We start from the raw sequence: 56,305 nt of genomic DNA, 5'->3' as shown, positions 1-56,305 counted from the left end.
TTTTTTTTGAGACGGAGTCTCGCTCTGTCGCCCAGGCTGGAGTGCAGTGGCGCAATCTCGGCTCACTGCAAGCTCCGCCTCCCGGGTTCACGCCATTCTCCTGCCTCAGCCTCTCTGAGTAGCTGGGACTACAGGCGCCCGCCACCACGCCTGGCTAATTTTTTGTATTTTTAGTAGAGACGGGGTTTCGCTGTGGTCTCGATCTCCTGACCTCGTGATCTGCCTGCCTCGGCCTCCCAAAGTGCTGGGATTACAAGTGTGAGCCACCGCACCCGGCCAACGCCCGGCTAATTTTTTTGTATTTTTAGTACAGACGGAGTTTCACTGTGTTAGCCAGGATGGTCTCAATCTCCTGACCTCGTGATCCACCTGCCTCGGCCTCCCAAAGTGCTGGGATTACAGGTGTGAGTCACCGCGTCCAGACCTTTTCATTCTTTTAACGGTATTTGGTAGAACAAAAGTTTTTATTTATTTATTTATTTATTTATTTATTTTTGAGACAGGGTCTGACTCTGTCACCCAGAATGGGTTGCACTGGTGTGATCATAGTTCACTGCAGCCTCAAACTCCTGAGTTCAAGGGATCCTCCCACCTCAGCCTCCGCAGTAGCTGGGACTACAGGTCTGTGCCAACGTGCCCTGCTAATTTTTATTTATTTATTTATTTATTTATTTATTTATTTATTTATTTTTGAGACAGACTTTTGCTCTTGTTGCCCAGGCTGGAGTAGAATGGCACGATCTTGGCTCACTGCAACCTCCGCCTCCCAGGTTCAAGCGATTCTCCTGCCTCAGCCTCCCAAGTAGCCAGGATTACAAGCGTGCACCACCACACCCAGCTAATTTTGCATACAGATGGTGTTTCTCCATGTTGGTCAGGCTGGTCTCAAACTCCTGACCTCAGGTGATCTGCCCGCCTCAGCCTCCCAAAGTCCTAGGATTACAGGCATGAGCCACCATGCCCAACCAGGCTAATTTTATTTTTATTTTTTTAGACAGAGTTTCAGTCTTGTTGTCCAGGCTGGAGTGCAATGGCACGATCTTGGCTCACTGCAACCTCCACCTCCCAGGTTCAAGCAATTCTCCTGCCTCAGCCTCCCCAGTAGCTGGGATTACGAGCAGGTACTACCACGCCCAGCTAATTTTGTATTTTCAGTAGAGACGGGGTTTCTCCATGTTGGTCAGACTGGTCTCAAACTCCCAACCTCAGGTGATCTGCCCACCCTGGCCTCCCAAAGTGCTGGGATTATAGGCGTGAGCCACCGCACCTGGCCCAGCTAATTTTTAAAATTTTTTTTGTAGAGATGGGGTCTTGCCATGTTGCCAGGGCTGATCTCAAACTCATGGCCTCAAGCTGTCCTCCTACCTCAGCCTCCCAAAGTGCTGGGATTACAGGCATGAGCCACCATGCCTAGTCACAAGTTTTTAATTTTGATGAAGTCCAATTTGTCCATTTTTCCTATTATGGATTGTGATTTTGGTGTCCAGTCTATAAACTCTGCCTAGCCCTAGATCCCAACAATTTTCTGCAAGTTTTATACTTTACACTTCACATTTAAGCCTGTGATCCATTTTGAGTTAATTTTTCCGTAAGGTGTGAGACTTAGGTTGAGGCTTGCATTTTTGCTCTTGGATTTTGCTCCAGCCACTCTAGCACATTTGTTGAAAATATCATCTTTCTCCACTGAATTTTTCTTTTTTTTTTTTTTTTTGAGACAGAGTCTCACTCGTCGCCCAGGCTGGAGTGCACTGGCGCGACCTCAGCTCACTGCAAGCTTCGCCTCCTGGGTTCACGCCATTCTCCTGCCTCAGCCTCCCGGGTAGCTGGGACTACAGGCACCCGCCACCATGCCCAGCTAATTTGTTGTATTTTTAGTAGAGACGGGGTTTCACTGTTAGCCAGGATGGTCTCGATCTCCTGACCCCGTGATCTGCCTGCGTCGGCCTCCCAAAGTGCTGGGATTACAGGCGTGAGCCACCACGCCCAGCCTCTCCACTGAATTTCTTTTGCACCTTTGCGAAAGTCAGTTTGCCAGACTTTTGTGGGTCTATTTCTGGGTTCTGTGTCCTCCTCCATTGATCTATCCCTCCACCAACACCACAGTCCTGATGTTATATAACCCTTGAAAAAGATAAGCTCATTCTATTCACCTTGTTCTTTTTCAAAACTGTTTCCACTATTCTAGTTCCTTTACATTCACATAAATTTTAGAATCATCATCTACAAAAAATATTGCTGAGATTTTGATAGGAATTCCATTATAACTACATACATCCATTTAGGAAGAATTGACTTTTTTTTTTTTTTTTTTAGACGGAATCTCGCTTTGTCACCCAGACTTGAGTATACTGGTGCAATCTCGGCTCACTGCAACCTCCGCCTCCCAGGTTCAAGTGATTCTCCTGCCTCAGCTTCCTGAGTAGCTGGGACTACAGGCACACACCACCATGCTCAGCTAATTTTTTGTATTTTTAGTAGAGACAGGGTTTCATCATCTTGGCCAGGCTGGTCTCGAACTCCTGACCTCAGGTGATCCACCTGCCTTGGCCTCCCAAAGTGCTGGGATTAGTGTGAGCCGCTGCACCTGGCAAAAATTGACTTTTTTTTTTTTTCTTTTTTGAGATGGAGTTTTACTCGTTGCTCAGGCTGGAGTGCAATGGCGCAATCTCGGCTCACCACAACCTCCGCCTCCCAGGTTCAAGCGATTCTCCTGCCTCAGCCTCCCAAGTAGCTGGGATTACAGGTATACGCCACCACACCTGGCTAGTTTTGTATTTTTAGTAGAGATGAGGTTTCTCCGTGTTGGTCAGGCTGGTCTCAAACTCCCCACCTCAAGTGATCCGCCCACCTCAGCCTCCCAAAGTGCTGGGATTACAGGCATGAGCCACTGTGCCCGGCCCAGGAATTGACATCTTTGAGTCTTCCAATCCGTGAACATGTTACATTTCTCCACTTACTAGATCTTTGTTTCATCAGTGTTGTGCAGTTTTCAGCATACAGGTCCCATACATGTTTTGTTAGATTTGAAACTAAGCATTCTAGTTTAAAAAGCCCAGAATCTCATCTGAATCCACTCCCTTGTGGAGGAGGCTCCTGACAGCTGTGTTGAGCCCCTTCCATGTAAAGACTGTCCCCGGCCCCCACCACACACACGCACACCCCCCACACTGCCCCCCAATGAACAGCAGGGACAGGCCTAGGACACCTGCTGCAGATGCTCCCAGGAGTCCCTGGCCCACAGCAAATCTGAAATCCCGCTGGGCACACATCACCTGGCAGTCCCCTGACTAGGCCAGCCTCAGTCCTCCAGGCTCCTGGCTCCATCTCTGAATTATCCTTCTTTTTCACGAAAGGCAGCCTGTGTTTGCAGCTGGAGAGTTTTATCTTCCTGCTTCCCGGTGGTAGGAACCTGAGGGTTCAAGGCCTCTTGTATTACCTGGCCCTTTCAGTCCAACCTGGCAACAGCTTCCATCCATGTAATTCTGTGACTCTTAATAGGGTTCATTCAGTTCATTAGAAGCCACACCCGTGGGGCTTTTCAGAATAGCACCATCTTGGGCTCCTGCAGAGGAGCAAGAAGCCTTATTGAGGGAAAGAAAGGTTCTAACAGCTGGGCATGGTGGCTCACACCTGTAATCCTAGCACCTTGGGAGGCCGAGGAGGGCAGATCGCCTGAGGTGGAGAGATCGAGACCAGCCTGACCAACATGGAGAAATCCTGTCTCTACTAAAAATACAAAATTAGCTGGGCGTGGTGGCACATGCCTGTAATTTCAGCTACTTGGGAGGCTGAGGCAGGAGAATCGCTTGAACCCGGGAGGCAGAGGTTGCAGTGGGCCAAGATCGCACCATTGCACTCCAGCCTAGGCAACAAGAGCAAAACTCTCTCAAAAAATAAAATTAAAAAAATAAAGAAGGCCCTTTACCCAGCGCCACTCGCTGAGTGCCACTTGCTTCAGACACAAGAAAGGCAGACACAACTCTGACCTTCCAAACATGTCAGCTCTCATGGCAGCTGGCCCACCTGGCAACACCACCAATCAGTTAAAGAGGGTTCTTTTCTTTTTATTTTTGCAATATCTCATACAAAAGCAATAGAAACATAACAGTCTTAACAAGAAGTTTACAATTGAATATTTGAACAGAAAATCTGTACACATTATCATTTACAGCAATTTTACATGGTAAATTAACTGATTGTTTTAAAATGTTCTTTCTAAATCGCTTCACTCTGCTGCCCAACTCTTGGAGTATTCTAAAGAGTCTAACTAGTGCTATTTACAAGTACCAAATTAAGACCATATAACTTACATAAAACCTATTAGTTTAATAGCTCAATTTAACAATGTCTGACATCAGAGTGCTGTTATGACATATTGATAAAAGGCCAAAAATTAAGTTTCCATAAAGATATTAAAGGTGTCTGAGAATACTTTGATGCCTATAAAAGTAGCTGACTCTCAATTGGTCCCATGGATTACATGGTTAAATCCAAAACACTCCATCTGACAAGCAGCAACTGAAGATGCCTGTGGAAAACCAGTTAAGTAGACATGTCAGCTTACCCTGGAGGACAACAGGGATTACGCAACTAAGCTCGCTGGAAGATTGCTTCAAGTACTTTCTTGGATTTAGCTCCATTTACAATTTAAAACATGCAAAATATACTCACTATACATAAAATTAATGTTTCTTAAGAAAGTAAGGCAAAAATAATTCATCATGAGATAATGGACTACTAACAGAGAAACCACCAGGTACAAGTGCACACACATGCTTGGTGCCTGGCCAGCCTTCCACCTAGTCGGGGAGGAGCTGTTTCTCTTCCTGGCCGCCAGGTGGCAGTTAGCTCATGGCTGAGAAGTCTCTCAAGGGTTCAGTTAAACAAGCTTCCAAATCAAACTCATCCTCCACTTGACTGTCCATGTGTCTAACCTTCGTGGGTGTGCCAGAGTACACATCCTGGAAAACAGAAGCATGGGTCAGTTGACATTCATCTCACCCTGAAAACAGGGGCCACTTCCTACACCCCACAGCTTACGTGGTAAATCGTGACATAATGCACAGCAAGGTGTACACTTCATGTGCAACTGAGACAGATTTTAATAATGACACTGCAAAGAGAAACCACATGTACCATTTACAAGACACTGAAGTTTAGATGTCCACACATTTTATTTTTATTTTGTAGAGACGGAGTATATGTTGGCCAGGCTGGTCTCGAAATCCTGGGCTCAAGCAATCCTCCTGCCTTGGTTGGCCTCCCATTATGCTGGGATTATAGGAGGGAGTCACTAGTCACTGCGCCTAGCCATGTACATAGTTTATAAGCATGGAAAGAATTCTAAAAGCCTAGACAAAACCACAAATAGTGGCTGTCTCAGGACAGGAGACAGTATTTAAACTGATACATTTAAAAACGGTTTTCTTTTCTCTTGAGACAGAGTCTCACTCTGTCACCCAGGGTGGAGGGCAGTGGTGCAATCTCGGCTCACTGCCACTGCCACTGCCACCTCCACCTCCCGGGTTCAAGTGATTCTCCTGCCGCAGCTTCCCGAGTAGCTGGGATACATGCCTGCATGACCACACCCAGCTAGTTTTTGTATTTTTAGTAGAGACTGGGTTTCACTATGTTGGGCAGGCTGGTCTTGAACTCCTGACTTCAGGTGATCTGCCTGCCTCAGCCTCCCAAAGTGCTGGGATCACAGGCGTGAGCTACCACACTCAGCAGACGGTTTTTTTTGTTTTTGTTTTTTTGAGACAGAGTCTTGCTCTGTTGCCCAGGCTGGAGTGCAATGGCGCCATCTTGGCTCACTGCAACCTCCACCTCCTGGGTTCAAGCTATTCTCCCACCTCAGCCTCCTGATTAGCAAGGACTACAGGCCCCCACCATCATGCCTGGCTATTATTTGTATTTTTGCAGAAACAGGGTTTCACCATGTTGGCCAGGCTAGTCTTGAATTCCTGACCTCAGGTGATCCGCCTGCCTCGGCCTCCCAAAGTGCTGGGATTACAGGCGTGAGCCACCGTGCCTGGTCCAAACTTCAGTTTATAAGGCAGCATGTGTTGCTAACAATTCACCTGCAACCACCAAGCTGAAAGACTTATCCAAAGAAAGTACTTACAAAGTCATCCTGAGAGCTGGTCTGGGGCTCAGAGCTGCTTTCTGCAGATTCAAGGTCTACAGGGTGTCTGTTAAACAAAATCCAACAGGTGCGTCAGGCACTAACTTAACAAAGCCAGAAGACGGGGTGCTGCAAACCCCATCCATATGGTACAGCCACAACATTGACAGTGTGCCCTAGGCTCCCTGAGGGGTCAGCTTTCAGTGACTATTTGACAGACTTAATCTCAGCCCAATCAATCCAGCAAAGAGAAAGCTGATGGCAATGAGAAGCAGCCAAAAGATCTGCTGGGCTCACCACACAAGCATCCTTGGAAACAGAAGCACTCATAAGCCCAATTTTTGAGGGGGAGAAACAAGCACTGTAATGAACATACTATGCATTATCACTAATTTTTCCAAGTTTCTACTCAGAGAATGGGACAATGGCGTCATACTGGGGGAAAAAACCCGAATGACATCTGTCAGGACGAACTGGTAAAGCCACTTACAATCGTTTCAAACATGCCAGTCTCTAATAAATTTCCCAGCACAGAGGAGAAACTCAATTGTTTGTTTAAAGAATGTGTCTGAGGAAGCGAGAGGCTCAGGACCAGAGGAGAGCTGAGAAGAAACCCCACATAGAGGGAGGGAGGTACAAGATCATTCTCCCTACCTTCCTGGTCAGCAGGTATTCCCATGATGCAGCAAAAGTTCAGGCCTGAGACATTTCAACTAGGCACAAGTTTAAAGGCCAACGGGGCTGGGAGCGGTGGCTCACCCCTGTAATCCCAGTACTTTGGGAGGCTGAGGCGGGCAGATCATGAGGTCAGGAATTCCAGACCAGCCTGATCAACATGGTGAAACCCCATCTCCACTAAAAATACAAAAAATAGCTGGGTGTGGTGGCGTGTGCCTGTAATCCCAGCTACTCAGGAGGCTGAGGCAGGAGAACCACTTGAACCCAGAAGGTGAAGGTTGCAGTGAGCTGAGATCATACCACTGCACTCCAGCCTGGGTGACAGAGCCATCTCAAAAAAAGAAAAAAAAAAAAAAGCCAACAGAGAAAGAAAGCCTTCCTTCCTTAATTAAGAACTTTTATTTTCACGGTTGAGCTGAAATGACTCAAATACTTTTTAGGATATTTATATTTAAAATATAAATTCCAGAGATTGTCGTAATTTTTAGGGGAAAAACAACTACAACAACAAACACAGCAAAACAACAAACAAAAACTGTATTCCCAGAATGACTTTGCTTGAAAAAATAAATTCAATCCAGGAAGCAAACTCTTCCTTCCAGCTGCCTCCCACGCAGTACAGAAGAACTCAGCACCAGGCTGCAGCAGCTGCTCTGCTCCCCAACAGCTGCTGGGGGACTTGGCACCAGACCCTCCTGTCCCAGTGGTGCACAGCTGCTCCAGTCACTGGACCAATCAGAGAATCACAGAACAAGAATGCAATAAAGACATACATTTCTTGCAAATCACATCCTTCTTCAGCTGGAGGATCCCAAAAATGCAGAGCCACCTTCCAGAGCTTGATTTGCTGGTCCCATGAACGTCGACTATACTTCTTAAATTTATTAGGGGTCTTGGGATGAATGCCAGGTTGTCGAAGGTGTCTACAGGAGAAAGATTATTCTAGCACATGCCCACATGCCACTCACATTTCCACATTAGCTTGAAGATTAATCAAACTATGAGATTAGCATTATTTTAAATATTATAGATCACCAGGCATGGTGGCTCATACCTGTAATGCTAGCATTTTGGGAAGGTCATGCCAAGATCACTTAAGCTCAGGAATTCGAAAATGGCCTGGGCAACACAGTGAGACCTCGTCTCTATTTAAAAAAAAAAAAACAAAAAAACACAGCTAGGGGCACTGGGAGCGGTGGCTCACACCTATAATCCTAGCATTTTGGGAGGCTGTGGGTGGATCACCTGAGGTCAGCAGTTCGAGACCAGCTTGGCCAAAATGGTGAAACCCTGTCTCTACTAAAAATGCAAAAATTAGCTGGGCGTGGTGGCCTGTACCTGTACTCCTAGCTATTGGGGGGCTGAGGTAGGAGGATCACCTGAACTCAGGAGGCAGAGTTTGTAGTGAGCCGAGATCGTGCCACTGCACTCCAGCCTGGGCAACAGAGCGAGACTTCATCTCAAAAAAAAAAAAAAACAAAAAAAAAAAAAAAAAAAACGCTGCTGGGCGCGGCAAATAACTTGAACTCAAGAATCTGAGATCAGGCCGGCCAACATGATGAACCCTCATCTCTACTAAAAATACCAAAAATAAGCATGGTGGCTCATGCCTGGAATCCCAGCTACTCCAGCGGCTGAGGCAGAAGAATCGCTTCAACCTGGGAGGCGATGGTTGCAATGAGCCTAGATCATGCCACTGCAACTCCAGCCTGGTCAACAGAGCAAGACTCCACCTTAAAAAAAAAAAAAAAAAAGTTGGGCACAGTGGTTCACGCTGTAATCCCAGCACTTTGGGAGGCTGAGGCAGGCAGATCACGTGAAATCAGAAGTTTAAGACCAGCCTGGCCAACATGGTGAAACCCCATCTCCACTAAAAATACAAAAAATTAGCCAAGCGTGGTGGTAGACACCTGTAATCCCAGCTACTCGAGAGGCTGAGGCAGGAGAATCACTTGAACCCAGGAGGCGGAGGTTGCAGTGAGCCGAGATCACGCCACTACACTCCAGCCTGGCGACAGAGTGAGACTCCATCTCAAAAATAAATAAAAAATCAACTGAGATCCTACAAAATGAACAAATATGTTAAAAAAAACAAAACAAACAAAAAAAAACATACTATCCGGGCTGGGTGCGGTGGCTCACGCCTGTAATCCCAGCACTTTGGGAGGCCAAGGCGGGCGGATCACCTAAGTCGGGAGTTGGAGACCAGCCTGACCAACATGGAGAAACGCCATCTGTACTAAAAATACAAAAAAATTAGCCCGGGCATGGTGGCGCATGCCTGTAATCCCAGCTACTTGGGAGGCTGAGGCAGGAGAATCGCTTGAATCTGGGAGGTGGAGGTTGCAGTGAGCCAAGAATGTGCCACTGCACTCCAGCCTGGACCAGAGTGAAACTCGGTCTCAAAAAAATCACTATCCACTGGGCACAGTGGCTCACGCTTGTAATCACGGTACTTTGGGAGGACTACTTGAGGCCAGGAGTTCAAGACCAGCCTGGGCGACATAGGGAGACTCCCATCTCTACAAAAATTTAAAAATTTAGCCAGGTGTGGTGGCATGCACTGCTAGTCCCAGCTACTCAGGAGGTTGAGGTAGGAGGATTGCTTGAGGCCAGGAGTTCAAGACTACAGTGAGCCATGATGGTTGGGCACGGTGGCTCACCCCTGTAATCCCAGCACTGTGGGAGGCGGAGACAGACGGATCACAAGGTCAGCAGTGCGAGACCAGCCTGGCCAATATGGTGAAACCCCGTCTCTACTGCAAATACGAAAATTAGCCAGGTGTGGTGGTGGGCACCTGTGGAGGCTGAGGCAGGAGAATCGCTTGAACCTGGGAGGTGGAGGTTGCAGTGAGTTGAAATTGCGCCACTGCACTCCAGCCTGGGCAACAGAGCAAGATTCCGTCTCAAAAAAATAAATACACAGTGAGACATGATATGCCACTGCACTTCAGCCTAGGTAACAGCAAGACTCAGTCAGGAGGGAAAAAAAAAAGCACCATCACATTGAATCTTAATATTCCTTTGCCGGCTATGTTCCAAAAAATATATATATATATATACTTTTTTTTTTTTGAGATGAAGTCTTGCTCTGTGATCCAGGCTGGAGTGCAGTGGTGGAATCTCGGCTCACTGCCACTTCCTCCTCCCGGGTTCAAGCGATTCTCCTGCCTCAGCCTCCCGAGTAGCTGGGACTACAAGTGTGTGCCACCACGCCCAGCGAACTTCTTGTATTTTTAGTAGAGACGGGGTTTCACCATGTTAGCCAGGATGGTCTCGATCTCCTGACCTCGTGATCCGTGCTCCTCGGCCTCCCAAAGTGCTGGGATTACAGGCATGAGCCACTGCACTCAGCCAAAAGTAAATTTTTTTTTTTAAGAGACAAAGTCTCACACTCTGCAGCCCAGGCTGGAGTGCGGTGGTGTGATTAATGGTTCACTGTAACCTTGAATTCCTGGGCTGAAGCAATTCTCCCACCTGTCTCCCAAGTAGCTAGGACTACAGGTGCAAACCACCACACCTGGATAATTTTTAAATTTTTTGTAGAGATGAGGTCTCCTTATATTGCCCAGGCTAGTCTCCTGGCCTCAAGCAGTCCTCTCGGCCTCCCAAAGTGCTGGAATTACAAGCATGAGCCATTGCACCTGGCCCAGAAAAGTAAATTTCAACCCCAATCCTGCCAAAAAGTTCAAGAAAAAACGAAAGCTTTCTTTATATCCTTCTGTGTCTGTGTGTTTGAGGGAGCAGGATAGGCAAGAACATGCTGCTTAAAGGCAATAGGGCAATGCCATGTTTTTTTTCTCCAATTAGAATTTTACAATATTTAACTTGAACTTCATTTTTTCCCCATCATGTATTTTAATAAGCTTACATCTATATGACTGCTGACTCCCAAGAAATAAAATGTTATCTAACATTCAAAATTATGAAAATGATTTTTGAAATCTTCATGTCTTTAGTTTTTCAGTTGCCAATCCATTCTTTATTGACGTCATAAGCCCCAGTCAGTCTCTATTAAATAGCTCTTAGCAGGTGTGAACTATCCCCAGCATCATTTGTACTACCCAATCTAAGCAACTCTTTAGAAATGCAATGCCACATGGCTTGTTCAAGACATGCCACTGAAACAAGACTACCTTGGGACTTCTTTAATATAACGATCGTAGGCAATTGTGTTCTTCCCATAGTTGATCTGCTTCTGTCTCCTCATTAGGACACTTTCATCTGTCTCAAAGTCAGCCGGCACAGTAGACATAGACTCCTTTGAATCAGAACTGAAAAAACAACAGATTAACCGAATAAGCCCTGCAATTAAGATCACCATGTATGTAAGGTAAGCCAAGAAAATGTCAAAACATAATAATGGAGGATTCACTCCAGACTTCCAACCACATGAATCCTAAACAGTCCAGAGACTGCACGTATAGGAATTTAGTACACAGATACAGTATTTCAAATTAGTGAAAAAGGTATTAATAAATGCTACCGCGACAGTCAGCATTTCTGTCACAATTTTCTTTTTAACAAATTACAGGTCTATCAAATTAGAAAAGAAACATTTACACAGCCTTTACCTTCCTGATGATGATTTTCTCTCTCTTCCAAAGTCATTGATGAGGAGTTTCCTTTTATATCTGAGGGCAAAATAAATATTGCTGTTTTTAAAAAAGGTATAAAAATAAAGCAGCCAGGTCTGAGGAAGCTCCACCCTGATACCCTCAGGCACACCATCCTATGCAATCCAGAAGCTCTGTGGGCCAAAAGAAATCCTTGTCAGGTTCAGTTTAAGTAGTGAGATCCACACAACAAAAATTTACATCCCCCCAGGCCGGGCATGGTGGCTCACGCTTGTAATCCCAGCACTTTGGGAGGCTGAGGTGGGCGGATCACGAGGTCAGGAGATCACAAAAAAAATTAGCCGGGCGTGGTGGCAGGCGCCTGTTGTCCCAGCTACTCGGAGAGGCTGAGTCAGGAGAATGGCGTGAACCCGGGAGGCGGAGCTTGCAGTGAGCCGAGATTGCGCCACTGCACTCCAGCCTGGGCTACAGAGTGAGACTCCGTCTCAAAAAAAAAAAAAAAAATTACATCCCCCAAAACTTGGCAGCCTTAAGAAAAGAAAAACAAAACATAAATTGAAATAAATTTTTATTTTAAAAACACCAAACTTACTAATGGGACTTGTATGCCTACTGGGCACTGCATACCTTCTCCAATCTTGGGAGACCAAACGTGCCCCCTTTTGTCTTGTTCCTCATGAATTTCCTGAGGCATCTGCTTTCCATTGCATTCATTACCAGAACACAGTTTTGCCAAAAAAAAAAGTATGACATCTCCAAAAGGAGTCTAGCGCAATCTGACGTTGAAACCACGAACTACCTTGAGCTCCAAGTTCATGTGGGTATCTTTTTTTTTGAGATGAGGTCTCACTCTGTCACCCAGGCTAGAGTACAGTAGCACGATCATGACTTACCACAGCCTCATACTCCTGGGCTGAAGCAATCATCCCACCTCAACCTCCCAAGCAGCTAGGACTCCAGGCAAGGGCCGCCATACCCATCTCAAAAAAAAAAAAATTTTTTTATTTTTATTTTTTGGAGAGATGGAGGTCTATGTTGCCCAAGCTGCTCTTGAACTCCTGAGCTCAAGCGATTCTCCTGCCTCAGCCTCTCAAAAGTACTGAGATCAGGAGTGAGCCACCACGCCTGGCCTGTCATGCAGGTATCTAAATTATGTCATGTATCACTGTGCCTCCTCTCAAAATCTAAAATCCACCCAAGTTTGCTGAGTTGTTCAGTGCAGTTTGGACGCCAGAAGGTAATGAAGTAATTTATCTCCTGTGCATCTAGAGTAGCACTGGCTATATAACACCGGTGATCTTTGTACGATTCAGAGATTAGTCCTGCAAATCATTTGCTGCAGGGCCTCATTCTCTCTAGTATCACAGATGAGAAAGACTGGTTTTCAGGTATGATGAAAACCCATTTTCATTTTTTTTTTTTTTTTTTTTTTTTTTTTTTTTTTTTTTTTTTTTTTTTTTTTTTTTTTTTTTTTTTTTTTTTTTTTTTTTTTTTTTTGAGATAGAGTTCCCTCTTGTTGCCCAGACTGGAGTGCAATGGTGAGATCTTGGCTCAGTGCAACCTCTGCCTCCCAGGTCCAAGTGATTCTCCTGCCTCAGCCTCCCAAGTAGCTGGGATTACAGGCATGTGCCACCACACCCGGCTAATTTTGTATTTTTAGTAGAGATGGGGTTTCTCCATGTTGGTCAGGCTGGTCTCGAACTCCTGATCTCAGGTGATCCGCCCGCCTTGGCCTCCCAAAGTACTGCAATTACAGGTGTGAGCCACCGTGCCATGCAGAAAATCCATTTTCATACTCTTATACTGCTAGTTTGTAGTCTGTTAGTCTCCTTGAAGCATAGTAAGCTGACATTTCATACCCCTCTTACTGTCGAGAAGTAAGCCGGCCTGCCAGTAATGGCTCACTAAAGGGCCAGGAGTTTAAATTACACAGGTTGCACTAAAAGCCGCAGCTTTGGCAAGGCAAGGTGGATCACGCCTATAATCCCAACGCTTTGGGAAGCCGAAGCGGGCGAATCACCTGAGGTCAGGAGTTCAAGACCAGCCTGGCCAATATGGTGAAACTCAGCCTCTACTAAAAATGCAAAAATTAGCCAGGCGTGATGGCACACGGCTATAATCCCAGCTACTCGGGAGGCAGAGGCAGAGAATCACTTGAACCTGGGAAGCAGAAGTTGCAGTGAGCTGAGATTTCATCATTACACTCCAGCCTGGGAAACAGAGTAAGACTCCATCTCAAAAAAATAAATAAGTAAATAAAAGTCGTAGCTTTCCATCACAAAGGGTATAATCAACAGAGCAGTCCAAACAGTGCTGTTTTCCAAAACAGGACAATTTTCAGGTACAGACCCATGAGATATCTGAAGAACAAATGGGATCTACTCACAAGACAATCTGGACAGGTGGAATACACGTGAATAAGAGCTGCACATAAGCCCTGGCCAGGGGGGACTTGAGAGAGCAAGCACGCTGTAGGTATCAAGAACTGTCCTAAGACTTGTGAATGCAGCACAAACTACACAGGTCAAGTCAAACATTCTAATTTTATAGTTGAGAAAGTCAAGACCTATATAAATACGATAATTCACTAAAAACATTGCTACTCACATCTGTGAACTCCTAGTTCATTTCTTCTACCAAGGCATACATCCACCCACACATTTTGATACCAGAAGAAATGACAACTCCCCCAAATGTTCAATAACCAATTCTCACGTATTCCTATCCCTTTTCAAAGGAGGCTGCTATAAATACCATCACTGGCTGCCAAAATGAAAACAGGTAGTCTAGGTACGCTTCCGTGGCTGACACGCAAGACACATTTTTCTCAAGACCCTGTTTGATTTATCAGCCACTTGTTGGCTAAAATTATCTTGTGAAATACTTCAACCAACTATGAGCCACATTTTAACTGGGTTTGAATAAACCCAGTCCTTGCAACTGGGTTTGAGTTAGACAACTCATCAAAAGAGAAAGGATCAACACACTGATAATCAAGGGAGATTAAACAGTGGTTAAGGATGCAATCAGTAATGGTAATGAGTCAACGAAGAGGAAGTAGCTTAGTTTGCAAGAACTTGGATACACACAACAATCTTGTGTACAACTGCAAGAGGTTCACAGAATCCAAGTTTGAGACCTTTCCTTGTATGATGGCATCTCTGAGCTGGGTTTGTTGCCTAAGCCAAGTGTCAACGTATTCCTTCATCTGGAGAGAGCACTCCACCTACTGTGCTAGGTTGTGTGAGCACCGCATACAGAAGGTCAGTGATAACAAATGACTGTAGTAAGTTCCTGACAGGCCGGGCACAGTGGCTCATGCCTGTAATCCCAGCACTTTGGGAGGCCGAGGTGGGCGGATCAGGAATTCGAGACCAGCCTGGTCAGGCATTTGAGACCAGCCTGACCCAAAACGGTGAAACCCCGTCTCTACAAAAAAATACAAAAATTAGCCAGGCGTGGTGGCCTGTGCCTGTAATCTCAGCTACTCAGGAGGCTGAGGCAGGAGAATCGCTTGAACCCGGGAGGCGGAGGTTGCAGTGAGCTGAGATCTTGCCACTGTACTCCAGCCTGGGCAACAGAGAGAGAGTGACACTCTGTCTCAAAAAAAAAAAAAATTAGTTCTGATAGTCCTCCAGCCTGCAATCCAGCAGTAACACCACTGTGCACCTACTTCCACTCTCGGAAGGATTACCACCAAGAGGACAGTGGTCTTGAAGCTTGAAAGAGTGGACCCGCCTGGAGGGCTTTTCACAGGATAGCCAGGCCCCACCCCATTCGCAGGCCCAGGTTTTCTAACAAGTTCCCAGGAAATGTTGATGCCTTTGGTCTGGAGCCCAGAACTTTGAGAACCACTGTTCCAAGACATATATCAAATTTAATGTGTTACTGAAAACGCCAGATTAACACTTCAAGGTGGTCCAAAATGTGTACCTTGCCATTTCTTTGTTAACTCTGGTCCTCATTTCATCTTCTTCAACTGCACTTGCCCAGTCAGAGCATCTGGAACGGGGTTTAGGGCCTTCAGGAGTGGTAAAGCTGCAATAAAACGAAAATGCTACTGAACCATGACACATACTTTCTTTCAAACTGTATGTCAAGAAATATTCAAAGGCTGGTGGGACACAGTGGCTCACGCCTGTAATACCAGCACTTTGGAAACTGAGGTAGGAGGATCACTTGAACCCAGGAGGAGTTCAAGACCAGCATGGGCAAGATAGTGAGACCTCATCCCTATCCCCCACCCAAAAAAATAAAAGCATTATATCAGTGAACTATGTGTATCAAACCATACTAAACTGGAGTTTAGCAGGACAAAAGCAAACTAGATGTAGAACATAACCTATCAGCTGAATCTGTCTATCCAGGGCTGTCTTACTAGAACAGAAGTCACGGAGCTCCTTGGCAGTGTGCCCACTGTGTTTGGGGGTCTAACAAAACCAACTAGATTTTAGACTTCAAACTAAATTATGATTCCTTTTGGGTGTCCACACTTCAGTAGTCCAGGGCTATCATATAGCTAAAATCAAGGTATTTGGTTCATCTCTGGTATGTGTTTATAAAGTCATTAAAATGAGAGATTTGCTTCAAATTTTTGCAGTGTGTGTGGCAGTCAGAAAAACCCGTATCTAGTTTTCAGCTTCAGTTCTGGCATTTCTATGAGTTAACCTTATCTCATTGATCCAACATCCAGCCTGATGCTGGAGCTCATGAAGTTGACTCTCTAAGAAGTTCAGAGAGTGTAGAGTTTCCCATCCTGTATTTAATTTGTCCCTATGCCATTAGTCCCAGCTTGAAGTCATTGCCAATGTCAATGTTGACAGGATTGCGACAATATTGCCTTTCATAAAACCGACGACCAAAGAATTCCATTATTCTAACAAAGCCCAAGTTTCACAGATTGTGGGCACATCTAGACAGATGTGTGCATGCTTGATGGTGCAGAGCAACTACTCACTTCTACCAACCTCATGCTTCCCCTGGCTGGCCATACAGAGGGATTCGTTGTCATACTGAGAAGGCTCTGCAAGATAAGTCTCTAATTGAGGCTATCTCAGGTGGGTGTTTCCGCTGTGTAGTCCCAAGCCTTGGGACCAACTTCTGATAATGAAGCAGGCTACCAAAAACTTACCCAGCCCACCCCAGGAGTGTCTGGATTTGATCATGGATGTAGCACACACCAAAATCACTAAGACTTTAGACTACTTGTTTTATTTTGCCAGATTATCATGGGAGAGTCTTTAGTTCTGAATTTTCTGTAAGTCTGAGTACTTCGTAGAATTATAAAGCAGGTACAGCTGACACCTTCTCACCATGTTGTAAATATTTACTGAGACTGGGCACAATACTGAGGGATGATAATCTTCTGATTTATCCAATGCTGACTGTCTAGAGCAAATTGTCCACTCTGTGAGTGGTCCTGTAACATGTATGAACGTATTTCTGGGTGCCTTAGAAGTTGTCTTTTTCATGTGTGCTAATATGCAGTATTTATACATTGTGAGAAGTTGATTTTAATAAAAAGGTTGGAACTTCATCTCCAAAATAAATAAATACCCAAGCATGGTGGGGCATGCCTGTAGTCCCAGCTGCATAGGAGGCCCAGGCAGGAGGATCACTCTAGCCCAGGAGGTCAAGGCTGTATGAGCCATGATCCTGGCACTGCACTCCAGTCTGGGCAACAGGGCAAGACTGTATCTCAAAAAAATATATATGGTGGCAGAGGACAGTGGCTCATACTTGTAATCCCAGCACTTTGGGGAGGCCGAGGCGGGTGGATGACCCAAGGTAAGGAGTTCGAGACCAGCCTGGCTAACATGGTGAAACCCCATCTCTAATAAAAATACAAAAATCAGCCAGGTGCAGTGGTACGCACCAGTAGTCCCCAGCTACTAGGGAGGCTGAGGCAGGAGAAGTGCTTGAACCCCAGAGACGGAGGTTGCAGTGAGCCAAAATTGCACCACTGCTCCTCCAGCCTCAGCAAGAGACTCCGTCTCAAAAAATTAATAAATAAAATAATAATACAGAATAGCTAGCATATCCATTTACCTTTCAGGTGCATGTAATTAATAATTCAGAATGTTAGGTACACTATGATTACAATGTGTATGGAGAAGCATATGTCAGAGTCCTTGCTGTGTCAGGACTCCATCTACTGGCAAAGTACCCGCTATGCTTGAGTTAAACCACATCCAGGAGCTCAGTTCCATCTCAAGTTCAAGGTAGTCTTCAGTCAGTATCGGGAAATTGGCCGGGCAGTGGCTCACTCCTGTAATCCAAGCACCTCCAGAGGCCGAGGCCAGCGGACTGCCTGGGCTCAGGAGTTCCAGACCAGCCAGGGCAACATGGTGAAACCCCGTCTCTACCAAAATACAAAAACTTAGCTAGGCATGGTAGCGCGTGTCTGTAATCCCAGCTACTAGGGAGGCTGAGGCAGGAGAATCCCTTGGACCCAGGAGGTGGAAGTTGCAGTGATCGACCAGGTGGAGTTGCAATGAGCCGAGATCGTGCACTGCACTCCAGCCTGGGGGAGAGACCTTGTCTCAAAAAATAAATGAATAAATAATAGTCCAGGCGTGGTGGCTCACGCCTGTAATCCCAGCACTTTGGGAGGCCGAGGCAGGTGGATCACCTGAGGTCAGGAGTTCAAGACCAGCCTGACTAACATGGTGAAACCCCGTCCCTACTAAAAATACAAAAATCAGCTGGGTGTGGTCACGGGTGCCTGTAATCCCAGCTACTCGGGAGGCTAAGGCAGGAGAATCACTTGAACCTGGGAGGTGGAGGTTGTACTCCAGCCTGGGCGATAGGACGAGATTCTGTCTAAAAATATATATATAAAATTTAAAAAATAATAATCAGGAAATCCGAAAGCTTAAGGCTTCATGCCCCAAATTCTGGCAGTTCAAATTGATGTATCTTATTTATACATCAGACATAAACTCACATTATTTTTCTACCCCGTTTTTCTGTTGATCACTACTGATATTAAAACTAGATACTGGGCCAGGTGCACAGGCTCATGCCTGTGATCCCAACACTTTAGAAGGCTGAGGCGGGCAGATCACAAGGTCAGGAGTTTGAGACCAGCCTGGCCAACATGATGAAACCCTGCCTCTACTAAAAATACAAAAATTAGGCTAGGCATAGTGGCTCACGCCTGTAATCCCAGCACTTTGGGAGGCTAAGGTGAGATGATCACTAAGTCAGGAGTTCCAGACTAGCCTGACAAACATGGTGAAACCTAGTCTCTACTAAAAATACAAAAATTAGCCAGGCGTGGTGGTGTGCACCTGTAATCTCAGCTACTCAGGAGGCTGAGGCAGGAGAATTGCTTGAACCCGGGAGGCAGAGGTTGCAGTGAGCTGAGATCGCGCCATTGCACTCCAGCCTGGGCAACACAGCAAGACTCTATCTCAAAAAGGAAAAAAAAAAAAAAAATTAGCCGGGCTGGTGGCGCATGCCTGTAGTCCCAGCTACTTGGAGGCTGAAGCAGAACTGCCTGAACTTGGAAGGCAGAGGTTACAGTGAGGTGAGATCATGCCACTGCACTCCAGCCTGGCTGACAGTGAGACTACGTCACAAAAAAATAAACTAGATACTAACTTTAAATACAACAAATAAGCAACCTATTTTAGCTGTAAACCAAATGCTGTGCTTTGAAAATGCAATTGCAGTAACAAATGAATAATCCTCTTATATAATTATCATTTCTTCCCTTACAGTCACACAACTCGGATACTTAAATTGGATTTCTAAAAGTAAATTTCCAGATTCTAAAAATGGTAGAAAGTTATGAAATCAAATTAGGTAATTAACTGAAAATTAAATTGACTCAACAGAGGCTTGTCCAGGATTGGATACAAGCATCCTCACTAGTGTATCAAGAGGTTCAAGTCTGGGTCTCCCAGCATAACAAATTCCTGAACTACAAGAATAATTTAGGCCGGGCGCAGTGGCTCATGCTTGTAATCCCAGCACTTTGGGAGGCCAAGGCGGGCGGATCACGAGGTCAGGAGATCGAGACCACGGTGAAACCCCATCTCTACTAAAAAAAAAAAAAAAAGAATAATTTAAAGCCTGTGTATGTGAATGACCATATATTACATACCGTATTTTGATACCTTTAAATCCATGTCTTAGGTTAAGTAGGTTATATTCACAATCTACCCTATCTTGGGACAACAAAGCCTAATTTTACACACTAGGCTAACAACCTTCCAAAGAGTACTTCTAGATCTTATCCATCAACAAGCTGGCTGTATTTGTCAGGTGCCTCCAGGCATTATCCACAATGTGCAAACACCAGTGCAAAGGCCCTAGGACAGAAGCATTCCTACAGTTGGAGGAATGATACCAAAAACTCCCGTGACTTCTAAAGCACTGTAAGGATTTAATATTTTTATCTTCAGCTAAATGAGACCACGGGAGGGTTCAGAGCTTGATCTCAATAAGGTTTGATTACCTTCCCTTCATATGTGGACCTAGGGCCTCTTCTGTACCCACCCCTAGACCCAAGTCTTTTTTTTTTTTTTTTTTGAGATGGAGTTTCACTCTCATAGCCCAGGCTGGAGGGCAATGGCGTGATCTCGGCTCACCGCAACCTCCACCTACTGGGTTCAAGGGATTCTCCTGCCTCAACCTCCCGAGTAGCTGGAATTACGGGCATGCACCACCGTGCCCGACTAATTTTGTATTTTTAGTAGAGATGGGGTGTTGGGAAAAAGGCTTATCGGGTGCCTGTATAAGCTGGCCATAAAAATATGGCACAGTAAGTTGTGAAAAGCCACAAGAGGCCTCTGAGGAGGAAAGCCTCCTAATTGCCATCATGTTCCCATGCTCAGAGCGAGACCTGCTCTTATCTGTAAACACTGTGTTCAAGGAGAAAGACACTCCTTTAAAGCACTAGAATGTGGACAGATGTGCAGGATCCTAGTTAAGCCTGCTCCCACTAGCTACTCTCCAATAAGTTAAAGATATGCTGTTTGAGCACAAAGGAGATTCATTCAAACCGCTATAAATTACGCCTATGACGCACTGCCTCCCTTTCACGGTTTCACCCTGAACATCTACTTTTTTTTTTTTTTTTGAGACGGAGTCTCGCTCTATTGCCCAGGCTGGAGTGCAGTGGGGCGATCTCGGCTCACTGCAAGCTCCACCTCCCAGGTTCACACCATTCTCCTGCCTTAGCCTCCTGAGTAGCTGGGACTACAGGCGCCTGCCACCACGCCCGGCTAATTTTTTGTATTTTTAGTAGAGACGGGTTTTCACCGTGTTAGCCACGATGGTCCCATCTCCTGACCTCGTGATCCACCCACCTTGGCCTCCCAAAGCACTGGGATTACAGGCGTGAGCCACCGTGCCCAGCCTACTTCTTAAAGTGATTGTACTCAATAAATAGTGTGGAGACCAGAACTCTGGGCCTTTTGTAGCCTCCATTTTCCAACTGGTCCCCTGGCTCCCACCTTTATGAACTTTTTTTTTTTTTGAGAAGGAGTCTCGCTCTGTCGCCCAGGCTGGAGTGCAGTGGCGCAATCTCGGCTCACTGCAAGCTCCGCCTCCCGGGTTCACGCCATTCTCCTGCCTCAGCCTCTCCAAGTAGCTGGGACTACAGGCGCCCGCCACCACGCCCGGCTAATTTTTTTGTATTTTTAGTAGAGACGGGGTTTCACCGTGTCTCGATCTCCTGACCTCGTGATCTGCCCGCCTCGGCCTCCCAAAGTGCTGGGATTACAAGCGTGAGCCACCGCGCCGGGCTCCTTTATGAACTCAACCTGTCTCTTCTCATTCCTTTGTCACCACCGGACTTCGAGTACCCTACAGGTAGTGTCGAGGCTGGTCCCCAACAATGGAGTTTCTCCATATTAGTCAGGCTGGTCTCAAACTCCTGACCTCAGGTGATTGGCCCGCCTTGGCCTCCCAAAGTGCTGGGATTACAGGCAGGAGCCACTGCGCCCGGCCCCCTAGACCCAAGTCTCTAAATCTCATCTATATGTCCTGGCAACTCACTGTGCCTGAAGATGCCTCCCATGTAGACTCCTGCACTCCATTCCCTTTCTTGACATCTCCTTTGCTTCTCTAAGCAGGTTCTCAAGCCTCACAACTTCCCATGCTCAGCTGCTCCAGCCCATCTTCTCTATCTTAGCAAATGGCCCCAATCAACAGCGTTCAGACCTAAAGGCTTGAGTCATTCTTGATGCCTCTTTCCTCTGTAAACCAAAAAGTGTCTCAGACAGGTCTCAATTACTTTAGGAATTTAGCTAATGTTAAGGACATACCTAGAAGAACATGAAATTACAGAAAGAATCTGTGGTCTGTGCCTTTCTCCAGAGATGATTGTCAGGGCTTCGATATTTAAAAGAGAAAAGTAGGTTGAAGGAGAAAGGATCTACATGTTCCAAGAGAAAAGGAATAGTCAATTATGTATTCCTAGTGTGCTCGGTAAGTCGCCACTTAAGGTGAACAGAGTTCACCCGTGGAGATAATCTTTTATCTGTAGCTATCTGCTTAGAAACGAAAGAAACACAAAGGTGGCCGGGCCCGGTGGCTCATGCCTGTAATCCCAGCACTTTGGGTGGCCGAGGTGGGTGGATCACTTGAGGTCAGGAGTTCGAGACCAGTCTGGTCAACATGATGAAACCCTGTCTCTACTAAAAATACAAAAAATTAGCCGGGTGCGGTGGCATGTGCCTGTAATCCTAGCTGCTGGGGAGGCTGAGGCAGGAGAATCACTTGAACCCGAGAGGCAGAGGTTGCAGTGAGCCGAGATCGCGTCACTGCACTCCAGCCTGTGAGACAGAATGAGACCCTGTCTTAAAAAAAAAAAAAAAAAAAGAAGAAACGCAAAGGTAGTTTCTTGCATGATTCCGCCTTCAGCATATTATTTTTTCCTTTCGGCATAGTGAACTTGGGTCCGAGTTTTTTTTTCCTTTGACGCCTCCCATCCCTAACCCATCAGCAAGTCTCACAGGTCCTGCCTTCAGAAGTCCATCCTGAACCACGCATCTCCCCCCACCTTCACTGCTCCATCTCGGCCAAGTCACCATGCCTTTCAAGGAACGTAGGAGCAACAAGCCCCCAATGCAGAACTGGCCACCAAAGCCCCTCGAGAAGTTTTCTCTAACCATAGCCCCGAAGAGCCCACCACTATGACCACTGGCACCCCTGCTTATTTCCTCCAGACCCTCATCGGCTGTCCCACCCCTATCGAGCCCTCCTTTCGCTCGCATCTTGACCCTCCCTGCACACTGCCTAACCTAGAAAATGGCCAAGCAGGTAAGCCCTGTAAATTCACTTCTCCTCGGGACTCGGGTGTCCCCTGACTTCCACGTGTTCACGAGAAGCTCGTCAGAGACCCTGACCTCTCCCGGGAGCACAACACAGACTCGAACTGGCCAACTCGGGCTGACACCGGTTCAGCTGACTCCCATCCTGGCAAGAGGCTTCCGGAGTGTTCCAGCGCCTCCCAGGCCTGCTGCGGCCGCCCCAGTCCAGGCGCCGCGCGGAGACAAAGGTAAAAGGACGCAGGGTGCCGACCCGACCGATGCCGGCACCGGGAGAGCGCGACGAGGTCCCTGGAGCCCGCGGCCTCGTCAAGGGCCCCACCGCGCCCCGACCCCCGGGTCCCGCGCCCACCTCTCGGGTCTGCGCTCGGCGCCGCGGTGCTCTGCCTCCTCGGCGTCTTCGGGCCTCCAGCGCCTGCCGTCGGCTCTGCGCTTCCGTCCCAGGCTCCATCGCGCGGGGGACGGCGGGCTGCGGGGAGGGAGGCGGTCGGCTGGGCTCGGGAGGTCCGGGACCGCCGTACAACCCCCGCCCCGCAACACCCCGGCCCCGCACAACCCCCGCCCCACGGGGCACGCGCTCCCTCGCCCGCCGCGCAGCCCGGCCTCACCTGGCGTCACCGTCGCAGCGGCTCTGATGCCTCGGCGGGCTTCGCGGGCGGCAGGCCATGGCGGCACGGGCCGGGCGCGCAGCGCAGGGCCGGGGCTGAGGCGGCGGCGACGTGGGCAGGGAGCGCAGAGCAGGGAAGGGCCAGGCCTGAGGCAGAAACCCGCGTCCCCGCGCCGACGCTTACAAGCTCTGCGCGCCCTGCCCCCCCAACCGCCTTTATGTGGGCGCCGGGCCCCGCCCCTCGGCCTCCCGCGCGCTCCGGGTCGGGCGAGACCATCGGGCCACGCCGCAGGGGTCCACTCAGCTGCGCGCGCCTCGCGAGCCGACTGGGGCTAGGGCGAGGCCTCAGGACCGCAGGCAGCCGCGAAGCCCGACTGCCCGGCGCTCGGCTCGGGAGCCGGATGGACGCCGTGGGCTGAGGAGAGGACTAAGGAAAAGGTTGCCCCCCACCCGCGGGATTGAGGCGACCGGGACGCCGCGGGCCCCTGCGACGCTGATAGGTCGCGCCTTGGCGGGCGGGGGCAGCTTTGGCGGGAGATTCGGCCGCGCGCGACGCGGCGCAGGGCCGGGGGGGAAGGGCAAGCGGCACGTTTCTCAGCCGGGGTCCTAGCGCATCTCCCATTGGTCCCGGCCTGGGTGGGGCGCGGCTCTGCTTGGCCCCTGCCCAGGTGGGGGGCGTGTCTTCTCCCTGGCGGGAACCCGGAACCCGGAAGGCGCGGCCTGTGGCGGGTACTGACTGCTTCCCACTGTCCCGTGGCCGCTGCAGGCCCCGTACGCGCCGTCTATTGTTTTAAGCCGCTTAAAGTTTTGGAGTAACCTTTTAGGTAGCGATAGTTGACAACTACACTGAGTCTTTCCAGTCCCACTGCCCTGGCCGTTGGCCGCACACCGGCCACCGACTGAGCCGCTAGTCTCGCTTGCCGCTGCCTCCCTGCCCGTCCGTGACGTCCTCCACTGTGTCGCCGGTGCATGACGCTCCCATCCTCTGCCTGGAGTTGCCTGGGCTTGAAGTATCCTGAAGAATCCCTGGCTCAGCAGGGAGGCCCCACCTGGAGGCGAGGTCCTGTAGATCCGCACCATCCCGTCCCGCTTCCCCGCCGTCACAGTTGCAGCTGACGGCCCCGCGGATCCAGCAAAATAGAACCCCAACGGGTGCACTACACCTGGGAACAGGTTCCCACAGCTTCCTGTTGGGGACAAAGTGAGGGATGCAGGGGAGAGTGGAAACAGCCAAAAGAGTGGGCAGTGGGGTCAGGTCCAGGAGGCTGAGCCCCAGGGATGCTTGGGATCCCTCTAAGGCCTTACACCTCTGGGAGGGCCCGACTTTTGCACCTGCTGCCCTCAGGACCGTGCCTTGGTGCGTCCACCGCCCCCTTTTGAACTCGAAAAGGTCATCCTCAGACTAGGACGGACACATCCTGTTCCCTTCCTCCCCAGGCCCTGGGCATCCCATAACCCTCAAAAACTGTAAACTAAAATCCTGGCAGGGCGCGGTGGCTCACGCCTGTAATCCCAACACTTTGGGAGGCCGAGGCGGGAGGATCATCTGAGGTCGGGAGTTAGAGGCCCGCCTGACCAACATGAAGAAACCCTGTCTCTACTAAAAATACAAAATTACCCTGGCGTGGTGACGCATGCTTGTAATCCCAGCTACTTGAGGGGCTGAGGCAGGAGAATCGTTTGAACCCGGGAGGCGGTGGGCTAAGATCGCGCCACTGCACTCCAACCTGGGCAACAAGAGCGGAACTCTGTCTCAAAAAAAATTAAAATAAAATCCTAAGCCCCCAACAACTGAATGGACCCCCTTGCAGCCAAGGGGACACCAGTGGCAATAAGATACCAAATTATGAATAGGACCTTGCCAGGCAAGGGTTAAGTCACACACCCTACATTTAAACTATATTCTTACTGCCACACTGCTTTTCTTTTCCTCTTAGTAGCTCAATAAGCACTGGCCTTGAGCTTAGCAATATTGGAACAGTGCAGTGGCTATGATGGCTCATGCCTGTGATCCCAACACTGTGGGAGGCTGAAGTCAAGAGGATTGCTTCAGGTCCAGAATTTAAGACCAGCCTGGGCAACAGCGAGACCCTATCTTTACAAAAAACTTAAACAAAAAGGCTAGGCACTGTGGCTCACACCTGTAATCCCAGCATTTTGGGAAACCAAGGTGGGAGGATCACTTGAGCTCAGGAATTCGAGACCAGCCTGGGCAACATAGCAAGACTTCATCTTTACTAAAAATCAAAAACATTAGCCGGCCGTGGTGGTGTGTGCCTGTGATCCCAGCTACTGGGAGGCTGAAGTGGGAGGATTCCTTGAACCTGGGAGGTCAAGGCTGCAGTGAGCCCAGATGGCGCCACTGCACTCCAGCCTGGGTGACAGAGTAAGACCCTGTCTCAAAACAATAAAAACCAATTTGCAGTTCCACCAGATGCTGACTGATCCCCCAGCCCCTATTCCACCAGCCATAACTATAGGTTTCATTGGACAAGAGACTGATTTCAGTAACTTGGTCCAGGTAAGAGACCACAGTGATGGACCACTTCTGGCCTGTGTAGAACCTCATTATAATACATTTAAATGTTAAGTCTCCACCCCAAAGTGAATGTGGATTGTATGTTTGCTCAGGATGCATGCGGCAGGACTGCCTCCATGAATATTCATAGCTCTTGTCACCTGCTGAATATGCATGTCTAGCCAACCTATTCAGCATAAAGCTCCTGCCCCAACCCCTCCTCCTCCTCTGAAGTGTCTGTCTGTGGTCTTGGCCAGAGGCTGTGCTTTCCAGTCTGAGGGATGGCCACCTTGCAGGCTGTTAACTATTTTTATTTTTTTGAGACAGTCTCACTCTGTCGCCCAGGCTGGAGTGTTGTGGCGCAATCTCGGCTCACTGCAACCTCTGCTATCCAGGTTCAAGCGATTCTCATCAGGCTGTGACTTTTTAGAAGAAATAGTCTCCTCTAAGTTAACAGCACACAGCCAAAGAGTCCCAAGTGCCTGTGAGCCATAGGGCCTGGCACAGTCAGGGCCCATAACAGCCCCTCAGTAGATGCTCACTAGATCTCTGTCGTTGGCTAAAGCAGTGCCTGGTTGTGTATGCAAAAGAATGCCAGTCAAAGTACCATGCTGGAAAGAACGTGAAGACACTCGTAGCGCAGGAAACTAGAGCCCACTGTCGTATCTTTCAACAGGATTACGTGTACTGTTTCCCCAAGAACCGTCCTGTGGGTCGAGAAGCAGAATGGGGAAATGGCAGCAAGCACTCACTGTCCATCCGGTTGCTGGGGTGCTCACCTGAGGGCCCAGTGCTGTGGGGAACCCCGGGGTGCTGTCTTGGCTGCCCTAGGTGCTCAGCTGGCAATTCCTGGGCCACCCTGACCCACAGTGAGGTCAGTAGAGACAGCCTGGTGTCCCCACAGGACGCAGCTGCAAACATAAGTGACACCGAAAAGCTGCTCACTCCTTGGCTACCCATGTGTCCCCACATCAGTGCCTGAATCTGGAAGCAGCCAGTGGTGACCACACAGTGACTTCCCCCAGGACGTGTCTCTGCCCCTCCCACCCTGCTCCTGCAGATGGCCCTGGGTCAGGGGTTCTCAAGACCCCAGAGTCCCCAACTAGAAATCAGAGGGGAAGGTTCCTACTGCACCCGCCTCCCAACCAATGGGTTTTTTCCTCCTTATTCTGAACAAAGCACGCCACGCACGCAATTCCACCTCTGAAGTGGCTTCTCCAATACCCCCAGGCCATTCTCCAACTATGACAAAAGTTTGGTTTTAATATCGGGCAACACAAAACACAGTACATCACTTCAGACTAAATTTTATTAAATATGTGTCATTTGGCTACAATAGGTTTGTCTTTATAAAACTAAGTAACTTATTTTGTAGTAAAAACAACCCCAACCCACTGCCCCTCTTTGGCAGCCCTTAAAACTCAGGTCAAAGCTAGCTCTGGCTCCCAGCCATGGTCCCTGCTGCCTTCACCTGCTGAGTGCTCTAGGAAGCCTCCCAAATTCCAATTGTCAGGCCCCCTGAGTCCATCACCTCTGCCTCAAACAGCCAAGCCTGGGGCTTTGGGGCCACAGGTGTGAGGGCCCCTCCAGTAGCCACATCTGTGTCAGGGCTGTGCCCTGGGGCCTGGACAACGTCTCCCCGTCCCCTTGAACCATCAGGAACTGGGCAAGACGCCCACCAGAGCCTTGACCACAGGGGGCGTGCATCCCCTTCTGAGCCTGGGAGACCCTAGGGGAGTGGGTAGCCTGGGCTGGACCCCTGGTGGGCTTGTGTTCTGGATGTCGCTATGGCACTTTGGTCCTCAACTGAAACCCCCACCCCTACCCGGGAGTCTGAGACCTCGGCCTTCGCTGGACTTGTTGGGCAGCAAAAGGCACCAAGGACAGGATGAGAACCCCTGAGGGGCAGCACTACAAATGAGGGCGCTCTGACCTGTCCTCCCATTGCCACCCCACCCAGGAACAGCCCCTCAACTGGCCACAGCCACCACGAAGCCCCAGGACTGCTCCCACACCACAGCAGTGCCCTCTTCTCCATCCCACCCTCAGGACCTACCCAGGGTTCTCCAGGCAGCCAGGGGCCAGCTCCAGGACAGGGCAGGAGAAAGCAGTCTGGGTCTGGCATGTAACTGAAGGCGGGTATGCTCCAGAGAAGTAAGGCAAATGGCCCAGATGACGACCACCTGGGGTAGACCCAGGGTCTCCAGGGAATGGCTTGGGGGCACAAATGCTGTGTCTGTGTGTGCAGGATCTGCCCCCACCAGCAGGAAGGGGGCAGGAGGGAGGCAAAGAGGAGGTGCCCAGGACTTGTACCCTGGCTGCCAAGCAGGGTGGGGTGTTTTCATAAGGATTGCTTTTAACCAAAAGTCCTCAGCCTTCTGCAGACCCAGGGCAGAGGCGAGTTGCTCTAGATCATGTGCTTTAAGTAGAGCCCTTTGCCAGCCAGGAGGCCCAGCCACCCCCTTCCCTGCCCCGTGGCTTTGGGGGGAGACAGAGTCACCTCAAGGTCCCAGACCACTCAGCGCACGGTGCACACATCCAGGATGCAGAAGCGTGCGCGGCAGGTGGGGCAGGGCACGCGGCTGGCCAGCCACGTGTCAGGGCGCAGGGGGTCCTGGCGGCTGGCGAACCACTTGCCCATGCAGGTAAGGCACCACATGGGGCGGCAGTAACACTGCTGGCACTCGCCTGTGGCTGCCTCCTGGCAGGTCTTCACCAGTTTCACGCTGGCACGTGTCTGCATGCAGCCTATGCAGGCCTCCAGCTCCTGCAGGCAGGTGGAGCGTCACCAGGAGCCCAGGCAGACGCCCGTGGGCACCCACCCATCCGCCCGGCCCTGGCCCATGCCCCCACCTGGCTGCTGGGCACTGAGTAGGCCGGGTTGACCTCTACCAGGGAGGCGAATGTCTCCAGGAACAGGTCGCCCAGGCTCTGGTGGATGACCACGTGGGCTGCCCTGCGGATGGGTGCCCGGAGCTTCTCGCAGAGCTCCCCGTACTCAGTGGAGTTCAGCCTGCAGGGAGGAGAGCTGCTGGGCCCCTCTGCAGGGCAAAGGGAGCGGAAGATGGAGGCCACATGCCAAGGAGTGACAGGGCAGCTGTCGCACCAGGACCAACCAGGAGAGATGGCCCTAAGGCCAGAGCCCCCGGACCCAGTGCCAGACAGCCCAGCCTGGGCATGGGGCAGACCTAGGAGCAAGGCAGCTGTCCAGCCTGAGGGCTGCACTGTCCTGAGTGCTCCCCAAGAATCTGGGGGAGGCGGCTCCAGGGAGTGGAAGGGGAGGCCAAGAGTGCAGGGGGGCCCGAGGGAGGGCTATGCGGGAGGGCTCAGTGACTGGTGTCACACAAGCCCAGGAGTGTTGGAGTCCACACCGGCTACACCCAGCACCTCCCAGGGGTCGTGGTGCCAGAGCCTGGCTCTGGCCTGCCGTGTGCCCTCTGCACCCCCTCCGCACCCCCGCAGGCACCACACTCTTACCAGATGTCAAAGGCCTGCACAGCGGGGTTGGCGCTGGCCACACGGATGGTGAGGAGCTGCACGGGCAAGTTCGAGTCTGGCGAGAGCTCATGCTGCCGAGACTCCGTCACAGTCAGGTGCACATCCTGCTGCTGGGCCACGTGCACTCGGTAGGTGGTTACCTTCATCACCCACGTGTCTGTCACAATCACACGGGCACCTGGTGCACCGGTGGCAAACTTGTCAATCCGCCGGAACTCAGTGTTGACGGAGGAGGCAACAGCCTGCCAGCTGGACTGTGGGAGGGCGTAGAGTGCCAGGGTGCGCGCCAGTGGGTGGCAGGCCCACCGGTCACGGGACCAGTAGTAGATCAGGATGCAGGCGATGGAGGGGACGGTCACGGCCAGCAGCAGGAAGAGCCGCCAGGCCTCAGGGGCCTGGCTGAGGGAGTGGAGCTGCTTTTCTGAAGCCGCAAGGCACATGCCCACATAGTAGCCTGCAAAGGACAGAGTGAGCCTCAGGGGAAAGTGAGTGCCAGGCCGCTGTCCACCCCCTGACAGCCCTGGACCTGGCTCTCTGCCCGGGTTCCAAGGTCAGCTCCCAGGTTAAGTGGGCTTTACCCACTCTGCACTTCCCCAGCCGGCCCACTCTCTCCCTGCCTGTGGCAAAGGCAGGATATATTAAGGGAAAAGGTTTTTAATTTGCTGCTTTAGTTTCACACAATATGTAAGTATTGAAAAAAACTACAAAAGCCTAGAAAGGGAAAAATAAACACAATCAGGTGTCACCTCAGGCAGAGCTGACCCCTGGCCTGCCAGGGCAGCTGCCAGGACAGAATCTGTCTCTCAATCTCACCTGCTCCGAGGAGGCTGATCAAATATGGCCCATCCCAGAGCTGAGAAGTTATGTGCGAGAAAGGAAGCAAGTGTCAAAGAATGATGGGACATGTCCAAAGGACACGGAGCCTGCTTCAGGGCCCTGTTGGCCAGATCGGGGACAATTTGAAGGTCCAAATAAGCAATGGAGACAGTGAGGAGTTGCACCAGCAGGTTCTAGTTGGCAAAAAGTAATAAATAATCCACATTTGGAGTTGGCCCAGTCACTGCATTTCAAGGTAACGTGACATATAACAATAGGTAACCAGGGGCCGGGCGCAGTGGCTCGCAGCTGTAATCCCAGCACTTTGGGAGGCTGAGGTGGACGGATCACGAGGTCAGGAGATCGAGACCATCCTGGCTAACATGGTGAAACCCCGTCTCTACTAAAAAATACAAATTAGTCGGGCGTGGTGGCAGGTTGCCTGTAGTCCCAGCTACTCAGGAGGCCGAGGCAGGAGAATGTCATGAACCCAAGAGGGGGATGTTGCAGTGAGCCGAGATCGCACCACTGCACTCCAGCCTGGGTGACAGAGTGAGACTCCGTCTCAAAAAATAAAAATAAAATAGGTAACTAATACCTAGTAAAGCTTAAAAACTTTCAAACTAAGTTAAAAATAAAAAGAGCTTGACATCCGACTGCAAGGCCAGCTGTGCTGTCTGCTCCAGGTGTGGCCGCCATGATTCACTTGTGGTCCCTCACAGGCCTCTGGGGAGGGTGCAGCTGGAAGGGCTACAGAAACCCACCCAGTAGCCCTAGAAAGTGGCCTGGTCAGGGCCCCAGCCGCACTCAGCCCCATCCATCTGTCAAGTGGGCCCCCAGCCCACCCTCTCCATGAGGCAGGCCTGGGCGCCTCCACCCCACACCTGCCTCCAGCTCGGCCCAGGCAGCTGCATCCTCACACCAGGATGTGGAGGGTCACCCCTCTTGTGTCCCCAGAGTGGCAGACCTGGCCAGCCACTGGCCATCTATCCTCCCAGAGCTGCGTCTGCCCCCGTGTCCTCCAGAGGTCCCCCCGTGAAATCCCCCTCCAGCCACTGCACCCCCCACCTTCCACCTGTCCGTCATCCAACCAGCTGAGAGAGGGACCTTCCTGAGCCCCAGTTAGCACCTGGGGCCCAGCCCAGCACGCCCCCCCCGGACAACTCTGAGCGTCCCACCTGCACTGCACGGAGGCCCTCCCCAGCCTCTGCCCCTGTGGCGCCCCCAAACTGGAACTGCCTCCAAATCTGCCTGTTCTCCCCACACCCACCTTCCAAGGCCTACAGCAGTGCCACCCTCCACACAGCCCCTCCGACCCCTTCTGTTGGACTCAATCAACAGTTGCCTTCTCCTGGCCACTGCCCCCAACCACGATAAGCAAAGGCTGTTTGGCCTTGCAACCCCCAGGCACGTGACGGTTCAGGACTTGGTGGGCCGGAGCATCCCCTGCCCAAGGTTCTGAACTTGGGTTCCCGTCACCTGCAAGTCAGCGCCGGCGGCGCCCCTAAGCGCGCTCAGCCCACGCCGCGGTCCCTCTGGATGAGGACCGGCGCCTCTCCCCAGCTGCGCCCAGGCGCTTTCGGGGCTTCGGGGAGCTGGCGGAGGCCTCCTCCTGACCTCCCAGCAAGCCCTGCGCAGGAGAAGATGCGGCTGGCCGGCCCGAACAGCCTCACCGAGTGGCAGCAGCGAGTGGCACAACAGCGTGGCGGCCGTGCGGCGCAGGTGGAAGGACACGAAGGCGGCGTCCTCGCTGCCCAGCCAGCCCGACAGCAGGTTCTGCACCGTGAGCCCCGCCGCGTGGAACTCGTTGGGCGTGAACACGAAGCACACGGCGAACACCAGATAGGCGAGAGTGAAGGTCACCTCGGGGTTGTCCATCGCGCAGCCGCCGGGAAGCTGCCGGCGAGACCCCCGCCCCCGGCGTGCGGAAGAGGCCGCAGCGCCCAGTTCCGGACCTGTCGGTTGCGGCGGCCGCCGCCCGGCCGCCCGCGGGGCACTCTAGGAGATGGAGTCCCGCCGCCCGGCCGCCCGCGGGGCACTCTAGGAGATGGAGTCCCGCCGCCCGGCCGCCCGCGGGGCGCTCTGGGAGATGCAGTCCCCATGCGGGTGCGGCCTCTCTTCACAGCCTGCCCTGGAGGCGGCACCGCACCTGGTCTCAATGCACAGCTGGGGAAGCTTAGGCCTGAGCGCGGCCCTGGCCATGAAGCCCCGCCCAGTATCGTCAGCTGCAGAACCCGAAATTCACGGGGCCACGGCAAGCCCGCGGTCTCAGCTTCAGACACCCTGGGCGTGCCCTCCACTCCGGAAATGGAACCGTCGGCGCACGAGGGGGCGGGGCCGGCGAGGCACAGCTTCCCATTGGACGCCCGCGCTCCTGCGGTCCCGCCCCCGGCCGCGCGCTGATTGGCCGCGCGAAGGCAACCGTCGGCGTTTGAAACTCCGGCGCGCCGGCGGCCATCAAGGGCTAGAAGCGCGGCGGCGGTAGCAGCCAGGCTTGGCCCCGGGCGCGGAGCAGACGCGGACCCCTCCTTCCTGGCGGCGGCGGCGCGGGCTCAGAGCCCGGCAACTGGTGGGCGGGCAGGTAGGAGAGCGGCTACACGGCGCGGGGACGCTGGGGTCCTGGGGGCGCGAGGCCGCCCCGCCCCGCCCTCGGCCCTCGCCCTCCCACCCCGGCCGCCGCTTTTCCCGGGAAGCGTCCCCCACGGCTCCTCCTGGGGCCGCCGCCAGAGCCCGTACCGCGCCCTAGACCGACCGCCGGGCTGAGCCCCCTGGACGGTGGCCAGGGGCGGCTAGAGCTGGGCCAAGACCGACGGCGGAGCGGGCGCCCCGAGGTGCTTTGCTCTCCTCGACCTTCTCCTGTCTCTCGGCCGCCCACCTTGGCTCTTTGTTGGCTCCCAGCTCGCGGACCTTCTTGTTGTTCTTTGGTCCCTTCCGGCCTCCGTCCTGGGGCCAACTCCATCTAGGCCACCTGCGGCGGACGCCTGGGCCCCGACCGCTTCCCCGCACCTGCCGCGTCGCTCCACCTTCCCCCGCACCGCATCCCTCTTGTGCACCAGAATAGCACCAAAGCACCAGCCTGGGGCCGGTCCCTTCTCTGCCCAGAGCCCCTCCCGGGCCTCCATAGTCAGTAAAGGCCTCTTCTGACCAAGGCTGGGTCTGCTGCTCTCTCGAGCTCCTCCACGCCGCCAGAAGGCTTCCTCCGAGTCACTTTCTCCCTGAGTTCCAGGCTTGCGGGTCCCCTAGCGATCCAGCACCCCTTCCCCTGCCCTGTACCCAGTTATTCGGGCCAAAAACCTAAGCGTCGTCCGTAAGTCCCATATGTGCCAGTGGCCAGGCCCGGGTCTGATCTGGCCTCTACTCCTTGGGCTCCAGAAGCCTGTGGTTTCCCTGCTTCCCTCCTGCTCTTAACCTCCCCACCCACACACAGCACCACAGTGGGCTTCTCAAGCTGCAGCACCGACCTGCCTGGGCTGCCCCCTCCCTCTTCTCCAGGACCCTCCCCAACTTTGCTCTTATTCAAATCAAAGCCTCTCCAGGTCTCCCCCCAACCACCAGGTGCCCGTGGGGTTCCTGCCGAGGTCGACACTCGGTTCTTTCTGGCAGCCTTTCTGCCTACGTCATTCCCTAGACTGGGAACGCTGTAGACAGAAAGGGTGGCAAGCGTGTGGGTGACCGGCATGAGGACCTGGGCGGCCCTAGAACCTGGGACTGACTGGAGGCCCTGATGTGGAAGTTCCTTGGCACCTGCTGCTCAGCTCTGGCCTTCCCTTGTTTGCGCTACGTCTCCCAGCTCCTCCTCTGGGCCTTCACCCTCTCAGCCTGATCTTGGCCCGGTGGGAGAGAGCAGACCAGAGCCGCTGTCCTGCTTTTCTGCCCTCTACTGTCCGGTCCTGCCTCACGTCACACGCGGAGGCCTGTGGGGAGACCGGGGTTTCCTCTGGCTCTTCTGGGTTTCTTATAGGCCAGGGCTTTTCTGTGTCTTGACTTCTGCCTGATGTAGGAATACAGCAGTAGAGATTATGCAGGCTTGGTTTTTTTTCTCACCATCTCAGCTTGAAGGCCCTTTAGCTCTTGGTCCCAGGAAGCAGCAGTGCTGCCCATGTCCCCCTGCCAGGCTGGAGAGTGAGTCTCTGAAGCAAGATGGGGACTCAATCTGAGGCTTTCTCTGCCCCACTTAGCACAGGACATGTGTGGGAGGTATGAGCTCCAGAGCGATGAGCACACCTGTGCAGGAAGTGGTCGTGCCCCCTGTGGCAGCTGTCACATCTATGTCTGGACAACGTGGTAGTGTTGCCCTCACACTGACACAAACATGTTCTGCTTTTCCAGAATGAGTCTGCAGGTCTTAAATGACAAAAATGTCAGCAGTGAAAAAAATACGGAAAATTGCGACTTCCTGTTTTCGCCACCGGAAGTTACCGGAAGATCGTCTGTTCTTCGTGTGTCACAGAAAGAAAATGTGCCACCCAAGAACCTGGCCAAAGCTATGAAGGTAAGTGTGACCTGTACAGTGTGTGGCCGGCCAGGTTGCCCTAGGGCCTGCTTTCTTGGTGACCTCTGAGCTGCTGGTGTGGCTGTAACAGCTTGAACTAATGAATAGGTGCTCTCCTCCTCACTCCGCAACAGGTGACTTTTCAGATACCTCTGCGGGACCCACAGACGCACAGGATTCTAAGTCCTAGCATGGCCAGCAAACTTGAGGCTCCTTTCACTCAGGATGACACCCTTGGACTGGAAAACTCTCACCCGGTCTGGACACAGAAAGAGAAGTAAGTGTTGGTGCTGCTGGACGTGCTGGAGCTTCACCCTCTCTGTCCGATGGCTCTTGCAGGAATGTGCTGTCCTGTTCTGTCAGGCCTTGACTGGATTTTTTTTTTTGAGATGGAGTCTCGCTCTGTCGCCCAGGCTGGAGTGCAGTGGCGCGATGTCGGCTCGCTGCAAGCTCCGCCCCCCGGGTTCATGTCATTCTCCTGCCTCAGCCTTCCGCGTAGCTGGGACTACAGGCGCCTGCCATCACGCCTGGCTAATTTTTTTGTATTTTTAGTAAAGACGGGGCTTCACCGTGTTAGCCAGGATGGTCTCGATCTCCTCCTGACCTCATGATCTGCCCGCCTCGGCCTCACAAAGTGCTGGGATTACAGGTGTGAGCCACCATGCCCGGCCGGCCTTGGCTGGGTTTCTCCTGAAATCTGCACTGAGTGTATGCAGCATGTGGCCAGTTCACTAACAGAAAAATCGATCATGAGATACTTGGATAACTTCATACTTCAGTTTTTTGTTTTTTTGTTTGTTTGTTTGTTTTTTGTTGAGACAGAGTCTGGCTCTGTCACCCAGGCTAGAGTGCAGTGGCTCGATCTCGGCTCACTGCAAACTCCGCCTCCCAGGTTCACACCATTCTCCTGCCTCAGCCTCCCGAGTAGCTGGGGCTACAGGCGCCCACCACCACACCCGGCTAATTTTTTGTATTTCTAGTAGAGACAGGGTTTCACCATGTTAGCCAGGATGGTCTCGATCTCCTGACCTTGTGATCCACCCGCCTCAGCCTCCCAAAGTGCTGGGATTACAGGCGTGAGCCACTGCGCCCGGCCCGCTTTTTATTTTTTTGAGATGGAGTTTTGCTCTTGTTGCCCAGGCTGGGGTGCTGTGGCACGATCTCTGCTCACTGCAACCTCCGCCTCTCATGTTCAAGCAATTCTCCCACCCCAGCCTCCCCAGTAGGTGGGATTACAGACGCCCACCAACACCTGGCTAATTTTTGTATTTTTAGTAGAGATGGGGTTTCTCCATGTTGGCCAGGCTGGTCTCAAACTCCTGACCTCAGGTGATCCACCTGCCTCAGCCTTCCAAAGTGCTGGGATTACAGGCGTGAGCCACCGCGCCCAGCCCACACTTCACATTTTTGCTGTGCCTTTGCCGACCAACTGGCCTCAATCTTTGCTCCTCTAATTTGTTGAAATGTCTTGGCCCCATCTCCAGGAAGGACGATCCGCAGTTTCATTTATCTTGAATTCCGCCCACCTTAGGACTTAGAAAGAGTAGACAGACTTGTAGGCAAAGAAACCATGTTGTGTGATCTACCACTCAGTGTGTGCATGGTCGGCGGGATCTGCCAGGCGCTGGGTGTTGGGTTAGGCTTGGCAGTCTGCTGGCCAACCTGGTGCTTAACTGCAAGTGAATGGTGAGGCGGTGTCTGTCTTTGCCTAGAAAGGGAGGATCCAGGCCAGGCGCGGTGGCTCATGCCTGTAATCCCAGTACTTTGGGAGGCCAAGGTGGGTGGATCATGAGGTCAGGAGTTCGAGACCAGCCTGGCCAAGATGGTGAAACCCCATCTCTACTAAAAAATACAAAAATTAGCCGGGCGCGGTGGCAGGCGCCTATAATCCCATCTACTCGGGAGGCTGAGGCAGGAGAATCGCTTGAACCCAGGAGGTGGAGGATGCAGTGAGCCGAGATCACGCCACTGTACTCTAGCCTGGGCGACAGAGCAAGACTCCAACTCAAAAAAAAAAAAAAAAAGGGGGGGAGGATCCTGGAGGCAGCTCTTTACTCTGCAGCTGAACTAATCTGTCTGGGCAGCCAGGAATACCTCATCTGCATCCAGGGTGGGAAGGGACCCCAGAGGCATGATTTTCTGCTGGTTTTTGCTGATGTAACTGTTGTTGCTGTTGTTTTGAGACAGGGTCTCGCTCTGTCACCCAGGCTGGAGTGCCATGGTGCCATCACAGCTCACTGCAGCCTCAACCTCCTGGGCTCAAGCAGTCCTCCACCTTGGCCTCCTTAGTAGCTGGGACTACAGCTGTGAGCCACCATGCCCCACCAATTTTTTTTTTTTTTTTTTTTTTTTTTCTAGACAGAGTTTCATTCTTGTTCTCAGGCTGGAGTGCAATGGTGCGATCTTAGCTCACCACAACCTCCACCTCCCAGGTTCAAATGATTCTCCTGCCTCAGCCTCCCGAGTATCTGGGATTACAGGCATGCGCCACCATGCCCGGCTAATTTTTTGTATTTTTAGTAAAGACGGGGTTTATCCGTGTTGGTCAGGCTGGTCTCGAACTCCCGACCTCAGGTGATCTGCCGGCCTCGGCCTCCCAAAGTGCTGGGATTACAGGCATGAGCCACCACGCCCGGCTGGCCCAAAACTTTTAAGCAGATTTTAGATGTGCAGAGAAAAGCATAAGGAACAGAATACCACTGATGCTTCTCACCCCCTGAGATAAAATGTCACCAGTAAGTACAGACAGCATTTCCCACATCCTTCTCTGGGCCCTGGCTCCGTCTCCCCTCTACCCCTCCAGCCTGAATTTGCAGTTCTTCCCATGTCTGCTTGCTACTTTTCAACTTTGTTTTTTGCCCCTTTTGAAATTTGGTCAAACGAAGTAAGAATGAATCAAACATTGGTTCACAATGACCCCAAGAAGGAAGGGAGACCCAGCAGCAGAGAAGTCGCCTCCCAGCTGCCTTGGGTGTGATCTGTCCCAGAGCCACAGATCCCCTGCCTCTCCCCTATGCCTCCAGGGTCACCCAGCAGCCTCCATAGGGCAGAGGGTGTAGAGGAGCTAGGAGGGGCTTGAGAGGTTGGCCCTGAGGGGCTCCAGCCAGAGTGACTCTGAGCTTGTGGCTTGGACTGGTGGCTGTCATCTCCTTTCTGGAACTCTGCTGAGGCCCAGGTGGTGGTCGCTGTGGTGCTCCCACGTCAGTGGGATGAGACCAAGAGCAGCCACTGCGTGCAGCGAGTGCCCCAGGGATGGTGGGTCCCTGGGAAGGTGTTCTCTGCACCCATGGCACTCCACTGTAGCAGGCAGGTGCTGGGCCAGTGTGGCCACATCCCAGGGAGGAGTTGCAGAGGCCACTCAGGCCCTTCTGTGCCTGAAGGTGGCATCCTGCACCTCAGCCTTGCCCTTCAGTGAAGGCTTTGACTGTCCCTGGCCACAGCACTGCCAGTCCCTGACTTGAAGGGGAAAGCAGATTCGTGCAGAAAACCTTTGTTTACCACGCCCCCTGCTGGCTGTCCCGGGGCCTGCAAGTCCCCAGCGCTGATCTGCGGGCATGTCCTCTGGTGGGGTTGAAGGCAGAGGACAGTGTTGACTGAGCTTTCTTGTTTTGCTTGTAGCTGATGTGTTCACGCAGACTAAAGTGTTATCGGAATGCTGCCAGGTCCCTTAATGTTAGAATTCAGGGTCATTAAGTGGTGCACACCCTTTGGTGATTAGGAGAAACACAGGTGGAAATAATGATTATATGACTTACAGGCCCACAGCAGGCTGGAGGTCACACAGAGGACTGGGGCCAGGCCCTGGAGCATAGGCAGGGGACAGCTGAGAGGGTGGCAGCCAGCCTCGTCTATCGGGGAGTAAGGTGGGGTCACTGTATGCTGGTGGGCAGGTGCTCAAATGGATTTTTTACAGGAAGTGGTGGATGCCGGGTGCGGTGGCTCCTGCCTGTAATCTTCGCACTTTGGGAGGCTGAAGCGGGTGGATCACCTAAGGTCAGGAGTTTGAGACCAGCCTGGCCAACATGGTGAAAACCTGTCTACTAAAAATACAAAACAAAATTAGCAGGACATGGTGGCAGGCACCTGTAATCCCAGCTACTTGAGAGGCTGAAGCAGGAGAATCACTTGAACCCTGGAGGCAGAGGTTCATGCCATTACACTCCAGCCTTGGCAACAGAGCAAAAATCCGTCTCAAAAAAAATAAAACATAAAAATAAAGGAAGCGGTGGGAAATTGAGGAGCCCAGCCTACCAGGTGGGAGAGATGCCTCCAAGCTTCTTTCTCTGGCATCAGCTTGAGTCATTTGGGTGTGGTGTCCCACGTCTGACCCCCCAGGCAGCAGCCTGTGCTGTGTCCGTGCTGTGGGCCTGGGTGCAGACCTTGTGCATGATGACAAGTGCTGTTTGGGTGGCAGAGGCTGCTGGAGGAGTCTGGGTCCAGCACCTGGCAAAGCGCATGATGAGCACAATTAAACAGGCAAGCAGCCCAGAGGCACCCCTGTAACTTGGAACCCCATGCATAGCCACCCCCAAGAAGCAGGAGTGTGGGGTCAGCGAGGAAGTCACGTGGTTGTGTCCAGCCGTTCCACAGGGAGCTGGTCCCTGGGAGGACAGGAAGGAACCACATTGAGGAACTGAGGTGGGGGGTGGAGAACGGGAAGCTGTGCCAGGGGTGACTCAGCCCTGCTTCTGGTGTGAGAGAGTTAAACCTACGTTGAGAATGAGTGCTGAGGCCCCTAACCTCACAGGTACTCATTGCTTCATGTTGACTAAGTCTGTTTTAAAAGCCAACAGCTCATCGAGGAAGTGGATGCCGAAGCTACTCATGGAACTCTACAGAAACCAGTGGAGGCTGACACCGACCTCCTGGGGGATGCAAGCCCAGCCTTTGGGAGTGGCAGCTCCAGCGAGCCTGGCCCAGGCGCCCTGGCTGACCTGGACTACTCGAGCTCTTCCCAGAGCCCAGGAAGTTCTGAGAACCAAATGGCGTCTCCAGGAAAAGCGTCTGGCAGCTCTGAGCAAGCCTCGGAGGAAAACGTTAGTTCCTATTCCTTAGACAGAAGAATGACACCCACCTCTGAGACACTAGAAGACCCTTCCAGGACAGAGTCCCAGCACAAAGCAGAGACTCCGCATGGAGCCGAGGGAGAATGCCGGCATGGTGGGGTTTGTGCTCCCACAGCAGTGGCCACTTCGCCTCCTGGTGCGATCCCTGAGGAAGCCTGCGGAGGAGCACCCCTGCAGGGTCTGCCTGGCGAGGCCCTGGCCAGCCCTGCGGGTATGGGCACCCCCATGCCAGCAGATGGCACTCAGACCCTTACCTATGCACACACCTCTGCTCCTGAGAGCACAGCCCCGACCAGCCACCTGGTGGCTGGCAGGGCCATGACCCTGAGTCCTCAGGAAGAAGTGGCTGCGGGCCAAATGGCCAGCTCCTCGAGGAGCGGACCCATAAAACTAGAATTTGATTTCTCTGATGGCGCCACCAGCAAAAGGGTACCCCCACCAAGAAGACTGGGAGAGAGATCTGGCCTCAAGCCTCCCTCGAGGAGAGCAGCAGTAAGGCAGCAAAAGGCCCCGCGGGAGGTGGAGGAGGGCGATAGGAGCGGAGCGGGGGAGGACACCCCCATGCCGGCTTCTCGGGGCTCTTACCACCTCGACTGGGACAAAATGGATGACCCAAACTTCAACCCGTTCGGAGGTGACACCAAGTCTGGTTGCAGAGAGGCCCAGCCCCCAGAAAGCCCTGAGACCAGGCTGGGCCAGCCAGCGGCTGAACAGCTGAGCGCTGGGCCTGCCACGGAGGAGCCAGGCCCCTGTCTGAGCCAGTAAGTGTGAGGATGGGGTGGGGAGCGTGGTGTGGGGCAGCTGCCCTGCAGTGTATGTGGTCCAAGACCCGAGGCCAGAAGTGTCATCAGATACTCCTTTGAGGCTGGGTAGGTTGCCCCTGAGGAGGGGCCTCTGGGCAAAAGCAGGGCTCAGGTGGATCCCAGCTGAGGGTGCTTGGCCTCGCCTTGGCCGCCACGCATCTCTTTAGTGCTCCCGGCCTAAGGAGGGATCCAACAAGGGCGGGCTCAGGCCAGAAGCCAACCAACCCTGGGCAGGACCCTGTGTCCCAGTCACGTTCCTCCTCAGGTGAAGTTGACTCAGGTGTGTAACTCCAAAAGCCAGGCAAAGCCTGTTAGTGCCCGAGTGGCGTCCGCTGCTTGCTGGGGTCTTGGCCGTGGGTCTGCTGCCTCCTGGCTGAAAGCTCTTGGGCTGCATCCCCTAGAGTGGTTCAGTGGGAGATTGTCCTGCCTGTAGGGTCAGCCCTACTGGGTCTGTGGGTTTTTTCTCCTCGTGTGCATAGACGAGAGATTGTAGAAATAAAGACACAAGAAAAAGATAGAAGAAAAGACAGCTGGGCCCGGGGAACCACTACCACCAAGGCACGGAGACAGGTAATGGCCCCGAATGCCTGGCTGCGCTGTTAATTATTGGAGACAAGGCAAGGGGACAGGGTAAGGAGTGTGAGCCATCTCCAGTGATAGGTAAGGTCATGCAAGTCACGTGTCCACCAGGCCCTTCCTGGTTTGGCAGCCGAGGCGGAGAGAGAGGACAGCTTACACCATTATTTTTTCTATGTATTTCAAAGACTTTAGTACTTTCACTAATTCTGCTACTGCTATCTAGAAGGCGGAGCCAGGTGTACAGAGCAGAACATGAAAGTGAAACAGGAGCGTGACCGCTGAAGCACAGCATCACAGGGAGATAGATGGTCAGGCCTCCGGATAACTGCAGGTGGGCCTGACTGATGTCAGGCCTTCCATAAAAGGTGGTGGAGCAGAGTCTTCTCTAACTCCCCCAGGGAAAGGAGGACTCCCTTTCCAGTCTAATTAACGGGTGCCTTCCCAGGCACTGGCGCCACCACTAGACCAGGGAGCCCTCTAGTGACCCTGTCCAGGCGTGACAGAGGGCTCACACTCTTCCCTTCCGGTCACTTTCTCACCGTGTGCTTTCAGCTCCTATCTGTATGGCCTGGTTTTTCCTAGGGTTTTTTGTTTGTTTGTTTGTTTTTTGAGACGGAGTCTCGCTCTGTCACCCAGGCTGGAGCACAGTGGCGTGATCTCGCCTCACTGCAAGTTCTGCCTCCCGGGTTCACACCATTCTCCTGCCTCAGCCTCCCGAGTAGCTGGGACTACAGGCACCCACCACCACACCCGGCTAATTTTTTTTGTATTTTTTAGCAGAGACGGGGTTTCACCGTGTTAGCCAGGATGGTCTAGATCTCCTGACCTCATGATCCGACCGCCTCTGCCTCCCAAAGTGCTGGGATTACAGGCGTGAGCCACTGCGCCCAGCCTTTCCTAGGTTATAATTGTAGAACAAAGATTATTATAATATTAGAAGAGTAATGCTACAAACTAATGATTAATTATGTTCATATATAATCATATCTATAATCTATTTCTAGTATAACTATTCTTATTCTATGTATTTTTTATTATACTGGAACAGCTCGTGCCAGCTCGTGCCCTTGGTGTCTTGCCTTGGCACCTGGGTGGCTTGCTGCCCACACCTGCCCCAGCCTCCACACCTGAAGCCTTTTGTCAGTTTCACAGTAAAAGGGAGGTACTCATCCTTGTGATTCTCTTTGGCTGCACTGTGCTGACTTCAGAGCTCCCGGCCTGCTTCTCCCAGAGCTGGCAGGCAAGGCGTGTGTTTTCCTGCTGGGTGAGGTTGGTGAGGCAGCTTTGTGGCCAGGTCGCTTGGGGCAGCCCCATGCCTGGCACGCTCTACCTGAGTGTTCACGTGGCCGGCACAGCAGTGCAGGGAAAGGCAATGGCAGCTCAGTGCTGGAGCAGGGGGCGCCGGGGTTGTGGGGTGGGGGGCATGGGCCTCTGTGGACTCTGTCTCCCCAGGCAGCTGCATTCAGCCTCAGCGGAGGACACGCCTGTGGTGCAGTTGGCAGCCGAGACCCCAAGAGCAGAGAGCAAGGTAAGGGGTGCCTGTATGGGTACCTGTGCTCCTGGCCTGGTTGTGTAGAAGAATAGCAAGCAGTGCAAGCCGCCAGCAACCTTGGGTGATGGGGTGGGATGGTCCCGCTCCCTCTCCCCCAAGTCTACTTCAACAAGGTTGTGGGGAGGCAAAGCCACACCCCAAGTACCTTAACTGCACTGCACAGGGTGACTCTGCCCTTTCCTCCAGGAGAGAGCCTTGAACACTGCCAGCACCTCGCTTCCCACAAGCTGTCCAGGCAGTGAGCCAGTGCCCACCCAACAGCAGGGGCAACCTGCCTTGGAACTGAAAGAAGAGAGCTTCAGAGACCCCGCTGAGGGTACGTTGCCTGGCACAGACATCACGCACAGTCTGCCTGGAGGGGATCCCGTGAGCACTTGGGCAGCTCAAGACACCTGCGTCATCAGCAGGTGGTCATTCCGCAGGCAGTTGGGTCCCTTGACTTTGAATGACTCATGCACAAACTTCTGGTTTGTCAAAACTCAGGCACTGTTAGGAGAATGGGGCTGATACCTTTAACATGAAAGACTTCTAGAAATGGAAATTGTAGACTCAGGAAAATGGGCAGAAGAGATGAACAAGGCACTGCACGAATGAGAAACAAATGCAGAGTCAACAACTGGACACTCGATCATCAGAAATACTGCTTGAAACAACCCTTTTTTTTTTTTTTTTTTTTTTTTTTTTTTTTGAGATAGTCTCGCCCTGTCACCCAGCCTGGAATGCAGTGGCACAATCTCGGTTCAATGCAACCTCCACTTCCCAGGTTCAAGAGATTCTCCTGCTCGGCCTCCCGAGTAGCTGGGATTGCAAGCATGTACCACCACGTCCAGCTAATTTTTGTACTTTTAGTGGCGACGGGGTTTCACCATGTTGGCCAGGCTCGTCTCAAACTCCTGAGCTCAAGTGATCCACCTGCTCGGCCTCCCAAAGTGCTGGGATTGCAGGCTTGAGCCCCCACACCCGTCCCAGAACCGCTTGATAATGAAATGTGAAGCCTGAACCTTAGACACCAGGCTGCAGTTAAATATGGTTTGTCCTTAAGATTGGAAGGTGGGACATTTGGTAGGAACTGATGGCTGAGTTGTTTTAAAGGACACAGAGCCAGCTGGGTAAGATCTCAGTTTAGAGAACTGAAAACCCAGGCACGCAGCAGACAGGAGTGGCACGTAGGGTTTGTCGCTGACAGGATAGTTGTGGGCCACCACCACGTGGGGATATCGGCTCAGCTGGGATGGGCCTGTCACCCTCACGCAGGATCCCTGGAATCACACAGCGTGGCCTTCTGTGTCCGGCATCTCCCTTGGGGAGGTGTGTTTCCGAGTCCCGGCCATGCTGGAGCAGGTGTGGGTGCTCCTGTCCTTGCGTTGGCGGCTTGGCTTCACCTCATCTTATCCATTCATTCGTGGATTTGCCGGTTTCTGCTTTTTAGCTGTCAGGAGTAGTGCCACGAATGTTCAGATGTAAGTTCTACGTGGAGGTTTACTTCCATTTCTCCTGGATACATACCTAGGAGTGGAGTCGCTGGTCACGGTAACTGCTCACCTTTTAGCTACCAGGTGGCCTTCCAGAGTGGCTGCAGCGTTTCACATTCCCACTGGCAGTTGTAAGAGAGCTCCGGTTTCTCCACATCCTCGCCAGCACTGCTTGTCTGTCTTGTTGATCCTAGACTTCCAGTGGGTGGGAAGCGGATCCGGTTGTGGTTTTGATTTTCAGTTCCCGGGTGGCTGATGAACGAGCGTCTTTTTGTGTGCTCGTTGGATATCTTCTTTGGGAAAGTGTCTGTTGAGATCCCTTGCCCATTGAGCCATTTACGTTTTTATTACTGAGTTTTAAGAGGTAAATCCCTTTCATTCAAGAAGTGAAGGAAAGGAAAAAATAAAAATAAAAAATTAAGTCCCTTATCAGATGATGTTTCAAAGTATTGGCTTTTGGCCAGGCACAGGGGCCCACACTTGTAATCTCAGCATTTTGTGAGGCCGAGGCAGGAGGATTGTTTGAGCCCTGTAGTTTGAGACTAACCTGGGCAACATGGTGAGACCTCATCTCTACCCAAAAAAAAATTTTTTTATTACCTGGGCGTGATGATGTATACATATAGTCCCAGCTGCTCGGGAAGCTGAGGTGGGAGGCTCGCTTGAGCCAGGAGGTAAGGCTGCAGTGAGCCGTGATTGCACCACTGCACTCCAGTCTGGGCAACAGCGAGACCCTATCTGAAGGAAAGAAAAAAAAGGCAGAAATGAAAATTGACAACAAGCCCGGGCGCAGTGGCTCACCTGTAATCCCAGCACTGTGGGAGGCCGAGGAGGGCGGATCACCTGGGATCAAGAGTTTGAGACCAGCGTGGCCAACGTGGTGAAACCTTGTCTCTACTAAAAATACAAAAATCAGTTGGGTGTGTTGGCACATGCCTGTAATCCCAGCTACTCAGGAGGCTGAGGCAGGAGAATTGCTTGAACCCAGGGGGTGGAGGTTGCAGTGAGCCAAGATTGCACCACCACACTCCACCTGAGCAACAGAGCAAGACCGTCTCAAAAAAAAAAAAAAAAAAGAAAAGAAAACTGACAAGGCCATAGCAGAGAAGGACCTATAAGTTTTTGCTAGACTAAATAATTGGCAACAGTTTTTTAGCTTAATTGAGAAAAGGAGAGAATGAGCAAATACTACTAGGCATGAAGAGAGGGACAAAACTAGAGATGCCTCAGCCTGGATGGCAGCCAGATCAAGACCCTGTCTTAAAGTACTGGTTTGGTTTGTTTTTTTTTCTGAGACGGAGTCTTGCTCTGTCACCCAGACTGGAGTACGGTGGCATGATCTCAGCTTGTTGCAACCTCTGCCTCCCAGGTTCAAGCGATTCTCCTGCCTCAGCCTCCCTGTAATAGGCGTGCACCACCGCGCCTAGCTAATTTTTGTATTTTTTGTAGAGACAAGGTTTTGCCCTGTTGAACTCCTGGGCTCAAGTGATCTGCTCGCCTCAGCCTCCACCCTTAGTTTTAACCAAAAATTGTATTATCAAAAATTAAAAGACTTGTCTAGGGTAATTTTAAAGACTAATAGTTCTCAACCAGAGCAGTTTTGCCCTCGTCTTCCCCCAGATGTTTGTGGTTGTCACACCTGGGGGTGCTGCTGGCAGGGAGTGGGTGGAGGCTGGGGGTGCTGCTCAGCACCCTTCGGTGCCCAGGAGGCGCCTGCCACAGAGAGCAGTCAGGCCCCGAACACCAACACCTCCAAGGGGGGAAATACTGCTGGCTGGAGTGACCCCGCCTCACTGAGTGCTGAGGGAGACACCAGCCCGCTGCCCTTAGGGCCCTGGTGAGGGGCGCTGGCGGCGGCGTGACTCACTCCCTCTCAGTTCTAGGCACGGGCGCGGAGGTGGACTACCTGGAGCAGTTTGGAACTTCCTCGGTGGGTACCGGGCACTTCCGCGAAGCCTCACCCGCAGGGTGTCCGAGAGCCCCAGCAGGTCTTCCCCCGGAGCGTCCGTTCATGCCCACGTCCCCCCAGCTGCACACAGGCCCAGGCATCGTGGCGGGCTGTGAATCCAGGGCCCCTTCTGCAGCACCTCCTCTAAGTGGCATCCTGTGGCAGGGCTGTAGGGCTCTCTACCTGGCGCTTAGCCCAGGATGAAACTCTGACACGCTGTGCTGCTGGGAATGGCAGTGTGTCGGGCAGGGTTGTGGGTGACCGGAGGTGGGAGTGTGTGTGTGTGACCTCCCTGGCCCTTAGCCCCCCTGTGTGTGTTGGGGATGGCAGTCAGACCTGATCACTTGCCCTCTTGTCCCCAGTTTAAGGAGTCGGCCTTGAGGAAGCAGTCCTTATACCTCAAGTTCGACCCCCTCCTGAGGGACAGTCCTCGTAGACCAATGCCAGTGGCCACTGAGACCAGCAGGTATGCGCGCCAGCCCTCTCTCACGCATGAAGCCTTGAGTGTGGGAAGACTGGAGGCTGTTCCTAGGTGTGCTGTCTGCACAGAGGCTTCTAGACCAGAGGGGAGATGATCAGAACTGGAAATGAGTTGTGGCTAGGGGTGGGCAGGGCAGCAAGCCCAGAGCAGCCTTGTGTGGCTGGCAGGAGCAACGGCAGGGGTGCTGCCTTGCTGGTTACAGCCACCATTCTAGGTGGATTAAAGATCTAAACTTAAATCTTGTAAAAGTAGTTCCTCTAAAACAGAGGTCAGCAGGCCAGGCGTGGTGGCTCACGCCTGTAATCCCAGCACTTTGGGAGGCCGAGGTGGATTGCCTCAGCTCAGGAGTTTGCCACCAGCCTGGGCAACATGTTGAAACCCCGTCTCTACTAAAATACAAAAATTAGCCAGGCATGGTGGCATGTGCCTGTAGTCTCGGCTACTTGGGAAGTTGAGGCAGGAGAATTGCTTGAACCCAGGAGGCGGAGGTTGCAGTGAGCCGAGATTGCGCCACTGCACTCCAGCCTGGGCGACAGAGCGAGACTCCATCTCCAAAAAAAAAAAAACAAACAAACAGAGGTCAGCAAACTATCACCTGTGGGCCAGACTTGGCCACTGCCTGTTTGTGTAAAGTTTTATTGTCACAGAGCCATGCCCGTTCCTTTGCAAATTGTGGCAACTTTCACACTACAAGGGCAGAACTGAGTAGTGTGACAGAGGTGTGTGGCCTTCAAATCCTGACACATGGCCGGGCGCGGTGGCTCATGCCTGTAATCCTAGCTCTTTGGGAGGCCGAGGCAGGTGGGTTGCCTGAGGTCAGGACTTTGAGACCAGCCTGGCCAACATAGTGAACCCCCCATCTCTACTAAAAATACAAAAATTAGCCGGGCAAGGTGGCAGGCACCTGTAATCCCACCTACTTGGGATGCTGAGGCAGGAGAGTCGCTTGAGCCTGGGAGGCAGAGGTTGCAGTGAGCTGAGATCATGCCACTGCACTCCAGCCTGGGGGACAGAGTGAGACCCTGTCTCAAAAAAAGAAAAAAAAAAAGCCTCTGAGCTGTGAGCAGCCCCCCAATGAGGCAGCTCCAGCTCCGCTCAGCCTGCAGTGGGTAACGAAGCATCGCCGTGTTCTCCAGAAGGACAAGCAGCCACGTGGGACGGGCAGGTGAGGGAAGGGGGCACGGGGCAGCAGAGATCCCAGGCCTGCTGGATGTGGGTCTGCGTTTTCTACCACTACCCTGACTTGAGTGGTTTTAAACTAAAAAGCAAAGAGCCCAGTTAACTTGTCCATACGGTCCTCTGTGTCCTACTCAACACTGGGAGGGCCTGAGTGACTGAGGCTGCCTCTGCTTGGTGGCAGCATGCACGGTGCAAATGAGCCTCCCTCAGGACGTCCGCGGGAAGCCAAGCTTGTGGAGTTTGATTTCTTGGGAGCGCTGGACATTCCTGTAAGTCCTTGAGTCCCTCTTGAACTGTCTTGTGTGTGGTCTGAGGGAACGAGTTGTTTTAAGGGCCTGTATTTTCTATTCCTGGGGATCTGAAGCCTTTGGCTCTATGGGGGGCACGGGGCCACCGCGCTGTCTCGGGTCCCTCACACCCTGTCTGAGGCTCTTGGCCTGCGTGGGCCCTTCCTCCCTCACGCCAGGTCAGAGGTAAGAGGCGGCAAGGGCAAAATGGGCTCCTGGTTCATCCCCATCTCCCGCAGGTGCCAGGCCCACCCCCAGGTGTCCCCGCGCCTGGGGGCCCACCCCTGTCCACCGGACCTATAGTGGACCTGCTCCAGTACAGCCAGAAGGACCTGGATGCAGCGGTAAGGACGCAGGTGGTAGCTATTCCACACAACCTGCAGGCCGCTCTGGGGCTTGGCCAACCGTGGGTGTGGGTGGGGTCCAACGGCCTGACCAGCCATACCTGCCATCCTTGCCCCTGCTGGTCGGGGTGGAATTGCAGAGAGCTGCCGGCCCCTGGCCTGTCACTGCTGCCCAGGTTGCTGAGGGTCCAGCCTTGCACCCAGTGTCCCCGCAGTCAGCTGCCCACCGGCAGCCTCCCCGGGACTGTCCGGCCTGGGTGCGACGTTCACCTCTGGTGGCCCTGCAGCAGTGTGGTTCTCGCTGCTGTGAGCCCGAGTGTTGCCCCTTTCCTTCCGCCCTCCCACAAGTCCAGACGCATCTCCTGGCAGGTTAGGAAGCTCCATCTTCACCCGCCCCACATCTGAGGGTCCACTCCCTCCATCCTCACTGTACATGCCAGGCTTCAGCCTGTTCTAACTCTGGGCCTAAATTGTCCCTAAGAGACCTGTAGGCACGCAAAGGGGCTGGGTGTCTGCAGGCACCACTGTGAGCTACCGTTGCCAGATAGTCCCCAGGGAGGTGCGGACAGGGTGGCTCCAGAGGCCGGCTGGCAGGGCTGGGTTCAAGCCCCAACGTTCACACCAGTGTTGCTCGCAGTGGCCCCAGGTGTCATCTCAGAGACCTGCGATGTGGCCCTGACCCAGTACCCCAACAACCCCCTTCCCTGTGTCGGAGCCCGTGCAAGTAACGCAATAGCAGGCCTGGGGACCACAGCGTGGCCGGCCCCCTCCTCTGCAGGCCTGGACTCCGGGGGCAGGTGGCCCCTGCATGTAATTTATGTTAGAAATGCAAAATGCTTGTTCTCTGGTGCCACAAAGAAATAGCGCTTGAACATTAATTTTCTCAGCAAGGCAGTTTTTACTTTCTGCAGAAAGGGTGCCCCTCGCAGATGGAACAATGGCGAGAGCACACTTGAACAAGGAAGGGGAAGGGGTTCTTATTCCTGATGCAGGTAGCCCTACTGCTGTGTTCCCCTGTTGGCTAGGGTTGGACCGCACAGTCTAAGCCAATTCCGATTGGCTATTTTAAAGAGGGCGGGGTAAGAGCCAGAGTGGCGGGGTGAGTAGTTTGACGGGAAGGACGGTTAGGAACAGGTAACGCAAGGTGACAGGTCAGAGCAGGTGACTGGGATGAGTCAGGACACAGCAGGTGACCGGGGAACAGATGTGAACTACTGATTAGGACTGGTGGGAAAATTGTTTACTGAAACTAGAAGCAAGAGGGCGAAGAGAACCAGGAATTTAAAAATGGAGAATCAAAGAAGAAGAGATCTGGCCAGGCACAATGGCTCACGCCTGTAATCCCAGCACTTTGGGAGGCCGAGACGGGCAGATCACGAGGTCAGAAGATCGAGACCATCCTGGCTAACACGGTGAAACCCCGTCTCTACTAAAAATACAAAAAATTAGCCGGGCGTGGTGGTGGGCGCCTGTAGTCCCAGCTACTAGGGAGGCTGAGGCAAGAGAATGGTTTGAACCTGGGAGGTGGAGCTTGCAGCAAGCGGAGATCACGCCACTGCACTCCAGCCTGGGTGACAGAGTGAGACTCTTGTCTCAAAAAAAAAAAAAAAAGATCTGAACATATTGACATACTGATTCTTTGAAGAGAAACTTGGGGTTCACTATATTGAACACTTAGGACCCCTAGTATCTGCCACTGGGCTGTGGGGGCGGCTGCAGGGACACACACCTGTTGGGGGCCTGCTGGTTCCGCCCAGGAGCACAGCCAGCAGTCTCATGCCTCCTGCCCCCGGCAGTCAAGTGCGCGTGGAGCGGGTGGCCTTGGCCTCGACAGGGTTCCCAGGGTCCCACCGGAAGCCCCACGTGGAACTGTGCCTCTGGGACGTCGCTCCAGGGACCTCGGGTGTGGGCTGGCCCCATCCTGTGGGGAGGTCCTGGGAGGGTCAGTCTGGCCCGCCTGCCTGCCGACTTGGGTGTGGCTCGAGCAGGTCAAGGCGACACAGGAGGAGAACCGGGAGCTGAGGAGCAGGTGTGAGGAGCTCCACGGGAAGAACCTGGAGCTGGGGTAAGGAGGCCCTGCCCCCTGTCCCCCCCACCCCGGCCCCATCCCCTTCGCCATCCCTGTCCCTGTCCCCATCCCCACCTGGCCTGGGACCGCTGGGCACCCGAGGCCATGGCTGTGTGTGTGTTCTCCCACAGGAAGATCATGGACAGGTTCGAAGAGGTTGTGTACCAGGCCATGGGTGAGTGCCTGGGCCACCGAGGCCACGTGCCTCCATGAGGGGCTGCCTATGCCCCACCCTGGCCCTGCCCTGCACCCTACCCTCCTGAGGCCCCTTTTCCTAACGCACGAGTCCCTTCAACATGGGCCCAGCCGTGGAACCACTGAGGCAAGTTACGGGGAAGCTGGTGGTAGTGACGCTGGTGGCTCCCACGGAGCCAGTGCTTGTCAGGCCCCAAAGTTGTGCAGATGCTGAGCTAGCAGTGGGGCTGTGGTGGGAGCAGAGCCTGTCCCGCCGTGGCCTCCCCACTCCACCCTGCCCTCACCATGTGGCTATGTCTAGCAGCAGCCTCTGTAGGTGTCTGGCAGGACAGGAACACCAGGCCTCACCTGGCCTCCCAAAAGCTTGGGCTCCTGGAGGTGCTACTGTGGGGATCTGTCTTAGGCTGAGTGTCAGCCGGGGACAGGTGACTGCCTGGCCCTTGCAGTCCCTCCAGGACCACCACGAAGCATGACCCACAGCCTGGAGCTCGCCATACCGGCTCCCAGGCCTCACCCTGGGCTCTGGGATGTTGGGCGCCGCCTCTTCAGGGGCCTCTGTTGCTGGGCCCTGGCTCAGGCTCCAGTTCCCTGCAGATCTGATGTGGAGGAAACAGCTGCTTCCTGGGCCTTGCCTCCGGCCTAGAAGATCCCGGGTGGAGGGGCTCATCACCCTCCGAGGCTCACACCCACTGTCCGCCTCTCCTCCTGGTGCTCGAGTCCCTCGCCTCATCCCTTGGGCTGCCTCTGGCGTCCAGCGTTTCTGTTTTCTCTTCATCCTGAACGTTTGCTTTTCTTTTCTCAAGAGGAAGTTCAGAAACAGAAGGAACTTGCCAAAGCTGAAATCCAGAAAGTTCTAAAAGAAAAAGACCAACTTACTACAGATCTGAACTCCATGGAGAAGTCCTTTTCTGATCTCTTCAAGCGTTTCGAGAAACAGAAGGAGGTGATTGAGGGCTACTGCAAGGTATGTCTCCGCCACCCTGGCGTCCTCACCTCGGAGGTTGATGGACTCATGGTCCAAGCCAGCAGGGCTACAAGCTGCTGTCTTTGCACCTTGGTCCTTGGCCAAGCCTCCCCTTGCCATGGGGGCATGGCATGACCTGTGAATGAGACGGGGTGCAGGAGTCACAGCATAGCTGGTTTGCGAGGCAGCTGAGGGTGGCAGGAGGCAGAGTGAGCGGGGAGGCCATTGAGCCGTCTGCTATTGTGTGAAAGACTCGGCTATGATCAAACATCTGTGAGATTTGAGACAGCGCTGGCGCACCGGGGCCTGGGGCACCTCGGAAAGGGCATCAAGCCTGGGCTGTCCGAGCGCTTGGGTCTCCAGGGTTGGGGACCCAGGGCATGCAGTATCCAAGGCGGGAGGCCCACAGAAAGGTGGTCACGGCTGTGCAAGGCCACCCTGGTGTCCTCCTGGCCACAGGACTCTGAGCTCCCCCCGCTTTCTGTGCTGGGCAAGGCCCACACGCTTGCTGGAAGGAGGGATGTCTGGGCCATCCATCTGTCTGGAGCAGGCCTGGAAGGTTCCTGCGAGGCCACCAAAGGGTTCTGCCCACCCCAGCAGTGTTGGAGTGGAGGCGCTCAACGCCTCCTGTAGAGGAGCTGGACCTGCAGGTGCAGCCAGAAGAGGGGCTGTTACTGTTGGTGCAAGGGGGTTGGGGACACCAGATGGGTCCCCTGGGAGCCAGACTAAACTGGAACAGCGGCCCTTGCAGGGCCTGGCTGAGCCACACCTCATCTGAGTCCTGAAGTCAGGTGGGTGTCAGTGGCTGGGGCCCAGCTGCCTAAGAGAAGCAAGCCTGAATACTCTAGGGAAGAAGGTATCTTACGCTTTAAATTGCTGCTGCAGAGTTTTAAATTAGTGTCTGGCACAGAATAACCAAGTGTGAAAGGACAGGAAACATGAGTGAAAATCAGACGCGTTATTAGAGTGAGGCATGGTGATGTACGCCTGTGGCCCCAGCTACTTGGGAGGCTGAGGAGGGAGGATCGTTTGAGCCTGGGAGGTTGAGGCTGCAGTGAGCCACGATTGTATCACTGCACTCCAGCCTGGGCAATAGACCAAGACCCCCATCTCTAAAATTAAAAAAAAAAAAAAACAACTTGTTAGACCCACAGGAGCCCCAGATGGAGATGGCACCAGCAGGTGGTGCCTCAGATCTGCAGGGAGCAGATGGGAAGGGCCCTGTGGCAGCAGAGTGCCCACCGGCAGCAGAGTACAGCAGTCTGGCCCAGCACAGACGCTTGGAGAGGCAGGACTCTTCACACGGTGCTGCTGGCTTGAGGACACAGCGGCTTTGCTGACCTTACCTCAGGTTGGGCTGTGGTGTGAGCAGCTGCCTTGGCCTCGCCTCTCCCCGGGCAGGCCTGTGCCTCAGCTCCCACTGGCTGCCTCCGCACTTTCTCATGGAGGCTTCTTTGCCATCTAATCCCATCTGGGAGGACCCAGTGCAGACTTTAAAGTAATTGCCTTCCGTGTTCAGAAGAGTATTGCTTCAGTAGAGACCTTGAAACTAGAAAAGAATCCCCTTTGGGAGACCGAGACGGGCAGATCACTTGAGGTCAGGAGTTCGAGACTAGCCTGGCTAACATGGTGAAACTCCGTCTCCTAAAAATACAAAAATTGGGCCAGGCAAGATGGCTCATGCCTATATTCCCAGCACTTTGGGAGGCCAAGGCAGGTGTATCACCTGAGGTCAGGAGTTCGAGACCAGCCTGATCAATATGGTGAAACCCTGTCTCTACTAAAAATACAAAAATTGGGCCTGGCATCGTGGCTCACACCTGTAATCCCAGCACTTTGGGAGGCCATGGTGGGTGGATCATGAGGTCAGGAGTTCAAGACCAGCCTGACCAATATGGTGAAACCCCATCTTTACTAAAAATACAAAAATTAGCTGGGCATTCGCCTGTAGTCCCAGCTACTCAGGAGGCTGAGGCAGGAGAATCGCTTGAGCCCAGGAAGCAGAGGTTGCAGTGAGCCAAGATCGTGCCACTGCATTCCAGCCTGGGCGACAGAGTGAGACTCCATCTCAAAAAAATAATTAGTTGGGCATAGTGGTGTGCACCTATAGTCCCAGCTACTTGGGAAACTGAGACAGGAAAATCATTTGAACCTGGGAGACAGAGGTTGCAGTGAGCTGATATCGCACCATTGCACTCCAGCCTGGGCGACAGAGCGAGACTCTGTCTCAAAAAACAAAAAATACAGAAAAAGTAGGCCTGCTTATGCCTGTAATCCCAGCACTTTGGGAGGCCGAGGCGGGTGGATCACGAGATCAGGAGTTTGAGACCAGCCTGACCAACATGGTGAAACCCCGTCTCCACTAAAAATACAAAAATTAGCCGGGCGTGGTGGCAGGCGCCTGTAATCCCAGCTACTCGGGAGGCTGAGGCAGGAGAATCGCTTGAATCCGGGAGGCGGAGCTTGCAGTGAGCCGAGATCACGCCACTGCACTCCAGCCTGGGCGACAGCGAGACTCCGTCTCAAAAGAAAAAAAACCACAAAAATTAGAAAAAAACCAAATGGAAATTTCTAACAGGTACAGTTAACAAAGTTAACAATTCAAAGGGTACAGGTCAGATGAGGGAAGCAGAGGGTGAGTTGGGAGCCAGCGTGTGGACGGCAGCCCCGAGAGCCAGAGGGAGAGACGCCGCTGTGGCAGGAGGCTTGACCTGTGCACACGTGAGAGCTTCCAGCTGCCGCCTCCTGGACAGACGCTGTTGGGAATTTTCCACAGCAGAGAAACACAGGGCTGTGGGTTTAAGGGAGGCGTGACCTCCGCAGGACATCGTGGGCTGCATGCTGGGTGGGGGGTCAGGGAGAGGCTGCAGTGCTGAGGGTGCTCCTGGGATACAGGGCTGCGACAGAGGAGTGGGGATGGCTGGGCTGTGAGGCCGCTGGGGGCACTGCAGGAAGAGGGCAGGTGGGCTGAGCCTTCCCAAGCAGAGGCCACTCAGGGGCCCAGGAACCCCTCAGTTGGGGCTTCTCAGTCACTGAGCGGAAGTCCCAGAGCTGTGGGGAGCAGGTGTGTCTGGGTAACCATGTGGCTCCTGCCAGCCTCCCCTGCCTGTCCCCAAAGCACAGGGCTCAGCTCCAGAGGGAGACGGGCTGGGCTGTCAGTGGTCCCAGGTGCATCCCACTTTCCAGCAGCACTTGGTGCCAGCAGAGGCTGCAGGTGTGGCAGGAGGGGGCTCAGCCGTGAGGGCACCGGGTTCAGGCCCGGCATCTCTGAGGGTAGAGAGCCAGGGCTGTCTTGAACCTCCAGAGGGGGTGAGCTGGGAACTTGTGTGAAGGGGCTTTTTCCAAAAGGAAAACGGGAGGTACTGCCTCACAACTGATGCCCCAGACAGCTTTGAGGATCTGCAGGTCCCCAGACACCAAGCCTGGGTGCTCTCCGGCAGACGGCGTGGTGCCCACAGCTAATGCCTGCCTCTTCCTAGAACGAAGAGTCACTGAAGAAGTGCGTGGAGGATTACCTGGCGAGGATCACCCAGGAAGGCCAGAGGTACCAAGCCCTGAAGGCCCATGCGGAAGAGAAGCTGCAGCTGTGAGTGCTGGGCGAGGCCCCACCCTGGAGGGAGAGTCTGAGCACCTGGGCCCCAGCTCAGCCTCTGCCCTGCCCCTACCCTCCAGGGCAAACGAGGAGATCGCTCAGGTCCGGAGCAAGGCCCAGGCGGAAGCGTTGGCCCTCCAGGCCAGCCTGAGGAAGGAGCAGATGCGGATCCAGTCACTGGAGAAGACAGTGGAGCAGAAGGTGGGTGCGGGAAGCCCAGCTCACGGGCCGTCTGGCAGCACCTTCTAGAAGGCCCTTGGGCCTGCCGCTCCCTCCAAGCAGGGAGAAGCCCCGCAACTCATCTTCCTCCTCCAGACTAAAGAGAACGAGGAGCTGACGAGGATCTGCGACGACCTCATCTCCAAGATGGAGAAGATCTGACCTCCCCCGAGCCGCTGTCCCCGCCCCGCTGCCCCCGTCCGTCCGTCTTGTCTGCTTCTCTTAGGTGTCATGTTCTTTTTTCTGTCTTGTCTTCAACTTTTTTTTAAAACTAGATTGCTTTGAAAAGATGACTAAATAAAAGTTTCCTTCCAATTTAAACCCTGAAGCCGCTCTGGTCTTGATGAAGCAAAGGTTTCCCAGCTCTGGCCGGAGGCTGAGCCGACCTGCAGGCACCCTCCCTTCCCCTCAGAGCTGGCCACTTGGTCCCTGCCTACCCCAGGCTCAGGCCACCCTGCTGAGGGGCAGGGACAGCCAGTGGCTGGAGGAGGCTCAGGCCTGCCCAGTCTGCCGCGGCCACCTCGGGCTGGCTACATGGTCCTGGCCTCAGGTACACACACCAAAGTCCAAATGGACTCTTTTTGTTTTTTGAGACAGAGTCTCTGTCACCCACGCTGGAGGGCAGTGGCGCGAACTCGGCTCACTGCAAGCTCCGCCTCCCAGGTTCACGCCATTCTTCTGCTTCAGCCTCCTGAGTAGCTGGGCCTACAGGTGCCCGCCACCACGCCCGGCTAATTTTTTGTATTTTTAGTAGAGATGGGGAAGTTTTCACATAAAAACCATGAACAGCCAGGCATGCGTGCTGGTGGCTCTGACTCTGGTGCCGACCTGGTGAGCCTGCAGCCCTGGCTAATTGAGTGCTCACCTAGGTGTGGGTGTGGAGGGAGGCCCCTGCAGGTGCAGCTGCTCAGCTCCCGTCATCCTCAGGGGCATGGAAGCTTCAGAGCAAAACAGGCTTCCCTGG

At 53.0% G+C, this 56,305-nt stretch overlaps 3 protein-coding genes across 5 annotated transcripts; 1 reads left to right on the top strand and 2 right to left on the bottom strand.

The window, feature by feature from the left end:
- Positions 1-4,043: 4,043 nt before the first annotated feature.
- On the bottom strand, positions 4,044-23,548 carry SLBP (stem-loop histone mRNA binding protein). The gene is made up of 8 exons (XM_032136171.2): positions 23,270-23,548; positions 23,014-23,130; positions 15,313-15,417; positions 11,377-11,436; positions 10,939-11,076; positions 7,576-7,725; positions 6,125-6,191; positions 4,044-4,961 (listed from the first exon to the last, which is right to left on the bottom strand). The coding sequence occupies exons 1-8, from the start codon at positions 23,326-23,328 to the stop codon at positions 4,845-4,847; spliced, it is 813 nt and encodes a 270-aa protein (XP_031992062.1). The 5' UTR covers positions 23,329-23,548; the 3' UTR covers positions 4,044-4,844.
- Positions 23,549-27,077: 3,529 nt separating this feature from the next.
- On the bottom strand, positions 27,078-32,116 carry TMEM129 (transmembrane protein 129, E3 ubiquitin ligase). 2 transcript variants are annotated; one of them, XM_032136168.2, is made up of 4 exons: positions 31,774-32,116; positions 29,264-29,738; positions 28,640-28,799; positions 27,078-28,553 (listed from the first exon to the last, which is right to left on the bottom strand). In XM_032136168.2, exons 1-4 carry the CDS (start codon positions 31,976-31,978, stop codon positions 28,305-28,307), a joined length of 1,089 nt encoding a protein of 362 aa, XP_031992059.1. In that variant the 5' UTR covers positions 31,979-32,116; the 3' UTR covers positions 27,078-28,304. The 2 variants fall into 2 exon arrangements, with proteins under 2 accessions (XP_031992059.1, XP_058286062.1); XM_058430079.1 differs by lacking the exon at positions 27,078-28,553 and having other exon boundaries at positions 28,751-28,827.
- A 439-nt stretch (positions 32,117-32,555) lies between these two features.
- Positions 32,556-55,662, top strand: TACC3 (transforming acidic coiled-coil containing protein 3). 2 transcript variants are annotated; one of them, XM_032136165.2, is made up of 16 exons: positions 32,556-32,681; positions 34,430-34,592; positions 34,727-34,869; positions 39,379-40,419; positions 42,493-42,568; positions 42,779-42,908; positions 45,942-45,994; positions 46,375-46,478; positions 47,854-47,941; positions 48,199-48,303; positions 50,292-50,368; positions 50,503-50,546; positions 51,370-51,530; positions 55,010-55,116; positions 55,203-55,323; positions 55,438-55,662. In XM_032136165.2, the coding sequence occupies exons 2-16, from the start codon at positions 34,431-34,433 to the stop codon at positions 55,501-55,503; spliced, it is 2,478 nt and encodes an 825-aa protein (XP_031992056.1). In that variant the 5' UTR covers positions 32,556-32,681; position 34,430; the 3' UTR covers positions 55,504-55,662. The 2 variants fall into 2 exon arrangements, with proteins under 2 accessions (XP_031992056.1, XP_058286054.1); XM_058430071.1 differs by lacking the exon at positions 32,556-32,681 and adding an exon at positions 32,779-32,931.
- Positions 55,663-56,305: the final 643 nt, after the last annotated feature.

Source organism: Hylobates moloch, unplaced genomic scaffold, assembly GCF_009828535.3.
Source record: "Hylobates moloch isolate HMO894 unplaced genomic scaffold, HMol_V3 SCAFFOLD_17, whole genome shotgun sequence".
NCBI lineage: Eukaryota > Metazoa > Chordata > Mammalia > Primates > Hylobatidae > Hylobates > Hylobates moloch.
The sequence above is the reverse complement of the archived record's forward strand: the minus strand, read 5'-3'. Positions and strand labels throughout refer to the sequence as shown.

Coding starts and splice junctions, on each gene's coding strand:
- SLBP (XM_032136171.2), bottom strand. CDS start 23,328: ATGGCCTGCCGCCCGCGAAGCCCGCCGAGGCATCAGAGCCGCTGCGAC. Junction 23,131..23,269: donor CGCTGCGACGGTGACGCCAG/GTGAGGCCGGGC, acceptor CCCTCCCCGCAG/CCCGCCGTCCCCCGCGCGAT. Junction 7,726..10,938: donor TATATTAAAGAAGTCCCAAG/GTAGTCTTGTTT, acceptor TTTCTCCTGTAG/ACACCTTCGACAACCTGGCA.
- TMEM129 (XM_032136168.2), bottom strand. CDS start 31,978: ATGGACAACCCCGAGGTGACCTTCACTCTCGCCTATCTGGTGTTCGCC. Junction 28,800..29,263: donor GTGCAGGCCTTTGACATCTG/GTAAGAGTGTGG, acceptor TCCTCCCTGCAG/GCTGAACTCCACTGAGTACG. Junction 28,554..28,639: donor ACTCAGTGCCCAGCAGCCAG/GTGGGGGCATGG, acceptor ACCTGCCTGCAG/GAGCTGGAGGCCTGCATAGG.
- TACC3 (XM_032136165.2), top strand. CDS start 34,431: ATGAGTCTGCAGGTCTTAAATGACAAAAATGTCAGCAGTGAAAAAAAT. Junction 46,479..47,853: donor GTGGCCACTGAGACCAGCAG/GTATGCGCGCCA, acceptor GCTTGGTGGCAG/CATGCACGGTGCAAATGAGC. Junction 55,324..55,437: donor AGAAGACAGTGGAGCAGAAG/GTGGGTGCGGGA, acceptor TTCCTCCTCCAG/ACTAAAGAGAACGAGGAGCT.